The sequence below is a fragment of the Terrapene carolina genome, unplaced genomic scaffold, assembly GCF_002925995.2.
Source record: "Terrapene carolina triunguis isolate 2854851 unplaced genomic scaffold, T_m_triunguis-2.0 Scaffold790, whole genome shotgun sequence".
Lineage (NCBI taxonomy): Eukaryota > Metazoa > Chordata > Testudines > Emydidae > Terrapene > Terrapene triunguis.
The window spans coordinates 774812-846900 of NW_020665141.1; the positions used below are offsets into that span (position 1 = coordinate 774812).

At 43.8% G+C, this 72089-nt stretch overlaps 1 protein-coding gene across 2 annotated transcripts; it reads right to left on the bottom strand.

The window, feature by feature from the left end:
- Nucleotides 1-2352: 2352 nt before the first annotated feature.
- SMPD4 (sphingomyelin phosphodiesterase 4) lies at nucleotides 2353-29541 on the bottom strand. Of its 2 annotated transcripts, XM_024195506.2 has the most exons (20): nucleotides 29460-29541; nucleotides 28463-28549; nucleotides 27848-27934; nucleotides 26409-26551; nucleotides 26182-26257; nucleotides 25392-25500; nucleotides 24810-24862; nucleotides 24002-24153; nucleotides 22428-22560; nucleotides 19911-19982; nucleotides 15945-16034; nucleotides 13169-13314; nucleotides 12420-12510; nucleotides 9785-9885; nucleotides 8342-8505; nucleotides 7273-7478; nucleotides 6394-6627; nucleotides 4872-5003; nucleotides 4572-4700; nucleotides 2353-3815 (listed from the first exon to the last, which is right to left on the bottom strand). In XM_024195506.2, exons 2-20 carry the CDS (start codon nucleotides 28499-28501, stop codon nucleotides 3489-3491), a joined length of 2484 nt encoding a protein of 827 aa, XP_024051274.1. In that variant the 5' UTR covers nucleotides 28502-28549; nucleotides 29460-29541; the 3' UTR covers nucleotides 2353-3488. The 2 variants fall into 2 exon arrangements, with proteins under 2 accessions (XP_024051274.1, XP_024051275.1); XM_024195507.2 differs by lacking the exon at nucleotides 15945-16034.
- Between the last annotated feature and the right edge of the window lie 42548 nt (nucleotides 29542-72089).

Consider the following 72089-nt stretch of genomic DNA (forward strand, 5'->3'; position numbering starts at 1 on the left):
CTGGGGCTCGAGGAGAAGGGAGGCGCGGGGCTGCGAGCAGGAGCCCTGCTTTAGCAGAGGAAGGGAGAACCACCCTCAGCACCTGGCACTGTGGCAGGGGAAGGGCCTAGCAGCACTTGGGCACTAATGCGCCATAGCACATACAACCTCCTGTAGGCATAGACTCGAAGGCCACACGGGACCAGCAAGATCATCGAGTCTGACCTCCTGCACATTGCAAGCCACAGAACCTCACCCATCCATTCCTGTAGCAGTCCCATAACCTCTGGCTGAGTTACTGAAGTCCTCAAATCTTGATTTAATGACTTCAAGTACAGAGACTCTAGTTCGAACCAGCATGTGACCCACGCTCCACCCTGCAAAGGAAGGTTTTTAAAAAAGCCAGGCTCTCTGCCAATCTGACTTGGGGAAAAATTCCTTCCCATCCCCAAGTATGATGATTAGTTAGAATCTGATGATATGGGCGAGAGCCACCAGCCAGACACCTGGGAAATAATTCTCTGTAGTAAATCAGAGCCCTCCCCCATCTATGGCCATAGGAGATATTTGCTAATAGCAGTTGCAGGTGGCCTTATGCCATTATAGGCAATCTCCTCGTACCATCTCCTTCATAAACTTATCAAGCTCAGTCTTAAAATAAGTTAGTTCTGGGACTGCCTTCCGAGGGGAGGCGGGGGGGGGACGACACAGGACACACTTCTCTGATGGTTAGAAACCAATCTTCACTATTGTCTGCCCATTGCATCACTGCTAGCTGCCCTGCCCTCCCCGGCTAAGAATGGCAGTATTTGAGAGCATAGGGATCAATGCTGCCTTGACAGGGAAAAAGACCAGACCTCCCAAAGGTTTTTCCAGGTCAGCTTATGGTGCAAGAAAGTCTACATTTCTTATTCTGCTTTTGCCCTCCAGCTTCGCCTCGTCCGTACCACTTTTAAAGATATGTTGGCGAATTTCATGCTCAGCAGTAAAAGCGCAGTGCTTACACAAAGCTATCTGCACCAGTACTGTGTTAGTCCAAGTCACCTGGTGCAGAAGCCAGCAATCATGTGACAATGTGATTTGGATGTGACAATGGACAAGTATTATTTATACAGGCTCATAAGTGGGCAAGATGCTTTACAAATAAAATGAAGTGAAATCTCTGCCCAAAGGATATTATGTGGTACCTTACATCTCACTACTGGCAAGGTGTATTTAATCCTTTACACCACAAGTGCCACAACTGCACCTGACAGTAGTGTATCTCAGGGGAGAGCAGGTTAAACTAACTGATTCCTTAAACATGTTTTCTGTTTAAACAAAGCAGCTCAATTTACTTTGGTTTAGTTGGTGACCTTTTTCTTTCTAGGAAGGTAGCACATTTATTAAAGAATGAAACTTGAGAGATTTTGAACCCAGGGCTACAAATCAGAGGCCTAAACATACTTCTTTTATGCCATCTACCAAAACAAACTGCAGTAATAGAAAGAAACTGACAATATCGTACTAAAAATAAATGCCTAGTACAGTACTCACTATTTCACTTACACACACTGCAACATAGTCCTGCTCAAAAAGAAGGTTTAACACAAACACACACCAGGAGACTTTGCTTTAAAAATAAATCAAGCAAGCACTTTAATTTACACACGCGGTTTCAAAAGAAGAAACTTGTACCACAAAGAGAAATTTGATTGAACAAGATGACGGAAGGGTTCCCTGGATTTGGTAAACAGAAGTTGGAAATGCAGTTATCAGGAAACATGGAAAAATAGTTTGGGTGCTGCCAAAAATTTATGAATTCTAATGTATTAGAAAGCTCCCAATCTAGAGCCAAATGTTAGCTGTTTTCCAAACACAGATCTATTAAATGCATACATATAGGTAAGAGAAAACTGAACACACCTATTCCACTTAATGCAAATTATCTGGTCCTTACATCTCACTACTGCAAGATGTATTTAATCCTTTACACCACAAGTGCCACAACTGCACCTGACAGCAGTGTATTTCAGGGGAGAGCAGGTTAAACTGATTCCTTGAACATGTTGTTTGTTTAAACAAAGAAGCTCAATTTACTTTGGTTTAGTTGGTGACTCTTTTCTACAGTACACCTCTACCCCGATATAACGCGACCCTATATAACACGAATTCGGATATAACGCGGTAAAGCAGCGCTCCAGGGGGCGGGGCTGCGCACTCCGGCGGATCAAAGCAAGTTTGATATAATGCAGTTTCACCTATAACGCAGTAAGATTTTTTGGCTCATGAGGACAGCATTATATCGGGGTAGAGGTGTAGTTTATTGCTGGGAAGGTAGATCACTTGCTAAAGAAGTAGTGCGGGCAGAGAAGGAACCCATTTTATGGTGGTTAGACAAAAATCTGGTCAGAGCTCAAGTTCTGGAGAAAATGTTAAAAGATATAATTTCCTTTCTACAACTGAGTGAGTGTCAGTACAATGGAAGGTTACAGTTTTTTAAATAGTTTTATACTACAGTGTGTGGAGTGACTGATTTATTCACACTAGGTGCTAATGGCAGTCACAGTAGGAATGCTGGACCAATGGCATCAGGGGATACCCAGAAAACTAGAACTTTAGTTTAGATGAATGCTAAATTCTCTCTTTTTGCACATGACTCATGGTTTGTTGTTGTCAAGTTAAATGCTAAAAGAATCAACTCCCAGAGTTCCTCATTTTGAAAAGACAGGGACCAGTGAAGACAACAAGTAGGTATTGGTTCAGAAAAGGGAATGCAGAGTTAGCCCCTGTGCTAGGCTATGGGATTCCTGCCACCAGCTTCTCCTCCTTTCCTGGTACTTTGAAATATTTAAAATGCAATGTTTTGCAAATCAAAGCAATCATATGTAGCTTGCAACAAGATGCAACTCCCCTCTCCTGTTTCTGAGCCAAACTATATTACTTATTTCCCCCAGATTTCTTTTGAGTAATTTAAGCCAAAAACTTGTTTATGCTAATCATGTCATTTTTGTCCTACTGATTTTTTGGGATTCAGCTTTGTGTACAGAACTCATGATTTGTGGCTACTATTGCCTTTGTCACACTGAAAACCCCCTCCCCAACAACATGATATAAAACCTGCAGAAAGCAGTTCAAATGGCCAATTCCCATATGAAGTGGTAAAAGTAAAAAGCCGCACTATGGATAGATTGCCAAATCTAGAGCTGTTTCTATGTGTAGTTTCCCATAGCTACTTCGGGCTGTTCATTTCAGCTCCATAATCATTGGCGGTTGTTCCCCAAACCACAAGCAGTGTCTCTCATCCCGCACATTCAGTAAACTGTGTAGAAAAGAGAGTTTATCAAAACAGAATTTACATAGATTACAGTGGCTTCTACAACCACAAACCCATCCCTCTGGCTCAACTTTAATACAAAAAAACACACTTAAAAGTTTTGAAGTGATCCTTTGCCGAAGCCTTTTAATCACGAAGCACTGTACTTTTATCCTTAAAAAGTTTGTTTTACAGTGTACACTGAAGGGAAAAATTAGTGTTGATGAGGTTTCCACCTTTCAGTGAAGAAAGTCATTACTATTGCATAAAGAAGATACCCAAGGAGAATAATGAATGTGCAGGCCAGTGGTCCAATGCAGAACCAAGATGCAATGAAGTATATCATGAACAAAGAAAGAAGAGTCCTGTAGCTAGCCAGAAATCTCAGACTGATCCTTGGTCGCTGAGAACGTCCTGACCTTTGTTTCAGTGCTGGGCTGTGCCTGCCCTTCTCTGCAAGGAATGGGTTGGTAAGATGATAGCGACACAACCTGCCAATAAAGTCTTCCCTGGAGCAGAGAATCTCCATTTGATCAGCAAACTAAGGTAAGAAAAACAAAGTCAGTAACCGAACAAGAAAAATGTAAACAAAAATTAAAATGTGGATTTTAGGTTAACACTGAAAAATTGTTGCTTTTATGTTTTGGTTTGTATTAAGGGGACAGGAAAGAGGATTATAGCAATTATAACTCAAAACTCATATGTCTTTCAAAAGTTAGAATTGTTCCAACACAAATTTACATTTGTACTGTAGTAATTCTGCTAATTTACTATTAGCGGTACAAAGCACTAAACCAACAGAAGGAAATCTGGAACAACAGTGGTGTGTACATATTATGTCAGGATACAGTGGAGAGAGGACTATCAAGTTGCAAGCCAGAGCTTAAAGGAGTGAGAGGCAGGAGGAGGAAGAAATAAAAGTTTTTGGTTGGATTAACCCTTTTCCTGCTTATTTTGACACCTTGGGAAACAGAGTGTTCTTTCATTATGCTTGTATGTGCTAATATGATCCTGTGAAGGATATTCCTTCTACCTCATCTACCATGAACAATACATTTCAGTGTACTGTTTCTGATTTGGAGAGAATGTTGTGACATTTACAACTCTTGAGCAATAGGGGAAAAAAGGTGATTCCAGGCTGGAAGAAGAGCCCTATGGAATATTTGCAAACTCATGCAGAAGTCACATTAATGGTGAGAGTACAAAGCAAGTGTGTAAGTTGTACATTGACACAGGTCAGAGGGAGAATAGGAATATGCAACTGAAAAAGAGAAAGAAGACTTCTCATTGCACTTACCCTTTGATTAATTGCTGAGGATAACTGGAACAACAGTCGCACTAGAGTGGCATTTTCATAACTTCTGATGGGCTGAAGATCAGTATCTCCTTGGTACTCTATCTCAAACCGCCGTAAGCCATTTATGATCTAGGAACAGGAAAGGAAATCACATACTTTATAGATCAAATTTGAATTGCATATAAACTGGTATCTCTCCTCCCATCCCTGACAAGCTATCTATTTTGATGTAGAGGCATACACTCTGCTTTCTTAAACAGAAGCTCTAGAAGTATTGGGCTGGAAGCTTTTCCCTCTTACCTGATACCTGCCAAGAGGCGTAAGAATTAGTCCATCCTCACTCTCAATGCAGTCTGGAAGTTGCTTCTTTCCATTCTCATCCTGAGCTGCTCCACAATTCATAATCATTTGGGTCAGCTGGGCTTCATTCAACTAGTCAAAAAGAACAATTTCTTCATAATTATTCGGTTTTACGACCTTTTTCTTTTCCACCTATTTCCCCATTCACCAGCTCCTGTGCAGCCCTTGAGAACCACATAGCCAATGACCGATAACAGAACAGGTACTGAAAACAACCCACTTACCAGTCTACAATAATAAAAAAAAGCGACTAAATTCTTAATTGTTTTCATCAGGTGGCAAAGTCCTTGCAGAGAGAAGTATTATTCACTCAGTACATCCTAATTTTCCCATAGCTGTTGCTTAGTTCTATCTTCTCCCAGCCATGTGCAAGCGAACTTGTGTAAAATCTCTTTGCTTCCTTTCAGCTTAATGAGAGAAGCAGCCATCTTCTATTAGCTTTATCACTTTTGCATTTCTATAGCATCTTTCATTAGAAAATCTCAAAGTGCTTTAAAAACAGTAAGCCATAAAATGCCCTTTGGTAAGTAGGAAAAATATGGGATTTTTCTAAGTGGCTACTTATTGTGGGTGCCTAGTTTAACATGGCTTGGGATCAGTGTTCCCTCTAATTTTTTATGTCCATGTGCGGAATGAATATTGTTATGTGCACCAATATGGAGGTGATGTGTGACACATCACCTTCATATTGGTGCACATAACAAAATTCATGTGGTGGAGGTGGGGCCGAAGGGTTCAGAGTGTGGGAGGGGGCTCCGGGCTGAGGCAGAGGGTTGGGTGCGGGGGAGGGGGAGTGAGGGCTCTGGGGTGGGGCTGGGGGGTTTGGGGTGTGGGAGGGGGCTCAGGGCTGGGACAGAGGGTTGGGTGCAGAGGATGAGGGCTCCGGCTAGGGGTGAAGGCTCTGGGGTGGGTCCAGGGATGAGGGGTTTGGGGTGCAGGCTACGTCGGGGCTGCGGTGGGGAGAGAGGACTCCCCCAGCCCTCTCTCACCGCAGCAGCTCAGGGCCAGGGGAGAAGCACCTCTTCCCAGCCACAGCAGCTCCGGTGGGGCTGCACTGGGCCGATGGAGGGTCTCCTTTCCCCGGCAGCTGCGGTGGGCCTGGGCCAGGCAGGTCCTGAGCCCCTGCACGGGGCTTAATACCCAGCTGCATGGCCACGCGGCTTAGAGGGAACTTAGCTTGGGATTGATAATTTCAAGTGCACAGCACCCGCAACTTTAGCAACAGTCAAGAGGTTTACAGGCACTCAGCACCCCTGGAAAAAAAATCAATCCTAAAGTGTCTCAAGATGGGCACCAAAAATTGAGGCATCCAAAATGAGTGTCCACTTTTGAAAATGTTGGCCTACATGACTTGCCAATGATCACACTGCAAGTAAGTGAGAAAGCTGGAAGTAGACTGCAGGAATCCTGACTCTCATTCATGCTACTTCCCAGTGACAGCACTTGGAAGGAAGTTACATACCCGAAAGATCTGGCATAGGTACTCCTGTGCCTTCTCCAAATATTCATCTGTTTTCTTGATGCTGTCTTGCCCAATTTCATCTAGGTCATTTCCTGTATAGGAACCATTCATGTCAGAAGGGCTGAACCTAAACCAGGATAGGAAGGACTGACTAGCCATGGTCTCTGCAGAGTGGTCTGATATGGACTTTGCTGTTTGCTGGGCCTGGCCTATTAACTGGGCCAATCTTAATACCTGAAAAATAAAAGACAGGCGGATGACTAAATAAAGCAATAGAATAAAGGATACAAGTCAGTAGTAAGCACCAGCATGTGAATACAAGTCTGCCTGGTGACCTGACAATCAGAACAGAATCAGCACATTCACTCCCTTGGCTGACATGGACTTGTGCTGGTAGTAGTCATGTGCTCCAACTCCAATAGAATAAAGGAAATCACTGCAGCTGGGGCATTCAGAGGAATGTGAGTGCCCCTCTGTTTCCTTTGAGATGCATCTTCCTTCACTTCACTAGCCTGCTGCTTAGGGAGAGACCCTCTCCCTCTGCTACACCATTTTTAACTGGCTTGCTGCTGGGTATTGATTATTAACACTATGAATCAGAAATACACACAGTCATTGTTGAGAGATGAAACAAGTACATGCCCATAGCAGATTGCTCCAAAGCTGCAAGCCCAGTCCACCCCACCCTTCAAGACTGGAAAGCAGTCTCTACATTTCTATTTTCACACTTGTTATGGACCTTCCAAACAGATTCTACAACCACCACCAACTCCTGATTCATCCCCTGCTTTTAAAGAGCTAAAATTTCTCCCCCCTCTTACGTGATGGAGCAGATATTCAGGGGCTTACACAGAGCAAGTAAGCAAGGTCATTGCTTACCAAATTCCTGACTTCTGGACCAAACATCTGCTTGTACTGGGACTCCTGTCCTTCCAGGCAGTAAACATGACTCTTCACCTTAAATGAGGCATCTGTGATTGCTGGAGGCCATGATGACAAGAAGCTCCCACCAAGAGTGGGGGTCATGAAAATTCGGTGTTGACGGTGAGGGATAACAAGTTCTGGCTCCAGGAATAACTGCTCTCCTAGAATTTGGGATAAGATGATGTAGGGTGGAGAAAACCAGGTTACACCTTCCTCTGATTTGGGGATCTAGCAATACAATTTTTTAACCACTCATTGTAACAAGGTTACAAGGTTATTTGGGGGGAGGAGAAGGAGGGTGGGGCCCTAGTTATTAGTTCAAGTTTTCCCACTGAATCTTCACTCATACAGCAGAAAGAGCTTTCAATAATACAATGGTGCATCTAAGTCTATATAGACATAGTACTTCTAGGCCATGATTGGTTGTAGGAAAGGATATTATGGTCCCTATGCCTGCCCAGCTGAGCATATTCCAGCATCTGAAATTTTTGTTGCTTGCCTAAACCCTCTTGTTCCCCCCACCCCCACTGTACCCCAGTACGCTCAACATGCAGCTTTCAGGACACTTTGAACTGATATCTAGAACTTGGAGTGCAAGTTCTTGCTGACTTGCCATCTTGCTGAAGTCTGAGTAAATATAAATTTCTGTAGGGTATTACAAAGTTTTACTTCTGAGTTAATTAATAACTAAACTCCACAAACAATAAAGAGGTTGTAAAACACAAGGAGTTTCTGTTTACTAAAAATACTCAGCATCGTGGTTTTTTTATGTTAGTTAGAACAAATAGGAATCAGTGAGACTGATGAATGGAAATTAGAAAAAAAAAATAAGAAAAACTTGTATATATGTATGAAACCAATACTGTAAATAGAAGCAAAGACATCAGGTCTCTGAACTTCAATGTCACATGAGGCAGACACCGAATCCTCCAATTTGCATTTCTCCATGCTTCTGAGGCAAAAGAGTTGCCATGGGACAGACCAGGGCAGAACACTGCAAGGAGGCAACATGGTATTCCGTTACCTTTCTGGATCATTTCAGCTAGGTTGGGCTGAGCAAAGACCTTGGCTACTCGGAACACCATCAGGGCATTTTTAGCGCTGACCAAATCGGTGCGGAGAGCTCGGTTCAGAAAGCCTACAAATAGCTTGGTGTACATCAGTAGGTTCTCTTGAATGAAGGGAGCCCTGTCAAAGTAACAATGGGTTTGTGAATACAGCTATTAAAATAAGGAGTAAGTATATTCAGTATGCCAAATAAATAATCCCATAGAATATATTTTAGACCATCAACTGGAATGATCTCATCTTTTCCATTTCACACTCAGACAAAAAAATGTCCCTCCTTACTCAAGTGTTTTTAGGTACCAGTAACAATCTCTGACTTTGTGCTGGCAGATATCTAGTTGCATAGACATGCAATGGGAGGACTTCAGAGGCAAGCTGAAGCCTGAAGTGTGGTTTCTATCACTGTCTCCTGCACAAGTATCCAGGGACCAGAGAAACTGGTGCTGCCTCTCCATGAAACCCACCCTCACCGCTGAATGGATTGTGCCACTATAGGTCTTAGGGAAGGAGGTGCCTCAGAACAGTTGGTAAAGTCGACGCACAGTCAACTTGTGGAACTCGTTGACAGGGGATGTTGTAAAGGCCAAAACTATAACAGGGTTAAAAAAAGAAGAACTAGATAAATTCAAGGATAGTCTATAAGCCAAGATGGTCAGGGATGCAAAACCATGCTCTGGATGTCCCTAGCCACTGATTGCCAGAGGCTGAGAGTGGACGACAGGGGATGGATCACTCGATGACCGCCTGTTCTGTTCATTCCCTCTGAAGCACCTGGCATTAGCCACTGTCAGAAGACATGATACTGGGCTAGACGGACCTTTGGTCTGACCCAGTATGGCTGTTCTTATGACCCAAGATTTTGGACACAGCACAATGCAATGAGCAGTGTAGTTTGTAATGTTGGAGCCACCTGGGGGGACTTTGTTGAACATGGGAAAGATGATGAAGTAAAGGGAAAGACACCAAGGAGTCCACACAGAGGAAACAATGAACAGGGCTTATGTTTATCAATATAGCTTTAAGCCAAATAAATACTTTTACCCATGTCAGGGTGACGGATATGCCATCTTTGTTCTTCCTCAGCAGGAAGGCCAGTCTGGCACCTGCTGTATGAAGCAAGCTACTTAGAGTAACATGTCAGGAGGAACTGAATGGGGTAAACTAGGAAAGCAGATCTCAACCTTTTCCATTCTGTGACCCCACCTCGCGATAAAGAAAGAGGGTGCTTGGTCACAATTCCACAGTTCCGTATCCATGAACTAGATGCTTACAAGGAACAACATTTAAAACTGTCTTCGAGATTTTCATATGCAAAATTCTAACAGTTAACAGATGCCATCTGCTGAAGTCAGGATTAGAGTGAGCTGCAGATTCTGCTCAGGAATAATCCTCTGTTTACCATTTCTCTGATACACTGCGAGGCTGAGGCTCTGCACTCTGAAGTGGTTTCTCAGGCGCATATCTCCAGGGCTGCACGTAGCTTAACCACATCTCTAGGACCTGAAGCAAAACCACAACAACATAAAAAGCAAGTCAATTGAAGAAGGAAGATTTTGCTTGTTTGTTTTGCTAAGTCCCTTGGACAATGACACCCACTTTCTTAATACCAACAAAAGGCTTAAGGAATGAAAATATCTTGCAAAAGTCTCAGCCCTGAAGAGTAAGTCGTTAGTGATCATGTGCCCTTGCATCAGAGCTGAAGAGAACTAAATGCTTAGTAAAAATCCATTAACAAAACATTTTAGGAAACGCCTGGTTGTATTGAACAAGCAGCTCACCCTCTACAATAACAGTCAAATGAAAGAGTGCTCAAGTGGCTGCCATGGAAAGGAAGATGCATCCACCAATCAAGCTGATGTACTAGTATTGGTGTATGCAGTGTTGGACCCAGGATATTAGAGACAAGGCGGGTGAGATAATATCTTTTATTGACCACACTCTGTTGGTGAGAGAGACAAGCTTTCAAGCTTACACAGTGCTCTTCTTCAGGTCTAGGAAACGGACTTAGGCCAGGTCTACACTACAGAGTTAGGTCAACATAAGGCAACTTACGTCGACCTCACTCTGTAAGTGTCTGCAAATTTATATGATTGCTCCCGCCAATGTAAGTCCCCCACTATACCGACCAGTGGCAGAGTCTGGTGCTGCTTTGAGTTGGTGTGTCCTGGTCTGTTGGGAGCTTGCTTCTGATGCTGAGCTTGGAGAGGTTGGGAGGGTTGTTTGAAGGCCAGAAGAGGGGGTTCAGGAAAGATTTCTTTCAGAATGGGGTCCTCATCAAGCGTGGGTTTTAGTTGTCTGATGATACCCCGTATGGGTTCCAGTGTGGGGTGGTATGAAACAACTAGGGGTGTGTGGTTGGAGGGGGGTTTATTTCTGTATTGAAACAAGTTCTCTCGAGGTATTTGGGTGGCCTGTTCCATGATGGGATCTACTTCTCTGGTGAAGTGTGGTTATTTAGTAAGGCAGTTTTGAGCGTGTTAAGGTGTATATCCTGGACTTTCTCCTCAGAGCATATTCTGTGGTATCTGAGTGCCTAGCTGTAGATAACAGATTTCTTGGTGTGTTTGGGATGGTTACTGCATCTATGAAGGTAGGTATGGTGATCCGTGGGAAGTTGTGGTGGAAATCTATGAGAGAGTGTCTGTCCAGAGGATGAACATATCATCAATGTATCTCAGATACATTATTGGTTTCATGGTGCATTTGTCCAGAAATTCTCAAGGTGGCCCATGAAGAGGCTGGCATATTGGGGAGCCATCCTAGTACCCCCGGCTGTTCTGGAAGTGTAACATTGTTATGTGCGAGGATGAAATCGATGAGTTCAGCAATATGTTTAGGTTGGATATCTGCAGGTTGTCCATTGTTTTGTAAATATTTGAAGCAGGCAGCTATGCTGTCATTGTGAGGAATGTTGGTGTAGAGTGAAGTGACATCCCTGTTGGCAAGGATGGTGTTCTGAAGGAGGTTGTTAATATTGCAGAGTTTGTGGAAGAGGTTGATTGTGTCTTGGAGGAAGCTGGCCCTTTGCTTGGTGAGTGGTTTGAGGATGGTTTCTATAAGCCCCAATATCCTTCCGTGAGAGTGCCATGGCCAGATATGGTGGGTCTGCCTGGGTTCCCTTGTTTGTGTACCTTGGGAAGCACGTAGAAGGTCCCCGGGGAGGGTTCTTGGGGAATGAGTTTGTAGAGTTTCTCTTGGAGTTGTTTGGGGAAGGATTTGATGATATCCTTAAATTCCTGGGTAAATTGTGGTGAGGTATCTTCTCTGAGTTCTTTATAACAGGTGGTGTCGGAGAGTTGTTGGTTGGTCACGTTAATGTAGTCATCACGGTTGAGGACTGTGCTATTATTCTGACATTTAATATCATTCACTGAAGCACCATATAGTCTAGTGAGATACATGGAGGATGGGCTGAATAGCGTTTTGTATTAATGCTTTTTCAGTCCTCCTTCTCCAATACAGCAGTGGGCACTCACACAAGAAACTACTAGGTAACAGGGGGTGAAATCTTGGCCCCACTGAAGTCCATGACAACTTTGACTTCAGTTGAATTAAGATTTCACCCCAAGAGGCTTCCCAGTGGTCTATTCTGTCCTATCTGCCAAACATGGCAACATAACTGACCCAGCCATGTCACTTCCCCCAAGGAGGAGGAATGTATATTTAAAACAAATTAAAGCTATATTTCTTCTCCTAGTCTGGTTAGTTACAACAAGATTAGAGTGTATTATTAGATAGGACAAATTTATCCATAAACATACAGGTTCTCTACAAGAATAGCTTGTTCTCAACCATAAAGGGAAAGAGAAATGAACCACCACCACATAGTTTCACCAGTATCTAAGAATTCCCCTTCCCATACCTTTCTAACTCTAGTCCTAATAAATGTTTTTTTCCCCTCTTCCTGAGGAAACAAATCATGAACAGGGAACAGTTCTACAAAAACAGTAGTTTTATCACTGCAGCTGGCCCAGTGTTTTATTAACTAACTCTGATTTTGTACGGACTCAGCAGAAATAAAAGCTGGTACATACAGCTCTGAAAGAGGCATCCAGGGGCCAGTGGCCAAAGCAGTGCTGCAGGAAGATATAGAGCTTCTGCTGGACAAACCGAGGAATCACAACTCTGCAATGAGATTCAGACACAAAGACACATGTATAAACAAATAATAGATGATAAAGTAATATCTCAAACATTTAATACAGAAGTAACGAGTTTTGATAGGTTCTTTCTCAGCTGAAGAAGGAGCCGATGATTTGAATATGTCTGAAAAGTTCTAATAGTGATGCACACAACCTGCTATTCCAGGGCCAAATGCAACCCAAGTGCCTCTAAGAAGGCTGCCCAGTCTTCTCTGGTTTCTCTCTGGTGCAGTTTCAGTAACACAACTTTTCCTCTACCCAATACTGATCTGCACGTGTCCTTTGCAGAGATATGTACAGAAATTATTTCTGCACCAGTCTGACTGCTCTTCTAAACTGGCTTCAACTTCCCTCTGTTCTCAGAACAAACACTAGCACCTCTAAAGCAGTTTGATTCCCTCCCCCTTTTCTAAAAAAGCTGAAGCATTTTCCATTGTGGATACATTGTGGATTGGGAGCAACTACTTCCTTCTTCCCTATTCTGATCTGGACTCCAGCCCAAAGTGCATGAGGAGTGTAAAAGTGGGCTCTCTCATCCTCCTAAATAATGCAATTTCAAGCTCTCAACAAAAGCAAAACTGACAAGGTATGTATTAATTAGTGCTTTGCATGCTCGAAAGGCAGTTTGACAGTATATCTACCTCTTGAATTCCTCCAGTGGGCTGGCTGTATGGGAATGGGCTGAGGGCGAGAGTGGCTCTGGTTTCAGGCTGTTGGCAAAAGCGTGCAGATGCTTCACGAGCAGTCTTATCACTAACACATGCTCTTCTGTGGGTTTAAATGATTCCTGGATTTAAAGCAATAGGCAGAAAGATAAGTTTTGCTTGTTAATCCTCTATGAGGGAGCTCAGCACAAAGGTATTTTCACATCAGACATTAAAACAGAACAGGAGTGTCCCTACCTGTTTAGTTCTGCGTCACCCCATTTGAACAAATTATCTCCCCAAAAGAACAAGTTGCATCACAGCTCTGCCTTCAATAGCTCACTAACAGAACATCACTAAGTTTTACTTTAACTTACCCCCTCTCAGGAAAAAATAAGAATATCCATTCTTTTATTTATTATTATTAATTATTATTATTATTAAGTGTCTGCTGTCAGTAACACAACAGAACCATTATTATGCTCTCCGCTCACACTCTACTAAGCCTTCCTTCTTATGTGGGTGTTCTTCTGCCTCCTAAAAAAGAAAAATTCTAAAAAAGTTATGGCAAGTGTAATATTTGCTTCTGTTGCTCATGCCCTGAATGATCCTGTTGCACTTAACATCAGTATAAGTTTTTTGGGGGGTGGGGGTGTCATTCCATCTTTTTACTGGAAGTGTGGGAGATGGGGAGATCAAGGATAGCCAAACACAAGTACCACAGCAACAAAAACAAGAGTGATGGAGGGTCGCACTGGGCTGCATGTGTTAGCAGCAGCTGTGAACGGAGATTTTCGGATGCTATAATGAAGCTGCGTTCAGGTGAAACTTCGGAGCTGCATAGCTTGGCTACTTGGGACAGGTTGTTTTGGTTTTTTAGGAAACTACTTCTTATCTTTTAAATGTGTTTAATTGTGTGTGAGCAATTCAGAACAATTCTTGGTGCTATGATGAGACTTTAAAGCCCTTCCTGCTTGCAATGGCTGTGGGGAAGCAGCTAACAGTTTTCATATGCTTAAACAGTTCTGAAAATTTTCTTAATACTTTTACATAGCTAGGTTCCCTCTGGGAAAAGGCTCAACTCCTGACTGATGGCAGGCGATGACGGGCCTCTGACTGCAGCAGTGCAGTTGGATGGATCTATGCCTTCTCTAAGGGGGGGAAGGCCCTATTATTAGGATTAATGAAAACTCCATTTGTATTCCTGCCAGTGTCCATCACCAGTGGAAGTGAGGCTACAAAAGGGGTCACACCAGTTGATAGGTGGCTGCGAGTCAGTTAGTCTATATAAAGTCTGAAGGAGAAAATACCTAACAAAGACATCTTAGGTAGGGTCTTTCTGGTGCTATGAACTTATGCAACCACACAAACAATTGAAGACTCGTATAAAACAACAGAGAATGCTTTCTTGGAGGTAGTCAATGGCCAAGATTTTCAAAAGCGACTAGTGATTTTGGGTGCCCAGTTTGAGGTTCCTTAAAGGGGCCTGAATTTTCAGAAGGTGGGTGCTCAGCAATTTGTGAAAATCAGACCCGATTTCTCGGGTCTCAAGGTGGGCACTCAAAATCACTAGCCACTTTTGAAAATCTTGGCCATTGACTACCTCCAAGAAAGCATTCTCTGTTGTTTTATACGAGTCTTCAATTGTTTGTGTGGTTGCATTTAACTCCATTGTTCATTTTCACACTAACAAATCCTCTGTCACTTAAAAGCTATTTGACAGGCTAATTTCCTCATAACCTGGATCACCAGCATCACCACAAGCATTGTTCTTTAAAGCTAAAAGGCAACTTCTATTCTCCCCACTCTTTCCAAAAGCTCTTGACCTCCAGCCCTAATTTGCAGGAATGTTCGCCCAATCATTCCTCCCCTCACCCAGGAAGGTGGAGAAAATACATATTTCACATAAGTTTAAGAACAACACTATGGACTGGCATGATGATTTAAGGCTATAAAACAATGCACCGGGTAGTCGATTCTTATTTTCCTTCTTAAGCAGTATGTTGATTAATAGTAAAAGTGTTCATGCTGCCTAGGCAAAAGCAGAGGACTAAGTGGTTAAGGCAGGGAGAATTCATACCAACGTTAACTTGCCTTTATGGACTGTGTGCCCCACCAAATGAGGAACCAGTGAGTAAAGGGCTGAAATAGGGAGGATGAACCCAGGAATCTGTTCCAACAGGAATGGCTTTGCAGGCATGTCCTGAATAATCCGCAAACGTGCAACCCACATATCCCTTTGTGAAGTTAGCCAATCAAGCTCAGGCTGCCAATATTAATTTAACACTGTCCAGCTGTGTTTCACTGGAAGTGTAGAATGATTGTTTACATTACCTACCTCTCTCATTGGGGGTACAGCCATGCAATCTCTGCTCTCCTCTTCCCTGCAAGATTCATTTAAAGGAGCAGTACATGACAGACAGAATTCTGCCATTAGCAAAGCAAGTTGTTGGGCCAAGGAGATATTAGCACAGTGTCAAATTTTTCCCTTTAAATCCATTAAAAGAGATGCATCTCTTAAAATGGGGATCCCAATTGGTCCTTCTAATATGTGCTATACATCTAACATCCTTTTCCAAGGTGTTCATCAGCATCTCTCAGTCTCTGCTGCACCTATCTTTACCGAATATTGTTTCAGTGGAACTAATCTCTGAATCATCTTGCAGACCTGCAGTACAGCTGCCTTTTCTGCTAGTGCCAATTAATACACTTTGCAGATTACATGATGAAACAAGATTTTTGAAAAAGAAACAAAATGAAAAGATGGCAATACTTGGTATGCGTGGAGGGCCTGGTAGCCGGATTGGGCAGGACTACTGTGGTGTGTACTGGAGATACTGAGTCGGTAGTGGAGAACCTCCAGCTGAGAGACAACAGAAACAAAAAGGAAGGAAAGAGGGAGAGAAAAGAGCAAGAGAAAAAAAAAAAAAAACAAGAAACAGTGTGAATGATCCAGAGAAAGGGTTGTGGGGGGAAAAAATGGAAGTCACAAATACAGTCAATGACAACATATCACAACAGCTGCAGCCACAGTATCCTCTTCTCCTTCTGTATTCAGTTGCTTGATTCCACAGGTACCTTGACCCTCATTAAGTTGGGAAAGCAATTGACAGGACATTGTTGTTGGGTTCACAATTAACATTAGTGGGTTTGGGGGGAAGCTCTGATTGAGTCGGCTCTGCCTCTACCACAAAAGCAGCAGACTTGTATCAGTGACCTAACAAGCCGTGCATAGAGACACACAGCTTCCGCCAAACGTGTTGAGGAAATCTTAGGCTCATGAAACTAAGTCCAACCTCTCCACTTGAAAACAGCTAACCTGCAGGACAGAATAGCTGAATATAGGAATTAACATGTGGAATGCTTTGATGTGGGGTAAAACCAATCATTTTTCTGGAAACACTTACTTCCAAACTAGTATTATGAAAACTATTGTAAAGCTATCCCTTAGCCTGCAGTGCACTGGCAGACCAAGGTTTGGGATTCTTGCTTGTGTGCCAGTGAGAATCAGAGGAGCCAGTACAGGGACATATCTTTCCCCAGGGACATGGAGGGTGAAAAGGTAAAGGGTTGATTGCACTGCTGTGAGCCTCTCCAATTAATTGCAGTATTGACAATCACCAGATAGGAGCCTGCATGCTCCATGCTTTGTTTTTCTAGTTAAAGGCCAAATACTATTGATGGAAATTCAAATCTGTGGAAAGTGAATAGGTCTCAAAGAGAGAATGGCCTCTACTATTGGGGGGGGGGAAAACACTAGAAAAAAAAACGCCCAACCAAACAAAAAGACATGCTTGTTGTAGAGATGGCTTGCTGAAATAAAAACACGGCCATTAAGGTTCTAGGCGAGTGCCAAGATCTTCCCAAGTCTCAACCACACTCCTCCTTGGACAGGAAACATTTTCTAAAACTAATCAATATAGTGGTGAAGAGGATACTGTAGCCACATTGACATGTATGGAATAAATAAAAAAATCAAAACAAAATGCACACCTAAACAGAGACCCAAATCAACAATATCAGGCATCTAAACTAACTCTCCGTCTCACACCTCCTCTAAGTTTATCTGTTCCTTTCTCCTCTATTTTCAATTCAGTTTTTCAGATTTATTCTGCTTTGCTTCGACACTGCTAAGAGAGCGGTAGCAATGCCACTGCAAGCTCCCCAACAGCAGAGCCCATCTTCTGCTATGGTAATTAACTCCCCTCCCATTTGCTGCAGCAAGATCTAGGCACCTGAAGAGTGCCACACATGCAATTGTTACTGAGATCTGCGATCCCGGGCAACGTAAACACAACAGGCTTTACACAGAACCCTATTAGATACTGACCCCTTAAAATAAATCAAATCATGACAAAAGCAGAAGCTAAAAGGAAAACAGATACTGCACACCTGGCCCACACTGAGCAGCTGCAAAACAGACAGGAAAGGCGAGTACAATAGAAAGGGGGAAATATGAAATTGAATCAAGTTGAATTAATGGGGGATCATCAAACCCAGCATAACAGTGTCAACCTCAGGCTCACTCCACATCTGGGAGCAATTTCAAGCAAAGTAACCACAAAGGAAAGTAATTATTCTTGAAGCAAACGCTCTACTGGCTCCTCCCCATACCTCACCCCCACCCTTTTATTACTGACGTAAAAGAGATTCTTAATGACATGAATCATTCTTAGGATCTGCCTGTTTCTTCAGACAATTCAGAGGGGGCGATGGGAAATGACACAGCTGGGATCCAGCATGGCACTCCCAGACACCCCATGTTTTTCTGCTGGGGGAAGGCCCATCAAGTTCTGTGGAACGCCATCCCAGCCCCGCTCTTTACAGGAGAGTTTGTAGCTAGAGACTTAAAATAGCACATTTTAAATCATGAATGGGCCCAGGTTCTGAGACCTTCTGTGGCACTGACCATCCCGCTGCTCCACACATGCAGAAAGGTAAACGGAAACAGGGGAAGATACGTGGTCATTATTCACTTTACTTTTTAAAAGTTTATGAATTCTCTAGATTGGCAGTCAAAAGCCCCAATTAAAGAAAGCCCCTCTGAATACCAGAGAAATGTAAATTTTTGAAAGTTCTAGTTTCTCGCTCACATCTGAATGACTGATAAGCTTCACTAGTTTTTTTCAACTCATCCAGATAATACTCTGGTCAGTTAAGTACTCACTGCTTGAGAGATAGTGCTGTCCCCACACCTTCCAAAGTCTTACATCTCAGAGTTCTCGAGGAGGGTTCCTTTTTGTATGGGGATGCCACTTCCCTGCCTTTGTTTTCTATTCTGCAACCCACCCAAAAGCAGGAGGATTTCATTCGTCTACATGCCCATAACTAGTGATTCTTGGGAAATAATCAAGGACAGAAGTAGAAAGCCATCAGGCAGCCACAGCCTCAATCCTCGCCTGATCAGTGCATCTGGGTGGGAGCCTATGGTGGCAAAACTCCTTTAGGCACTACCCATACATTTCCACAGCATAAGTCACACTGTTTTATGAGCACTAAGAAATCATCATCATCATCATCGTCATCTGCCTGGATGCTGCTATAACATTAGAAGACAGTGTCTCAGCTACAGAAGGTGAACAGAGGAGAGAAGTTTAAAGCGATGCATTTTTTTTACCTAAACATAAAGCTGCATGCACAAAGACTATGCAGACAGAGAACAAAGGTACTTAAAAGCAAAGCCTTTCCATCATCGGTGCATAGCCATGCTGCTGGGGTTCCTGAGTGGAGACCTACCATCTTTATTAAGAGTTTGCAGTTTGAGCTCAAATCTTTTTTTTAATAAAAACAGACAAACTCACCACACTTAGATCTTCAACATTCTTCCCTAACAAAATATTTGTTTTATAACCTGATGAAGTGAAGGCTCAGAATTTCCCAGTCAAGTAACTCTCATCTTACTCCTTCACACATGAACAAGCCTTTAGTAACTTTTGCATTTCTTCCCCACTGGGAATCCTGAGAATCATCAGTCCCCCGGCATTTTTCCAAATTCCCTCAAATCTCAGCACTCCCAACTCTTCTGATACCAGGTTCCCCTTTAAGCACATCAGTTTTATTCTTGAACAGCTAGAACAAATGCCTTGTAATCAATGCAATATCTTATTTAAGTAAGACCTTATAAGAGATCCAAAGTTACATATACACAGAAAGCACTTCAGCCACCATTGAAATGCAGCACACATTTAACAATGCCGGTTTCTGGCGTAGGAAATATAGAATACGCTTTAACCAATTAAAACTATAAAGACAGTTTATGAAAACCCATTGAAATTGGATTTAGGCTAAAATCTTTGCTCTTGAAAAACATGCCACTGGATCTTCAAACGACTCATTAACTCCTCAGTAACACTGTCAGCTGCAGAAACCAAATTTAGGTCTCTTGTAATGCCATGTTGACATTTTTGTGTGGGATTTTAACAGGGCATTTTATACTGAAGTCTTACCAGTAGTTACTGCTCCAACTACTATGAGTAGCATTGATTGTTACGACTGTTCCACAAAGTCAACTTTATATATATTTAGCTATTGCAACAAAGGCAAATTTGGATGACACAAGCACTTGTTCACAACATCTTTTCATCACTGCAGTTTAGAAGCTCTGATGTATGCTTTTAAGAACACTCCTTTGTAACCATCCACTTAAAAGTCCTCCATAAGATGGGAAGTGACAAAGGTTCACCCCAAGATAAGAAGCCAACAAGCAAGAGACACCAACAAATGAAGCACAGGCTATTACCTTCACATGAGGGGACTGCATTTTCTGATACATTTCCAGTGAGTAATGGTGAAGCCACATTTCAACAAAAACCTGCAAAACAACAAATGTTTTCTCAGCTAGAGGAAAAGAGGGAAGACCCAGGAATAGCCAGTCACAATCTGCCTTTGATTAGCCAAATTGAAGTCTGTTGTACATCACTCAACAAAAGACTACGTTATACTTGTAAAATAGCGTGAGCATGTACTTAGAGATGTTTCTGTTTTTACGGACTTGGTTCTTTCCAAGTTCACCTTTACTAAATTATTACATTTAGTGAGATAAGTCTGAGCCACATAGTATAATACTATCCCTAAGTATTATTTCACAATATCTGCAATCACACATCTGTATAGTTACACTGCATGTTGCAGTTATGAGGCCAAAACTTCTCCCAGTTACACACATGCAAACCCATCTACTGTATTTCACTGTTGTTACACAGGTGCAAGAGCACTTTGCACCCCACGAAGGTGTATGTTTTCTTTTCTCAATATTTTTAAGGCCCATTATGTTTCTGCCATTACTTGTATTATCACTGAACACACCCTCTCTCTATTTGTTCTTAGGAGACTATTACACAATATAAGTCAAAACACCTCGTATAAATACAAGAAAAGTAATAGGACAAGCTACAGCTACCATATAGATCATAAAGTCCGAGGAATTGTAAACACAGTTCTGAAAAGTTGAAAGAAGAGTTCCTCCTTTAGCTCACACAGCAGAACACTCATCTGGGAATACCAGTGATCCAAGTTTAGTAGCTTTCATTTATTAACAGGCATGTCTGTTTAATAAGAATGTGTGTGTGTCTCTCTCTCAAGGGAGATGGGAAAAGGCTGCAAGTGAACTACATAACGAGCACATCACACATTTCTTATAGGTATTACTTATCCATCCCTGAATTCAAATACCTTAGCAGAATAACCTATCCCTTTTGACTCTTCTGTGTGTTTTCATTTCCCTTCCAACTTGCTTTAAGAATAAAAGCCCCAATGATCAGTTTAATCCCGGAGTAGGCAACCGAAGGCGACACGCGAGCTGATTTTCAGTGGCACTCACACTGCCCGGGTCCTGGCCACTGGGTCCAGGGGGCTCTGCATTTTAATTTAATTTTAAAAACCTTATTTACTTTACATACAAAATATATAGTTTAGTTATATATTATAGACTTATAGAAAGAGACCTTCTAAAAGTGTTAAAATGTATTACTGGCACGTGAAACCTTAAATCAGAGTGAATAAATGAAAACTCGGCACACCACTTCTGAAAGGTTGCCGACTCCTGGTTTAATCCTTTAGAGTCTAAGAGCCTTGAAGCAAAACCTAACATAAGGTTAGGTTTCTTTAGGCCAAGATCCGTCAATTCCAGTGAAATATTCAATTATTTGTTAATCAAGAGATAGTGGTGAGCAAAGCACGTGGGGGAGATGCAGGCACAGACTTCAGTGGATGACTCCCCGACACTGCTGCTTAATTATTTAGATTGTGATAGCACCCAAAATGTGTTAGGCAATTTCCTCATATAGAGAAAGACGTCGTCCCTGATTGGAAGAACTTACAGTCTACACAAAGACCTGGGTGTGGCAATGGGAGGAATCATTTTAATTTTTTTCCCCCACTACCTGTCTGGTGACTGGAGTGAGGGGGAGGAAATGAACAAGAACCGCGTCACTTACACTCACCCAAAGAGCAGCTTTACTTGAAAGAGAGACATTATCATTATCACCATACCACAAAATAAAGATACATTGACAGCTTTTTTTTTTTGGAGGAGAGATGAGATCCTTATCTTCTGAATTCTAGGAATTATTTTTAAAAATTGATTCTTGCTTGCTTGTTGTCTAAACTTAGGTCTAATTTAGCAAGCGATTCCCCATAATGTTGTTAATACTTTGGATAGAAGTCATCACAGAAATGCAAATAACTCAAAACATTAGTGAATTAATTCTCATAGCCACCTGTAAGATAGGTATTACCCCCCCAAACTGAGGTGCAGAGAGTAAGTGTCTTGCCCAGAGTCACACAGGAAGTTTGTGGCAGAGCCAGGAATAAACCTACAAACTCCCAACTCCCAGTCCTGTGTTTTAGCCACAAGATCATTGCGCATACACTATGGTAGCTTACACTGTACAATCAATATTTCAGTTTAGCATTGGGGCATTATATAAGGTTTTGAATAAATTCCTAGTTCCTGATATTTCTCTCCCTAAATAAAGGGCGACTTAATCTGGTGTAAATTGGATGAGACTCAGGCCCCTAAAATCCAAAGAGTGGCAACAGTTGCTTAACAATTTAGCAGTGCCTTTTTATCTTATGTTTCTTTATATTATGTTAATAGAAAACAACAGCTGCACTGCTAAGTTCCATTAACAGACTGCAAGCTAGAGAGGAATGGAAAAGCAAGCTGATCTTTAGTTAGGAAAAAAGAGATTTACCCGCAAATAAGCTTTTTCAGTCATTCTAACTTTAAAAATATAAGAAAATTAATCGGACTCACTTTAAGCACTGTTTCTGATCTCCAGATCTCTTGGGAAGCAGGATCAGCATTCACTGAAGGCTGATGGGCAATGTGCCGTTTCAGCAGACTAGTGTGATGTATGCCATAAGAAGTGAAAGGCACTGCTGGGGATCTTTAAAGAGAAGTTTATATAAATACTGAAGTCAATAGGCCTCTGTACAGGGACAGAGGTCATAAATTGTAACCACAAGGACATAAAGAAACTGGATAAGAGTTTGTGCTAAATAAATCTGCGTAATTAGAATTTAAAAAATTAAGCAAGAGGTTGCAATTACTAGCCACAGCATAAGTGTCCAGTGCCTATTTTCATTTATTATTTTACGCAAACCACACACTACATTCTGCAGTACACTATTTTATTTAGCCAGTCTCCTATTCAATTTTACTGTGAGGTTAGGCTTTCATTAGGCAGCTAAATCTTTAACAGACTTCATTTAATCTAGTTTAAGGTTGAAGAAAGCCTGAGAGAGAGCTTTTGGGAGTCACTCAAAATGCCATAGTTAAAAAAAGCCACAATAATATATATTTGAGTAAATAAACATTTTTGATGATAAATATAAGACATAAAAATACGAAATTCAAAATTAGTCTTACAAAATTGTACATTCCCACTCATCCCAGATGAGTAAGGTATCAGTTTTATCATTATTAATCATTGTAAAGGGCAGACAAGTAGATTTTGTACATGTGCCAGTAAATTTTCATGTCAATTTTGCAAGGCTAATTGAAGAGCATAAGTTAAAACTACAAACAAGCTCAAAAACTTTTAGTAAGAGATTGAAACTCTTTCCTCGGGTCCTTCTCAGTTTGTGGCTCAATAAATCAACATATAAAGTTATGCATAGTCTGTCACCTAAACTTTGATAACCCTTTTATACGCTGAATAGTAAAATAAAAATTCCACCCAGGCTTTGTATACCAGATGAAGTAAGAAACCCACAACAACTGGTAGCTTGCAAGGAAACACTGACACATTCTTAACTAGGACATGGAAGGTTATAGCAGTAGAGACGACTGAAGCTGGCAACATCAAAAAGTTAAAACAGAAGTTACTGTTTGTCAAAATTGTCTGGAGTCAGCAGCAAAATTGTTAGAATGTGAGAGGTTCCTTCAGCTACAGCCAAGACCAATTCAATTGCTCCCTGACTGCCCGCATATGCATTAAGTGGTACAAGCCACTCCTGGGTGGATGGTGAGTGTGTCCCACACTAATCAGAGCATATAGCAGGAGCCATAATTAGTGGCGTTGAATGAAAAAAATCCAACAGCTACAAACCATATTTATAACTCATCTCTGGCTCCACTACTGCAGGCCAGCAAACTTTCAGGATAAAAGTTTCTCAGCTTTCAGTGACCCCCATATTATATCCTCCATTATAAGACTACTATACAGGTACAATCATGTTTATTTTATGTATGGATACACACAATATAAAAATGATGGCATTTTCTTACATTATCTGTGGCAAGAACTCATCACTGAAGCCAGCCAGTTTTTGTGAGCATTGCCCATGCAGTCTAGCACTGATAATGCAAGTTTACCAAGTCATTACCTAGGAGCAGGTGAAGGGATGCCCCCCCCAGGATTGGAAGAAGGTGGAGGAAGAACACTTCCTTCTGTGGGAAGAAACCATTTCAGGTATGTGTCCACTAGACTGAAGTAAGCGCTGTTTGAAGGGCTGACATGATGGGTGGTGGGAGAGTTCTGGAATATATATACACAGCATATAGCTACAATAAGACAATACACACGCTGTCACAATAAATCACTGGGAACAGGGATTTCGGGACCTGATAAATCTCATTCTGGGTCTGATGCAAGATTTACTGGATGAAATTCTATGGCCTGTGTTATGCAAGAAATCAAACTGGATGTTCATAGTGTTTTATTCTAGCCTTAAAGATCTGCATTTTCATGAGCTCTTCGGGAATGATTCAGTGTACTGAATCACACTTCACATCTGACAGCAACATTAGATACTGCTAAAAACAAGGAAAATTTAGTGTGCAACTGCCATGTCTATTGTTTGTACAACAAAGGACGAATGATGATCAACATGCTCAGCAGGTATAAAGTAAGAGTGCACAGAAAGCTGAAATTTCTATACCTCATTCATCCTCAGCCGCCAACAATGGAATGCAGCACTGAGAAGAGGAAGATGTGTACAATTATCTACATGTGTATCATCACTGCCTATGTTTTCATCATATCAAATGGTATTTATAAGGCAACAGGTGCAAGTTTCAGTTTAACTGGGTTCTTGCATTTAGAGAAGAGATGGAAGCTTTCAAAGTGCAGTGAAGAAATAGTTTGCCAGAATGATGCTTCTTTAAAGGGAAAAAAGCATTAAATTTACTTACCCTCTGTGTGATAAGGCTTATTGCAAAGTAAAACATGTAATATTCAAATGGATCTGGAGAGACAGAGTCAAGGATACAATAAGTACAGCTTATTGGAAACATGATATGAATTATTGGCCGTTTAAATCTTCAGTATCTCAGTGCTAGTTTTAGAAGACTTTCTAGAGCTCAACGGCAAGTTCAGATTTGATCTTTTGCTCTCTTCCCAGGGTGTTTATTACACACTGTCTGGTAGTTTAGGTTTTTTTCTCCCTACCAGACAAACAACCTAGAAATATTTATGAAACATAAGGGGTGATATCCTGGGCCCACTGAAGTCAAAGGGAGTTTTGCCATCAACTTCGATGAGGCCAGAATAGAAGTTTTCAAACATTCGAGATTTCAATGGACGACAAGTTTAAGTCTAAACATTCCCCTACCGTGTTTGCAATCTGAACACAGCAGCACTGGACTAAGGCACATCACTGTACAGCTAAGTACAGTAAGCAAACATCAGAAATGGATCTTGATTTCTCAGTTTTAGTCACTTAAAATATTAAAAGGAATGCAAAAGTGTAAACCCTTCAATTGTCAAAAGGATACTGAGGGCCAAGTTCGAACCTACGCCTCCAGATGGAGGGAACTGGACTTTGTTGTGGTATAGTGAGCATTCTGGTAGGACTCGCTCTTGCATGGAAGCCTTCACGGGGCCCTGAAAAGAGAGGGAGTAATGAGATGCCTACACCAGTCTACTAAGAATATGTGAATGAGTTTTTGAGGATGTATTCTTGTATTGGACTGTAAAAAGATGTCTGGTTCTTTGTTCTAGACTGTGACTATCTGGTTGCAATGGAAAAGTTATTTTACGAAGCTTCCATGGACAGCTGTTTTCCTACAACCATAAAGTGCTATGTTCCATAACCAGGAGGACAGTTAATCTTCACTAAACTTACAGGAATGAAGTGTCTGAGAGATGTGAGATGTTGTTAGAGGTGGGGATGCTTTCCAACAAGTTTGGAAGAGAAGTTTTAAACTCCATCTATTGGTAATCAAGACAAAAATAGTCTAGTGCCTATTTTGGCGAACAAATAATAAAAAAGAGAAGTGAAATTTCTCAGTTGAACAGCACAAAAGTTTGCTGATAGTAACACAAGCTAACAGCACAACTTCTTATAAAATCCATCATGACAATGAATGCTCTGCTTCTAACAGCCCTCTGAAACAAGCAACAATCTAGAAATCCCATCTCCAGAGCCTGCTATGCTATGAAACAGTAATTAAAATACTACGGTGGCAGGTCCTATCCTGAACTCAGAGTATCTGAGTAAGTAACATTCCAACAGGTGCAACACCAAAATAATTTTCTCGTACATAACTTTTAACAGTTACTTACCGGAAGATAGGAGACTGGGAATTCGTATCTGTACTCCTCAGCTTGGAGTTTGTAAACCAGCTTCATCATCGGGCCACTGTAAGCAAGGATGAGGAAAAACACAGTGAGCATCTTTTTTCTTTTTTGGCCCCTTTTGTAGCTGAATGTTTACATATGAGGAAACATATCAAATACCGGTTTATTAATTCACCGTGAATTTTTCACTGCTCTGAAGTTAGCACATTTACCTGGGATCCAGGAAATCCAGGGCAATAGCATACTCCGTAGGATTCGCTCTTCCGTGCAAACAGCGAAGATTCCAACCTATGATTATGCCATCCAGACTACCAAAAATATTCTCCACGAGCCATGGGAAGATGGCATGCAGTTCCTACAGGAAAACAACCAGAAAAAGGAGTGGAGTCATAATAGATAATAGATAAATAAAATTTTAAAAAAGAAAGATTACTGTTCATGTGTAGATTCTTTGTCTGAAGAGCCTTAATTTCAGACATCTGAATGCAAGAAATATTTTCCACCAACTACAGTCAATATATGTATAATTTTTGTTATTTCCAGGACACACTTCTATGTGCAGAACATTCAGTGGAAATAATTTAAAGAAATTTAAATGCAAACATATATCCCCCCCTTGATGTGAAGTTGGACTCTGCCTGTTTTCTAAATCCTCGCTTCCCATAATTTTACAGACTGGACATAAGAACGGCCATAATGGGCAGACCAAAGGTCCATCTAGCCCAGTATCCTGTCTTCCAACAGTGGCCAATGTCAGATGCTTCAGAGGGAATGAACAGAACAGGTAATCCCGTGTCGCCTATTCCCAGCTTCTGGCAAACAGAGGCTAGGGACACTTCAGAGCATGGTTTTGTATCCTTGCCCATCCTGGCTAATAGCCACTGATGGACCTATCTTCATGAACTTCTCTAGTTCTTTAATGAACCCTGTTATAGTCTTGGCCTTTACAACATCCTCTGGCAAAGAATTCCACACACTGTGCATTGTGTGAAGAAATACTTCCTTGTGTTTGTTTTAAACCTGCTACCTATTAATTTCATTTGGTGACCCCTAGATAACACTTTCTTATTTACTTTCTTCATACCAATCATGATTTTATAGACCTCTATCATATCCCCCATTAGTCGTCTCTTTTCCAAGCTGAAAAGTCCCAGTCTCATTAATCTCTCCTCATATGGAAGCTGTTCCATACTCTTAATCATTTTTGTTGCCCTTTTCCAATTCCAGTATATCTTTTTTGAGATGTGGTGACCAGATCTGCACACCATATTGTTACCATAAAAGTTTTCAATCTAGAGCGATTAAGGTGGTAGAAAACCTCATTCTTTATTCCTAGACTACTGTGTTCCAACTCAACTGGTTAGTATCAGTCATGTGTCACATCTTAAAATATTAGTGTCCTCATATTTGGCATTTCAGTAGAGAATAAGAAGTATGATTAGGAATGTGATCAATTAAAATTTGGAGTTTTGTAACTACTGGAAAAGTTAGGTAACTTTTGGGAAACTACTGAACTCATAAAACTTCACATAAGAATATTAAAACTCTTTACAAAGGCAGGAATAAAGAAAAATATTTTTAAAATAATATTTTTATAACTCCACTGAGGTATAGCTCAGACTACATTCATGAAAAGGTAGCTGCTCTGTACCTTGGCAGGAAAATCTTCAATGACTATCTCCAGATCATGGCACCTCTGAGCAAAGGGCTTGTTCATGCAATCTGCCTTCAAACTGGCCTGTTATAGACAGAAACGGAAATCAGATCACTTCTTCAAGAGAAAGTAAAAAAGGCAACACTTGTAAAGATCTTGGCAGAGAATTCTCTAGTTACAGTGTTCTATATTGCTCTTGTAAAAAAGCAACGGGCTGTCATTGTTTCCATCATAAGATTTATTCTAAACATAAGTATTTTTTAACTCAAGACAAATCTCAGGTTTTTTTACCTACTTGGATCTACATTACAAGTTTTAAATTAAAGAGCAAGTACTCAATTTGTGACCATTTAAGTGCTATGAAAATAAGACTACATGACATTTAGAATGGTCAACACACAGAGTATTTGAGAAGGGGAGCTGGAACTTTCTCAGTGCATTTCCACAGAATGCTTTCAGATTTTATGCTATGCATTCTGCTTATAGAGAAATTGTCAGGAATTAATATGTGGAGGATTAAATTTTCAAGTGATTATTTTGCAATTCATTAGCCAAAAGCACTATCACCACAAGACTTTCCTGATGCCAATAACCATCTGTACTGGCACTTACCAATAGGAAGCTAGGCTGTTGTAAGTGAGGGACAGCCATAACTGTCTTTCTACAATACCCCAAAGGAAGCGTGGTCTCAGGAAACCACTGCAAAGAAAAGAGAGCGAAACATCTAAGTGAATATTAAAATCTCATGTTGTAACACTGCTACAACTCACTTTCTGATATGTTCATGTTTATGCATGAAAACAGGCAAAATGTATGTTTATTATGTCTATGTGACTGGGGAGCTGGAGTAAACCAAGGCAGATCCCTGACAAAGGTGACTACACCGTATTTCCCCCATAGTCGATAACACTGCACAGTTTCATAGAAATAATACAGTCCTTTCCAAATAAACATAACTGGGGGATGGGGGAGGATGCAAAAAGAGCCTCAGTTTAATTAGACTGCAGCCAATGCAGGGGAACAAAACCATCTCTAGGGGACACAACCTGTCTGACATGGACTGTATGACGTGTTTATGGAAGCACCAGTCCAGCAGGAGAAAGACGACACTATCCAGATGTGAGATTGTCTGCAAATAGCTCATGCTATAGCTCCCCCCCCGCCCCCCAGGTGGTGGCTGCTGACACAGGGAACACAAGCACATTACCACCAGCGGCTGTCTCCTGTCTCTCAGGAAAGAACCCAGAAGGGACCAAGAGAAGCAGGATCCTGGAAGGTTTTATGTTTGTTGGGGAGCGGTGGGGCTGAGACCCCTCCAGGGGGCTGGATATTGGGGGCCCTGCTTACACCCTCCACCCCAGGACTGAGACCCGCTCCAGGGGCTGGAATTGGGGGCCCTGCTTACAGCCTCCCCCCAGGACTGAGACCCCCTCCAGGGGATGGATATTGGGGGCCCTGCTTACAGCCGCCACCCTAGGGCTGAGACCCCTCCAGCCCTGCCCCCAATCTCCAGCCCGCGCTCCCGGGAGCCGGACCCCGGCGGGAGCGGGCGTCTCCCCACCTCGCGCGGGAGCCTGTACCCTCCCCCAGCCCAGGGGAGGCCCCTCACCTCGCCCCGCTGCCCCGTCCCGCGCTCTAGCGCCCCGGACCATTTTCAATCCGCCGCCGCTTCCTCCTCCCCTCGGGACCGGCGCTGTCGTTAGACGTCATCCCTCTCTCGGCGCGTTGCAGTGACGCACTACCCCCCCCGGCTGGCGGGAAAGCGGCCCGCGGTGCGAATACCGGGGCCGGGCCTCGCGCGGGTGGCTGCTGCCTGCGTCATGGGGCTCCCCGGCCACGAGGGCCCGCAGCGCCAGGGCAGGAGGAGGCACCCGGAAGCAGGGGAGCGCCTGCAAGCCGGGGCTGCTGCAGGGGGGAAGCGATTGTTATGTGTATTATTGTAGGGCCTACAGGCCAGGACCCCGTTGTGCGAGGCACTGAACAACAAATCCAAGCGGGGGCCCCGCCTAGGGTGACCAGATGTCCCGATTGTATAGGGACAGTCCTGATTTTGGGTTTTTTTTTCTTATATAGGCTCCTATTACCCCCCCCCCCCCCCTCCTGTCCTGGTTTTTCACATTTGCTGTCTGGTCACCCTAGCCCTGCCCCGCCCCAAGCAGCACACAGGCACCCCAGCCACAGGAGCCCTGTGCAACCCCACAGAGCTGCAGGGCCCTTGGGGGTCCCCACTGCTGTGCCCGCAGCACTGGGGTCTGCCCTTCGCGGCAGAGACAGGCAGACAGCGATGGGGAGGCAGAATAGTGCTCAAAAATCACAAGCCAGACTGCAAAATTCTAAGGTGGGTTTAAAAAAAATGAGATTTTAAAAAACAAAAAGTTTTTTTGGGAGGTTTTTATTTGCCATCTGGTTTTTGAGCCTTTAGGTTACACTCGGATCATGTTTTTAACTTGTTGTCTGCAACGATGAGAGCTAGGAGCAATGTTTGTTTAATGGAAGATGAGATTCTTCCATAATCACTTCACTCCAGAAACCGAGGCTTTAAGAGAAATACCATCTATATCAGGGGTGGGCAAACTACCGCCCGCGGGCCGTTTTAATCCGGCCCTCGAGCTCCTGCTGGGGAGTGGGGTCTGGGGCTTGCCCCACTCCGGCGCTCCAGCTGGGGAGCAGGGTCAGGGGCTGCTCTATGCTGCTCCCGGAAGCAGCAGCCTGGCCCCCCTCCAGCTCCTATGCGTAGGGGCAGTCAGGGGGCTCAGCTCTGCGCACTGCCCCAGACCCAAGTGCTGCCCCTGCAGCTCCCATTGGCCAAGAACCACAGCCAATGGGAGCTGCAGGGGCTGTGCCTGCAGATGGGGCAGGGTGCAGAGCCAACTAGCCACGCCGCCGCATAGAAGCCGGAGAGGGTACATGCTGCTGCTTCCGGGAGCCATTTGAGGTAAGCGCCGCCCGGAACCTGCACCCCTGAGCCTCTCCCTGCGCCGCAACCCCTACCCTCTGAACCCCTTGATCCCAGCCCGGAGCACCCTCCTGTACCCCAAGCCCCTCATCCCCAGCCTGACCCAAGAGCCTACACCCCCAGCCAGAGCCCTCGCTCCAGTTCTGATCCCCCTCTCGCCTTCCGAACCCCTCGGTCCTAGCCTGGAGCACTCTCCTGCACCCGAAACCCCTCAGTCCCACCCCAGAGTCCGCACCCCCACCTGGAGCCTCCTCCTGCACCCTGAACTCCTCATTTCTGGCCCCACCCCAGAGCCCTCATCCCCTCCTGCACCCCAACCCCAATTTTGTGAGCATTCATGGCCCGCAATACAATTTCTATTCCCAGATGTGGCCCTCGGGTCAAAAAGTTTGCCCACCCCTGATCTATCTACAGGACTCAATGAAATCACAAGAGTTGGCAACACTGTAGTGGCAACTGCCAGATCTCTCCTCCTTCAGTCTGTAAAACCGCTCATTTTTCATGAAAACAAGCAAACCTAAATACATGGGGGATGCTAAATGTGTGAAATCAAATGCACTTTGATAAAACCACCTCTACAGAGACATAATTAGCATTAGCACCAATTATTATCACTAATGAAGAGTTTGCATTTAATTGCTGGCTGAGGCAGAGATCTTCACTGAGGACAGGTTTGATCTCCTGCACAGTCTACATCAACTTTGAGGGCATCCTTTTTGAGGAGAAATTCATGGTTGTCCTTTAACCTAACACCATCAACATGATGATTGACTCCATCAAGATCAACAGCCTGAGGATGCTGGAGGACCTATTGAGAGGCACCTCTTTCCCATTGGCTACCAGTGAGTACCCCACACACTCCCTGCTTCTGGGATGAGGAGAGGGGAAGGTCAAACAGATGAGGGAGTGAAAACTTCACAGGGACCATGCTGGATGGGCAGATTCTGCCTTGGGGCAAACCTGTATGATGGCTTCAGAGGGGGGGTCAGAAACTTGTAGGGTTTTCCCCATCAGATCTAGTCTGTATAGCTTCTATTCTAAGGACATTTCCTCTCCTCTGCCTCCCTGGATCTCATCAGGGATGGAGGAGGGAGCAGGGCCTGGAGAGGGGAAAATGGGAAGGGGCTTCTCAGTTGGAAATTAGGAGGAGCCGCCAGAAGAGTGTTAAACTAAAAACGCAAGGGAGAAGATGCTAAGGAGGCAGATGTGATTCAAACTCAGCATATCATTAACAAATTGAATCAATGTGACAATGATTGAGAAGAGAAGAACTTTTTAAATTGCTGATATACCAAAGCCAGGACTCTGTGTATTAAACAAAAGAAATTGGAAATTCCCATTGATGAGAAGAAATTTTGATATAATTGGCATTTCTGAAACTTGGTGGGATGATTTGCATGATTGGAATGTTAAAATCACTGGTAATAAACTGTTCAGGAAGGATAGAGGGCAAAGAGGTGGGGGGTACTCTACATTAAAGACACTATTACCTGTTTTTGAGTTATTGATAACTCAGAACTACTGGATCTTGGATGCCTGTGCATTCATGTGCTAACTAACAAGCCCAAGAGGGGGTACTGGCGGGGTGTCTGTTACAAATCACACCAGAGGAAAAGATGAGTTTCATCTTAAGCATCTATCTGTAATGTGTGGAAAGAAAAACTGTGTTTAATACACAGAGTCCTGGCTTTGGTATATCAGCAATTTAAAAATTTCTTCTCTTCTCAATCATTACGGGTAACTTCAGAGAGGTATGTGCAGGAGGACTCATGGAGACAGTAGTAAAACATCATTAGAGGTTCTAAAAATTATTGATAAGTTCCTAACACAAAAGATATTGCACCAAACCTAACGTAACTATATTGTGGAACTCCTTGTGATGGATAAAGATGAATTAATCACTGGACTGAAAGTTGATGATTGTCGAGGGACCAATGATCATGACCTGATTGCATTCAATATGTGCAAACAGAGAACAGTCCCAACCAGTTAGATATATACTTGGTGCTTCAAAAGGGATAATTTTCCAAAGCTGACGAAAATTATGAGAGAATTTGATATAAAAATTAAGACTGAAAAATGTGAATGAAAAATGGGAGTTCTTTAAGAAGGGTTAATTAGATGACTAAAAAGACAAAGTTCCACTTTGGCTAAAAGCCCATCCTGGTTCAGTGGTGAAGTGAAGGCAGCAATATCTAACATATTGGAAAAAAGGAGAAACAGGTACCAATCAATATAAATTAGAAGTTATGAAGTGTAGAAAATTGATAAGGGAAGCTAAATTTATCAGGAAAAAATATATGACTGGCAGGGCTAAAGACAATAAGGAGCTTTTAATGTATATTAGGAACAGAATTAATCCTAGCAATGATATAGGCCCATAATTAGATGGAGATGGTAAAATTGTGGTTAATGATACAGAAAAGACAGAAGTGTACAATAAATATTTCTGTTGTTTCTTTCCAAATACAGAAGATGGTGCATTCATATCATATGAGGATGATAGAGTACATCCCAGTGCATTAGTAACTAAGGAGGATGTTAAGCAACACCTAGGGATAAACATTTTTGAGTCAGCAGACCTGCCTAATTTGTATCCAGGAGTCCTAAAAGAATTGGCTTAGGTGGTCTCTGGCCTGCTTATGTTAATTTTTAATGGAGTACTGGGGAAATTCCGGAAGACTAGAAGAGTGCTAATGTTGTGCCAGTATTCAAATAGGGCAAGTGGGATGACTTGGGTCTGCCCTGGGATGACTTGGGTTAGGTTAGCCTAACATACATTCTGGGCAAAATAATGTAAAAGTTAATATGGCATTCAACTGATAAATAATTAAGGATAAGAATGTAATTAATGCCAATCAACATAGTTTTATGAAGGATAGGTCTTTTCAATCAAACCTGATTTCATTCTTTGATGAGATCTCAAGTTTGATTGATAAGTACATTACATTTATGTAGTTAGCTTTTAAGACTTTTGTAAGGGTCTAAGTACCACATGATATTCTGATTTAAAAATTAGCAATATATAGTATCAATAAAGGACATGTTAAATGGATTAAAAACTGGCTAAGTAACTGGTGCTTTTCTGGAAGATATGCTTTAATCAAACACAAAACACTGGGCTCAGTGCAGAGGTAACTGGGAGAGATTCTCTGGCCTGTGTTATACAGGAGATCAGGCTAGATGATCTAATGGTCCCTTCTGACTGTAAACTCTATGAGTCTATGATTAAAATTAACATTGATACAATATTTAAAATCTCATTAGTCTAATTTAGAAGGAGGTATAGATGGAACGTAATTGTAACATGGGCCCTGATCCTGCCAACACTCATGCTCATAAGCAACTTTACATAAGTGAGTAGTCCCAGTGAGTTTAATGAGACTACTCACATGTGTGAAGTTACTTAATATGTGCATAAATGTTTGCAGGATTAGGGCCATAATTATCACACCATTTGATGTCTCTCTACCCCTTTCCATTCTGTGACTTTTTTTAGCCACAAAGGTCACTGAAATGTAGCCACCTCTGAAGGCAGGGCACTGGCTGGTAAACAACACACTCCACAACAGTGTGGGAAGAGGTTCTATTTGGTCAGCGACACCAGGGCAAACCCCTTCTTTTAATGGGGAGGAGATATATCCTCCTGAATATGGCCTAATGCTGTCAGTGACCAAATTGGGCATGGGGAAAGATGGTAGTATAGGTGTCTATGCCAGATTTCCATTTGCCACTGCTACCATTTTAAAAATAGGAGGTGGAAACCATCCATCCCTTCTCCCACAGCCCCCCAGTTCAAGTACTGATTGTAAATGAACCTGAGAGCTGAGCCTGCTTCAGTGCACTGAGACTCTGAAAACAAAATCAAAATGAGGGAGAGGCTGCTTACACAGGTATGTTTATAAAGGCAGAAATTGTTTCTAATCTGATGGTGTGGAAACAGTTGCTCTCATTAGTGGAAGTCAAGAGCCACGTTGGTATCCATCAGTGAAAAAACGAAAGGTGGGCACAAAAACTGGAAGTGAATGCGAGAAAAATACAGTAGTAGCTGAAATCATAGATTAGTAAAAATTTTGGTCTAAGCAGGAGATTTTTCTCAAATACTTAGAGGCAAAAGGCCAACCAGCATCTTAAAAAAAAACCAGCTAATGAAAAGGCAGCAAAATAGAATAACTGAGGAAAGTAGCAGCTGTACAGTACTGGCTGTTTCCCAACCTCTGGCAGCCCCAGGTAGAACTCTTTTTTTTATCTTCAGTGTTCTGTGGATAGTTTCACAGGTCTGAGGCAGACCTGTGAATCTGTTGGTTTTCTTATTCCTTTTCTTTTTTATGTTTTCTGTTTCACATTGTACATTTCATTCAGAAACATCAGTTATTTTCAGTGTACTCAAACTGGTCATGGGATGATAAGAGGCTGCTTTGGTACATACAAGTGTGTGATTGAATATAATTCTTCATACTACATTTCAAATAAATGGAAATTTCCTCATCAATTATATAAAAATAAAAATTCCTAGATTGGTGGAAGGATATTTTTCATTTCATAGTAATGCATTTGAAAGTGGAGATTACTAGTGGTTGAGTGTGAAAGCGTTCTTTACGGTTATTTCCTCTTGGTGGTGATAAAGAGCTACAGTAGAATCTCAGAGTTACGAACACCAGAGATACGAACTGACTAGTCTATCGCACACCTCATTTGGAACCAGCAGTACACAATCAGGCAGCAGCAGAGATGGGCGGGCCGGGGAGAGAGGAGGAAATAAATGCAAGTACAGTACTGTATTAAATGTACACTGCTTTAAAAAAGGAAAAGTTTAAATTTTTTTTGACAGGGTAAGGAAACTGTTCCTGTGCTTGTTTCATTTAAATGAAGGTGGTTAAAAGCAGCATTTCTCTTCTGCATAGTAAAGTTTCAAAGCTGTGTTAAAAGAACAGAAGTACTTGTGGCACCTTAGAGACTAACAAATTTATTTGAGCATAAGCTTTCGTGGGCTACAGCCCACTTCATCGGATGCATAGAATGGAACATATAGTGAGGAGATATATATACCTACATATACATATATCTCCTCACTATATGTTCCATTCTAGCCAACGAAAGCTTATGCTCAAATAAATTTGTTAGTCTCTAAGGTGCCACAAGTACTCCTGTTCTTTTTGCGGACTAACACAGCTGCTACTCTGAAAGCTGTGTTAAGTCAATGTTCAGTTGTAAACTTTTGAAAGAACAACCATAATGTTTTGTTCAGAGTTAGGAACATTTCAGTGTTATGAACAACCTCCATTCCCAAGGTGTTTGTAACTCTGAGGTTCTACTGTATCTTGAAAGTTACATCTGGAGGAGTGGGGATTTCCCTAGATTCCCCCCCCCCCACGAGGGGTGTACACTCCCCCCAAAAAAAATTTCCCCAACACCCCCCCAGTTACATTCAGTGTTGCCAGTTTAGATGGTTGGAAATTTAATTGAAATTGAAATTGAAACATTAATACACACTTTAAAAGCATACACAGTATATGAGAAAATACTTGTACCTGAGAAAGCATAATGGGTTTGAAAAGTATGACCAAAGACTGTTTTTTATGACAATGTCAGCACATTTGTTTCGGCTGTATTGGCCTACCTAATGATTTCAAATTATGATTTGTAAGCAAGGTCTGAAGGAGCTCTCCCCTGGCAGCTAGTGGTGAGGCAGAGGTGGGTGGAAAGGCTTCAGGACCAGACTGTATTTACATGAACACACCTATTCTGCCTATGTATCCAGCAGACAGAGCTGTGCTGCCCAAGTGATCAATTTTGGCTGGTGTTGGGTTACAAATCACTGTAGTATAAAAACTCCCACACCCCAGTCTGGGTCTATGCTTGTTATGTACTATGTATGTATCCTGTGAACCTTGTAACCAATACTTGTAATCCCTCATACAAGTGGGATGAGCCTGACCCCAGATGTACAGTACCTTCCCTGTTAACTTGTGTAAATTTGATTTTAAACCTTAGCTTTAATAAAAAATTTTAATGTGGGGGTCATGAAATGTTGTTGTTCTTATTGTATGAGTAAAGGGCAGCAGAACTGTGCTTAGCCTGCCGGAATGAGGGCTCTCCCTCCGTGCTTAATTTGTGCTAGAGCTTGTCAGGGCTGAGCCCCGGCACCTCTAGGCTTGGCAGTTCATAGCCCTGGGACCTCTGGGCTGGTCACATCAGTTATGAAAGGGAATCATCGAGTGATCCATCCCCTGTTGACCATTCCCAGCTTCTGGCAAACAGAGGCTAGGGATACTCAGAGCATGGTGTTGCATCCCTGCTCATCCTGGCTAATAGCTATTGATGGACCTATCCTCCATTAACTTATCTAGTTCTTTTTTGAACCCTGTTATAATTTTGGCCTTCACAACATCCCTGTCAAAAAGTTCCACGGGTGACTGTGCACTGTTTGAAGATATACTTCCTTTTGTTTGTTTTAAACTTGCTGCCTATTAATTTCATTTGGTGACCCCTAGTTCTTGTGTTAAGTGACGGGGTAAATAACACTTCCTTATTCATTTTCTCCACACCAGTCAAGATTTTATAAGCCTCTATCAAAACCCCCTTAGTCATCTCTTTTCCAAGCTGAAAAGTCCGTCTTTTTAATCTCTCTTCATATGGAATCTGTTCCATACCCACTAATCATTTTTGTTGCCCTTTTCTGAACCTTTTCTAATTCCAATATATCTTTTTTGAGATGGGGTGACCGGAACTGCATGCAGTATTCAAGATGTGGGCATATCATGGATTTATATAGTAAAAGTGGGGGAGCTTGGTTTGCCAGACTGATGAACTAAGCCAATACTGACAACATACATGAAAAGGCTGCAAAACACCACGCCTCCGGACTGCATCAACGTGCAGAAAGCCTTATAAGCCAGTCACTGTCAAAGCCAATTTTAGAAGAACTTAATGAGGCTGTTAAGAATGCTGGAGACACAACTCATTTTATGTGAACCAACATGGCTGTTGCATCATACTTTCTATTTAAGCAAGAGAAAAACCACACACTATAAACTGGAGGCCAATGTTAATTGAATTGTCATTTGTTAATCCTGAAGTTGGGCACTGGTTTCTAACAAGACCAGCAGATGATCGCTATCTTTCTGAAAAAATTCAGCTGACTCTCTAGAAGCATGCAGTGCAACAGTGTAAGACTCAGCAGTTGAAAAAGTGAAGAACTCTCTCATCATATTCAAAATATGTGCATACATGGCTGATGAATGCACCAATGCAAATAGGCATCAAGTATTAAGTCATTGCATATGTTATCTTGATGTCCGTGGTAGGCCAGTAGATGCATTCTAGATGTTCAGGTTATAGAAGACACATCAGCTGCAACTGTGACATCTTAGACGAGTTAAATGCTTGTAAATTGAACCCCAAACAGATGGCTGCTTGTGCATTTGATGGAGCTACAAACTTCTCTGGAAGACATAGTGGAGTACAATCTTCCCTCAGAGAAAAATGTAACCCTAATCTCTCCTATACACACACTGCAGAGGACATCTACTCCAGCTAGTGCTAGTACGAGCTGCAGAATCTTCAAAAGACATTAAAAAGCCATAAATTTAATGGCTATTTTGACTGGATTTTTTTCAGCAAGAGTCCAAAAGGACTGAATGTCTTGGAAACAAATAGAAGATACACTAGGATTGAAGTTCAAATTAGTACAACCTGGGAAAACTCGCTGGCTTTCTCATGAGCAATTCTTGGCTGTTGTTTTAAAATTACTGCAACCATTATTACTGGCTTTGGAAAGTATCCACCAAGATAGGACAGATCTAAGTAGTGAGGCTGGTGGACAACTTTAGTTACTTAGTTCAGAGAAGACTATCGCAGTTCTCTCTCTTGTAAGTCTACTGTTGAAACCACTTGGATCATTAAACAATGTCATTCAGGCATCTGCTACAACAGTAGTAGATCTTTGTCCAGCAGTAGAAGCTACCCTTGTATCAATCAGAGATATCCATTGAAAATGTACTGGAAGAAGCAAAGACTTCAGTCCAGAAGTTGACTAATGAAGGTACTTAAATTGACTCCTTAAGTGAAGAGGACAAGAATTGTTTAAGCCAGCTGAAAAAGTACACAGACTAGATTCTTACAAATCTACAATAGCCATTTCTGGATTCTACTCAACCTCCATGTAGCTTTTACAGATGCCTATCTTATAAAACACCTACAACTGAATGGAGTGAGGCACTACCAGCAATGGGGCTGCTATGTGATCAGGACAGAATAGAAAATTTTGAACACAAGAGTGGAATATCATATGACAAACAAAAGAAGATTTAACTTCAACTTCTTTATCATCACTAGTGGTTTGACCCAATCTTTGTACTATGTTTCCTGGGATGAAAGAAGTAGGAATCCATCTCTTGCTACTCCCAGTCACAACAGCTACAGTTGAGCACTCTTTTCCCTCATTGAATAGAATTTTGTGTTCTCAAAGAAGTCGCCTTTTCCTGATCATGAGCATATCATGAAGGACTGGAAGTACCGGACACACAAGAAGACACCAAAGAGTGCAAAATTACAACAAGAAACCAAGAAGGTTGTCGATGTAGTGCTTCATAGTAGGCTTGAGTAGCCAACTTTAATTTCTGTGATGATTTTAAAACATGAGTTAAATCTTAATAAAATGGTTGTGAAACATTTTTCAGTTTTTACTATTGTGCCATTTACTACCGTTGCCCTCACAGTCTCAACCCTCGTCAGCCCTCACCCCCCCTGAATATTCCAACACCCACCCTAATTTCAGTTCCTGGGGAAAACACTGATTTCTGCCAGGTTTACTAGTTTATGTTGCAAGTTTTGTAACGTGTTTAGGCAGTGATGGATGTACTATGCTGGAGATTAAGGAAATGACCTTAGTCTAGCTGTGTTGTCAGTGGGTTATAAAATTAATTGGAGACAGGAAAAAGCAGGAAAGCTGTGTTCTAAATGATTTGCGTCTGGATGACTAAGTGGAAGAAGAACAATTGACGGGACTTCTGGGAATGGCTCAGTCAACACTTGTGTAATTGAGTTAGTAATATAACTTTGTGGTGTGAAATTTTTAGATCACCAGTTTTAATAAAATATGGTGGTGAGTGGGGGGTGGAATAGTAAAGAAGCCTCTATAATGAGGCTTTGCATTTATAGGGTCTGATCCTGCTCCCATTAAAGTAAATGGCCAAGCTCCCATTGATTTCAATAGGACTGGCATCAGGCCCATATAGTTCTTTTTCTTGAAATCTCAAAGTTAGATAAGGATGATTTTCTCAATTTTTACAGAAGGGGCAACTGAGGCACTGAGTGGTTAAAGTCACTTGCCCATGTCACTCAGAGCCAGGTCTCCTGATTCCCATTCCTTTGTCGTATTCACTACTACAACTGTCTCTGAACAAGGGTAACAACAAACAGCTCTGGATGTTTTTCTTGTATGGATTCTCCTGAGCTGGCAGGCTGTCTGAGGTAGTGGTTCAGCTGTTGGTCAGCTAGAATTCCATCTTGATAAGCTGAATTCTTTGCTGTATTAATCCTCACCCCTCTCTGGTGTTGTGCAAAGTAATCCACGGCATGAACTGATAGTGATATCAACCCTGTGCTGATGTAGTTTCAAAGGCAAGTCAACATTTTATCATGTAAGCACATTCATATTGTCCTAGTTCAGCGGATCTCAAACTATGGGGCGGGCCTCCCAAGCGAGGTACGGTAATGTGTCAAGGGAGGCATGAGCTGTATGTGCCTTTTTATGTTTTTATTTTTATTTTTTAAGAGCTCTGGTTGTCAGCCCTAGGTGGCTGGAGCTCGTGCAGAACGGCTGTGTACTATGGGCGGCGCGTGAACCGCCATCCGGGGGATGCTATCCCCCAGCCCCACCCCTTCCAAGCCCCCAGCCCCGGAGCTCCGGGAGGGCGGGCGGCGCAGCCCCAGCTTGAGCCCTAACTGGGGCCACAACACAGGGACAGGGGAACTGGCAGGAGGAGGTCTGGGGGCAGAGTGTGGGCAACAGCCACACCTGGCTTTTTGGGGAGGCACAGCCTCCCCCAGCCTGTGATACCTGCCACCCATGCTATGCACACTCGGGAGGCAGGGATAAAAGGGACAGCCGGAGCTCCGCCGCTCGTGCTCTCTTCCCCCCTCCCCAATCCCTCACCTGGAGACGGCGGAGCTCTGGCTGTGAGCCCCATGGAGGTGGCAGTGGGGCACTATGTCTGCTGTGAAGTGATATTGATAAATATCACTTTTCACATTGTCATCCTTATTTCTGTGCTGCTGCTGGCGTGGCGCTGCCTTCAGAGCTGGACGGTGGTCCATGTACTTGGGGGGGAAGAGTGTAAACGACTAAAAACACAAAGAAGGGGAGCCCAATCAAATAAGTTTGAGAATCACTGTCCTGCTTTAATCTGGAGCTCACACTGCCACATTCCAGCATTATATTTAGTGATTTTTTTTTAGTTAATATATTTTATAAAAAATCTTTGATACCACTTACGGTCTGCTTCTGCATTTCCACTTCTTACCGGGAGTTTTGGGTACGCAAGGATTGGTGCTATAGTGCTGACACTCCTATTTTAAATAAGCTATGCTTGGCTCCATTAAGTCATATGTGCATACTTCCTTACACACAAGCACACACTTTAAGGAGATGAAGATTAAGGTAGTTTAACTGATAAGTAGAGGCGAGGATGGCATAAACAGTGGAGAACTCTGGCAAGTAGGTTTCTTTGGCTGGAGAATTGTTTGGATGTTAGTACAGTAAAGACAGGTGAAAGAGTTCAGAGAATCTCCAGTCAGCTCGGCATTGATGGGAATGAGTCCCAATTGGTAGGTAATGAGCGTTGCTGCTGGAACAAGAACAAAGCAGCTCAGGAGAAAGGGGAATTCTTAGGTCATTGAAACTATTTCTCAGCAAAAAGTCTCCTCCTTAGGGCTCGACAGCTCATACCAAATCCAGTATTGTACTCTCCCTAACACTCACGGATCTGCCAAGTGGGTTAGTCAAAGTTTAACGTAGAAAAGGAAAGCAAAGCATCAGAACGGGGATCTTCTGTGTGGATCTGAGAGGAAAGCTTTGCATGTAGAATGTATTTAACTGTTTCTCTTCTGAACAACACACCAACCACAGCCAATACATGGGTTAATCCATTGCAGACGGATGTATTTACCTAGCCCTGTACCCTAATGTTAATATATTATCCCTCTGGTTCGCACACAGATTTTAAATGTCGGGGTGGGGGGGAAATAAAATCTCTTCCAGGACAGCACTGGGGGGAAATTGTTACGGTATGTTCTATACATCATGCTTCTTGCTGTTCACTTTTAAGCTGTGCATTGATTGTTAGATATGGGTTTCTCTAACTTTTTCCTAGCCTGGACCAATTTTTTAATGCAAAGCTAGACTGATGGGCACCCACCCTGTTCTTCAGAATCTCATGGACCATCTTCCCTTCCCAGGACTAATTGTATGACACTCCTGTGGAACCAATGGCAATTGCTTACAAGGGTAAAAATAATATTTAGGAAAGTATTGAACGTATTTCTTGCTGTATTTAAATGGGGTTTAGCAGCTGGCATGATAGTGACCATCATCTTTCCTTGGACCACCAGCATGTGCTCCACAGGCCATCCATCAGTGGTACACAGACCACAGTTTGGGATCCTCCATATGAGAGTATAGCACTAGAAATTATTAAAATTCAGGTTGAGAAGGCATTTCCATGATAAACTCCTATTTCCAGGTTTCATTTGCAGATTTCCTAGATCTGTAGCCAACCATTTCCCACCAGCATTCCATCCATTTCTCTAAGGTGCTGAGCTAGTTGCACTGTAGCACTTACAGCAGTTAGTTCCTCACACTTCATCGTAAAACATGCACAAGACTCATTAATGCCTGTTTCTAGGATTATAGCTGGAATGCAGTGGTTTAAGAATTTAGGTAATGTAACTAGACCCAATGTTGCTCCTATCAAAATCAGTGGCAGAACAGCCATTGACTTAAGTGGGGGCTAATTCAGACTCTGTCCCAAAAGCAACTAACGCTGAGATTCCTGTTTTGGCCCAGAATTAATGGCCCAGATGTTGCCATCCAGGCTGAACAAATGCAGTTGTTTTACACCAGAAGAAACCTTTGTGTCTTCGTCAGTCCCATCAGGTTTGTCCTGGTGACACAGCTGAGGACAAATCAAGGACTGGAAAGATTTTTATTATCTGATGTTGAAAATTAAAGACAGAGTCAAATTTATCCCTGTTATAACTCCACTGACTTCAGAACAGGGCGGAATCTGGCCTATTATATTTATCCTGAGTTTGGGAATGGTCAGTGATATATAATTCAGGTTCCATTGTAGAATGTTGTTCTTGATAATGGGCCCAATCCTCTGCACAGGGTGGGGCCCATTTTGTGAGGGTATTCTTCATATTCCAAGAGGCCTTCCTCTATAGCATATGAGGCTATTCTGTTCCTCACAATCAGGGTCTGTGCACCCCAATTCTGCATCTGCTGGAGTAGCTGCGGAATTGCATCCTTGGACCCCAATCGTAGAGTCAGCTTCTCTAGCAGAATGGAACATTTTTAAGGAATATTATTCCAGCTTATTTCTAATGCTAGAAACTCCTTTAATAAAACAAAAAAAAAATTCTCTCTGATCTAAAATAGTTGCTTCAACTCATCAGGTTTGTGACAGGCAATGTGAAATGATCTAAAAGCAATCAGGTGGTGCTGCATCTGAGACAGACAGTTTCTGTTGGAGGGGCTGTGGGATGCGTATGCCACAGAGGATAGTGGGAAAGCAGAGCATACACGTGAACAGAACAGCCCTGTATGGGGGACTGTTCTAAGTACAGCAACCCTGTTCCGAGCAACCTGAAGAAGAGACAAAAGGGCGAGAAATAGACTATTTTTTTCTGCTGGGATTTTCTTTAAAACATTTTTAAAAATACTTAATTTTTGTAAATTTGTTAGTAGAAATTGTATTTTTGTCAACTTTCAACAAACAGAGATGGCCTTAGGATGTTAGACTACACACTAGTTTTAAAGCATGGTGGCAGTATTGCCAAACCCAAGTGTTCCCCAAAATCATGAGAGACTTAAAAATAATGAGATTTTAGAAAATAATATATTTTGGGCCTTTATTTGCTTTCTGGAGTTTGAGCCATTAGGATTCCTGTTTTCAAGCTTTTGTACATAAACACGAGGACTAGACTTTTTTTTTTTTTTAATTAAAGCTGGGATTTTTACATAAATCACATGACTCCAGGAGTCTGAAGCTTTAAGAAAAATTCCAAACATGGCAACAGTCATGATAAAATTGTGTGAATTGGCAACACTGTAAGTAGTGACCTTAATATGTCAGACAACGAGATAACCCAAAGCCTGGATCCAAGTTTGGCTCTGGTTCTGACATGGAACTTTGTTCCTGAAGCCCTGCTCTGATTTTTGCTGTACTAAAATACAGGTGTTTTTTTTTTTTTACCCCACAGATATAAAGGAGCATTTCATATATCATTATCAGCTATAACTGACAAGAGAGCTGTACTCTAGCTGTCCAGTTTAGCAAGTCTAGAGAACCACTTTGTTCCATTTTCTGATTATGCCTGATGACTAAAAGGGAAAATAACGTCACCAGCTGATAGTTGCTGGTTTCTCACAGAATTGTGTAGATTTCCAGAACAGGAGACTGTTGCACTAAGTAAAATAAGCATTGACTCAGTGTAATACTTTGTCATACAGACATTCCTAGGCCTGACTTTGACCTCAGTTGCACTAGTTTTCAGGGTAGCTCCATTAACTTAACTGGCATTTTTCCTTATTTGGGTTGCAGTCCTGTAATTGGATCCGTTGAGGGGCACCCCTGTGGATACATGGAGCCCCACAGACAGTGGTGGATTAGCCACTGGGCCAACGGGGCCCATGCCCGGGGCCCCCAGCCAACTGGGGGGCCCCGGAAAAAATCCACTGCAGGAGGTGGAAGCCTGGAGCCCTGGGCAGGGGAAGCCCTTGCGCCCTGACCCTGCTCCACAGCAGCAGCGCCGGGTGGGGGAAGCCCCTGTGCCCTCCCTTCCCCAGCAGAAGCTGTGAGATGGGGGAATCCCCCCCCCCACCCAGTGGCCCCGACCCCATCCCCGCCAGAAGCCAAGGGATGGCAGAAGCCCCCACCCCAGCAGTCCCCTAGACCCCATCCCTGGCAGAAACCGTGGGATGAAGGAACACCCCCCAAAGTGGCCCCCAGAAGCCAAGGGACGGGGGAACTCCCTCCTCCCAAGCAGCCCCTGACTCTGTCCCCGGCAGAAGCCAAGGAATGGGGGAAGCCCCCCTCAGCAGCTCCTGTCCCCGGCAGAAGCCGAGGGTGGGGACAGAGCTTCTCCGGTCTTGGGGCTGAAGTTGGGGGGGGGGGGGAGGGGCAAAAGGGGTTGCAGGGCTGCAGTGGGGAGGTGGAATGGGGGGACCCTGGGTGGAACAGGAGCGGCCGCAGGGAAGGGGCAGAAATGGGTGGGGCAGTGGGCCAGACTGCAGTCGGAAGGTGTGGAATGCGGGCGGGGCCGCAGGCAGAAACTGGGGTGGGGATCTTCACTTGCTCTGGCCCAGGCCCCCAGGAAACCATAATCTGCCTCTGCCCAGACTTCAGTGGGTTCCATGCAAGCGCCAGGGCAGATCCTTGTGCCTTCATGGATCCCATGGCAGTATCGGGGCCTTAAAGTACGGAATCTGAATCAGGCCCAATGAGTCTGTAATCAACATCATCAGTTAGGAAGAGTCAGTTCCCATTTTCAGTGGAGCTTTCCATTCACTTAATTTGTTTAATGGACAGCAAAATACAGCACACTATGATGGATGGGCAGTTCCATAAACATATCATTCCTTGCCAGAAGTGCATTCAGCAACTGTGATTAAGATTCTCCCTCTGGTCTGAAAAGCAACTTTTGAACATACAGTATTATTGTGTGTGGTTTTCATCAGTGATTCTAGACATCCATCATTATGGCATGTCCATCCTGGGGATGTTTTAACCACCAGGTGCTTTGATAACCTTAATTTCGCCAATAGTACAGAGTAAATAGAGCTCTCAGCTGTGTAATAAAACAAAATAATGTTTTAAAAATAATGTCTAAAGGAAGGGTATAAAATCAGAGCATTAGTGGGATTCATTTAGCCGGGAGTAGAATCCAATAGGGTATTTCATGTTGTTTTTACCTTTTTAATTGTCTCTGCCAGTTGTTATGGGTTTTTTAAGAGCTGTGATTATATTTTCTGATGCCCAATAACACAAATAAGTCTGTTCAGAAAGAACCTTTCTGTGTACACCACTTATATGTAAAGCAGAAGGGGTTCCTCCTCTCCCACTAAGGGCACTCTGCCAAACTCATTTGCATCTTCTAGCAGCTCAGCTGCTGACTTCTCGGTCAATTACTCATGAGAGAAACTCGCTTTGGATCATTCTGTGTTCAGATTTTCAACTCAAAATAAAATAAATATTTGGGTCATTTCCCATGAGGGGAGAATGGAAAGTCCTGAACACTTGAGAATACATCCTATAAACCACATAAAATCTGTATGAAAGGGAAACTTCTAACCCCAGCATATTTGTAAAGCCCATGAAAGATAACAAATTAATGAGCATCAGGGTAGAACATAAGGAAGATAAAATAAGGATACACACAGATGGAGATGAATGGCTTCCTGATACATGTACAAGAAGATCCTTTGAATACAGGATGGGGATCTTTGCTTACTGAAGTCAATGGCAAAATTCCCATTGACTGTGGTGTAGGGTGACCATTTTGGCCGGGACAGTCCCTTTTTTAAGCCCTGTCCTGGCTGTCAGGATTTTTTTCCCTCCAAAAGTGGGCATTTGTCCTGTTTACTCTTGCCGACTTGATCTGTTGACAGATGCCCACTTTTGTCAAAAAAGCGAGTTGCAGTGTGGAGGAATGTGGGGGGGGGGGGGGAAAAAAGATGCCAGCCCTGCACCGGGGCGGGGGGGGGGGGGGAGGGGGGGGGGGAGGGGAGAGGCCGGCGGGGCGCGGGGGGGGGGGGGGGGGGAGAAGCAGGGAGGGAAGGCAGCGTTCACGCATGCAGGGGTATGGCAGGCTTCCAGCAACTGAAAACATCCTCATGGGGGGGCCCTCAGGCAAGCCGCTGGGGGAGTCCCATTTTCCCTTTAGGAAATGTGGTCACCCTATGTCTCAATCCTGCACCACTGAAGAGAGCAGGGTGATCAAACCACCATAGCAGAAGTGCCTACAGAGGGCAACATTCTCAAGATGCTTTTTTTTTTTTTAAACTATTTGCCTAAGGAACATTTAGGATAAAGCCCAAAGAAGCTAGATGCTCTCGGAAGTGAGGCCCAGCACAATAGCTGCTGTTGGGTCTATTAAAAGTGGAAACAAGGACAGCATGCTCGGCTTCATGGAGTGGCTTACATCCTACTAGTTGATTTAGGAGAGTTGCTGCTGATCTCTGAAAGGTAGACACCCCTCTAGCCCTGATTCAGTATTGCCAACCCACCAATCCTAGGGATTACAAAATCATGAGACACTTAGAATTATGAAACTGGCTTCAAAATTATGAAATTTATCAAAAATAATAAATGTTGGATGCTTTTTATTTGGCTTTTGGTTTCTGGGCCTTTGGGGGTACTCTTGGGTCATATTTTCAAGCTTTTCTCTGCCACCAGGAGGCCTAGAAATGTCCTTTTTTAAAATGAAAGCTGAGATTCTGACAATCATCTGGTTTCAGGTACTTTAAGAAAAAGACTATATATCACAGAACTGATGATAAAATCATGAGAATTGGCATCACTGCAATGATGAGCTGAAAGGAACCATAAAGGTGGGGGGAGGAAAGGAGAGTGTTTGGAAAAACAGCAGGTTCTTAGGGCTCCAGAATCCTTCCTCTATCATGGATAATGTGGAAACAGCTACTCAGTATCCAATCAGGCATTGGGTAAAATGTCGGGTGTGAGCATGTGTGTTTTACGAACAAGCATCAGCAATAGGGAAATTACTTGATGCAAGTTGGGAAATTGTAATCAGGCCTCACTCACCTTGAGTTTTATGTTTGGGAGCTATAATCTGCTGATTGAATGCTGACTCCCCTTTTTGATAGCATTTTGGAGTCCACTGCTGCTCCTGAACATGCATCACTGCGGTTTGATTCTTAGTCTTGGATTGCTTCAGCTTTGAGATCGAAAACACACATAAGACTGTTTGCTGGTATAGGCTGGAGATTTGTGTCACATCAAATAAGGCCTAAAAGTTATTATCTGATTGATGTGATCTCTAATTTTAATTATTTTTGAAAGCTTGTCCTTTCCCCCCATCCCCTTAAGAAATAATGGGGGATGGATCGAGACAAGTGGTATCTTACAGCATGATAGCAGCAGGAATTTTGCAGCTGTATCCTTAATGCTGTTTTCATTACACTGTTTTGAATATATAATATTTACTGTTATCTGTTATTTCCTTGTTTCTTGTGTTTTTTAAATGCTCAAACCTATACATAAAGTTTAAAACTAAAATCAAGGCTTACCTAGTATCCATGTCCATTTTATGACTGCATGAGACTGTGTATTAGATACCCATACTGTGTTAAAATGAAATTAGGGGGTCCATTTTTGACATGGGGCCAACTATCTATTAACGGAGAGATTACAAATCTAGCATGTTTTGGAATGTATTCAGACTCCTCCAGCAAAGGAACCTTTTTAGAACAGCGATGACCTTACTCAGGGCCAAATGTTCTACTGGTTTAAACTAAACCATCTGCCAATGGCTCCATGGGGCCATTGAAGCAGAAAGGATCGCCATAGTGCAAGGATGCTCTGCCACACGCCCATTCTCCCAGGAACTCGCTGGTGGCCTGGAAAGGATGGCAGAGAGCCAGCTACACTCATTCATTACCATCCAGGGATAATCTACACACACGGGGAGTTCTCTATTGCCAGGTTTGCCACATTTAAGTCTGCTTTGTACCAGGAGACCAGTGCATAGCAGGTATCACAGGGTTAAGGATCTGCCCTCAATCAAACAATTGGGGCAAGTTCTTTTTATTTTTATTATTATCAATTATTATTATTTTATATTGCAATACAATGTGAAGGCCCCAATGAGAATCATGGCCCTATTGTATGAGATATTGGACAAACAGAAAAGGTAGAATTTTTCTGCAGAATTTGTGGCAAAATCCCTGAAACTCCTTGTATTAAGTGATTTTTAAGTATCTTTGTCATTCACTTTTCTAGGGACGTGGGGTCATGGTGGATTCTCCATCATTTTCAGTTTTTAAGTCAAGACTGGGTATCTTTCTGAGAGATTATGCTGTACCTCAAACAGAAGCTGTGGGCTTGGTGCAAAGGTTACTGGGTAAGACTTATTGGCCAGTGTTATGCAGAGTCAAACTAGATGATCATAATGGTCCCTTGTGGCCTTGAAATGTATGAATCTCAAAGAAGATATGGTCCCTGCCTCGAAGAGTTTACAATCTGAATTGAAAGAAGACACAACAAGGGATTGTAAAACAATAGCAGGAATGAGGGGAGGCAGCATGAGGGTAACAGTGATGAGATCTTGATGTTACATAGGCTGGCTATGTGCACTGCATGATGGTTCCAAACTATAGTTTGTTTAAATTAATAAGACTGTGTGGCAGCATAGATGAAAGAGCAGAGCTGTTTGCAAGATAAATGCACACTGGAGTCAGTGGATGCATGCCATTGACGGTGGGTACCTTAAGAACATCAGAGCGGCCATACTGGCCCAGACCAATGATCCATCTAGCCCAGTATCCTGTCTTCCGACAAGGGCCAATGCCAAGTGCTTCAGAGGGAATGAACAGAACAGGCAATCATCGAGTGAGCCATCCCTTGTTGTCCACTCCCAGCTTCTAGCAACAATTGCTACTAAAGACTGAATTTTGTTATGAGATTATCTTCCCTGGAGAATATGTAGATCCATTTTTTTTCTGGGTTTGTTTCCAGAGTGAATGCAGATTCAAGAAGGTCAGTTCTCAAAGAAACACCAGTATTCTTGCCCATATGCACTAGTCTTTATTGTGTTCTCTAGTCTTTTGATAAGGTGTCTCCTACCGATTCTGAATGCACCTGCATATCATCGCTGCTTGTCACACTATGCCCCATGCCAGTAACTTCACTCCTGGCAGTGACTCCCAATCCGGCACACATGGTGGACAAAATTCTGCACTGGAGTAAACTAGTGCAGCTCCATTGACTTTCATGGAGGTGGGCAATTTACAACAGAGAATTTGGCCCATAGGGTTTAGTATTATATACACTTACATAGCATTCCATGTGTTGGACCCTATTGCACTTCTGATCACTTGCATGCCACATCTCTTCTGTTGCTTTTTGGCGGCTCCGGGGAGGGGGGTCTTTCCTGTGTGAATTCTCTCAGTTCAGAAATGCAGACACAGTTCCAAAGCTGAAGGCAAAGGGTGAGAACTAATACATCTGCAAGTAATATTTCTCTTGGCTATAACACAAAACAGTCAGTGCTTGATTACTATAGATGTGAACATTCAGTATGAATTCCACTGCCGTTTAACTCAGCCTGAGACTTCTTGGCATTGTAAGATAACAGTGCTTCCATGGGGGATGGATGAGATATCTGTGGTATACTGATGTTATAGCATCATACTGTGGTCACAATAGCATAAGATTATTGACAGCTATGGTAATGTACAATAGACTGTGTCATCAGTAAGTGGTGGGGACCGACTGCTGTGCTACTTTGTGAGCTCTCCCAGATGAGGAATATTAGAGCTCTTCAGGATGCCGCTCCCAGCAGCTGAGGAGGCTGTGGGAGAACTCGGAAGGAAATCACAGAACCGCAGGCAGGCAGAGTGGGTTGCTTCGGGAGAGACTGCTGTGCTGAGTAGAACCGGGGGCTGAGGTGGGGGGGGGTGTCCCCCTTCCCCTGCCTCAGGATAGGTCGGTCAGCCTGCTGTCATCCCCCCCGACACACACACACACACAGGGGCAGCTCTATGTATTTTGCTGCCCCAAGCACGGCAGTCAGGCGGCTTTTGGCGGTGCGCCTGCGGGAGGTCTGCTGGTAACGCAGATTTGGCGGCATGCCTGCGGGAGGTCCACCGGGCCTGTGGCTTTGGTGTACCTGCCGCCAAAGCGGCGGGACCAGCGGACCTCCTGCAGGCACGCCGCCGAAGGCTCCCTGACTACCGCCCTCACAGCGACCGGCAGGCCGCCCCCCGCAGCTTGCCGCCCCAGGCACGCGCTTGGTGCGCTGGTGCCTGGAGCCGCCCCTGCACACACACACACACACCACTTTCCTCTCCCTTCCCCTCCCCCTTTAGTTGAAAAGCGGTTGACAGTCTATTAGGATGCCCCTGGAACACTGGGATTGAGAAACCTGCATCATGTGACACTGTACTTGCCCCATGAGGCATTGCAAACCCTTTCCAAAGCACCCTGCGGCCAGTTGCACAGTGGGATTGCTACCCACAGTGCACTGCTCTCTGTGTCGATGCAAGAGCTGCTAGTGTGGATGCATTCTGCTGACACAAGGAGCATAGTGTGGACATGCAACAGCAGTTTAATTAAAGTGCTTTAGTTAAAGCTGCATAAGTTTTGGTGACAAAATTTTGTAGAGTACAAAGCCTTAGTTTGTGGCACAACAAGGGCATCCACTCTCAGGCTTCTGGCTCCCTAGCTGTTGCCTTTCTTGGTTGGATACACGCCTCTCTCTCCCTCCTGAGCAGAGTATTGCCAGACTGAACAGTTCCTTGCCTTCATTGTGTTATTCCCAGCAAAAGACAGTCTGACTAAGCAGGTCTATTTTTTTGTCTCTTCGGAGACTAATAACAGTGTAACTTCCTACAGTTACCACACAATTCTTTAAAAGCCAGCATATTTTATTCTTAAAGTAAAAGCATTACAGAGAAAACTTATTAAAAACAATAAAAGAACCTACACACATGCAAATGAAGCTAACCAGAGATCACCCCAACTTTAACATGGGCTCTGGATGGATCAGTCCTTTAGAACCCCAGAAAAGGGTCTTATCTGTGGTCACAAATTCATAGCAGCCTCAGCTCAGAACTAGCCCACTCATGAAAGTTTAGTCCCTTCTGTACAGTTCAGGGGTCTTTGATCTGGAGTTTCCAGGAGCAAGTAATCATTAGATAATGGGTTTCCTCCCAAGTACCTCCTAGGAAACTCACATCACATGTATTGTCCCAAACAGTTCTTTGAAGTGCCTGACATTTTCCCAAGGTTTACATTAGTCTCCTAGAAAAGTTACATACAGTCCTACAATAACACATAAACAGTTGCATTTTTAATACAATGGATGCCAAGGGTATTAAACCTAATATGATTTGATCAGGATGTTGCAGGAAATTGCCCTCTGTCACAAGAGCTATCAGTGACTGCACAACATCCTGGGCAAGGTCCTTCCATTGCTTTGCATTGCAATATAGTATTCAGGAGCAGCCCTAGCCGGGGAGGAAAATATTTTCAGCACGCATGCGCACACCCCTCCACCCACCAACATCCTGAGTGGTGGAACAAAAATGCCCAGCCAACTGCTGTGAAGCAGCAGTGTCCCCTAGAAGTTTGCCCTGCTCCTCTGCCCCTAGACTCAGACCTGGTTATGTCAACACATTGCCTCGTCACAACCCAGCACGATCATATGTTGCTACACTTTCACAAAGGAGACATTGCAAAGCAATGTCACGAGACTCTATAATCTGCAGGCTCCATTTGATGCCAAAGGTCCTTTCTCCTCCTTCAGTCCTTGCTGCTTTAAGGTAATGGGAGTGTCCCTCCCCTGTCTGTCTCCCGCTCCCGGTCACTTGTGAATTCACAGCTGTGTGTGGGCAGAGAAAGCCATGTCTAGGGCTACAGGGAAGCTTTAGGAAACATTGGCAGATTCTGCAGAATTGTCACCCATTCCTTCCCCCTGCCTGCCAGCTTCTGCTGAAATGTTTTGGAAAAACTGCAGAATTCACTTATGAAAATAGAAATAAATTGGACACAGTTCACTGTTGCCCATTCACAGCAAGAGGTGAAGGCCTGTGAAATGAAAACAGAGGAAGTTGTATCTAATAGTTAAAGCAAGGAATAGCGTGTCTGGACTCCTTGGTTCTATTCTTGAGTCTGCCATTGACTGGCCATGCAGCCATGGGCAAGTCACTCAGATACTGCAGTCCAAAGCCCTAGGTACTCTGTGGTAAGCTGCACCTACATTCTGGGGCAAGGTCACTGGAATCTGTGACTTTTGGTGGAAATTCTTCAGCAGCTTCAGATCAATTTTGAAAATGGAGAATGGAATGAAATTTGAAAATGGACACTGTCTGTAAAGCTGCGTGATTAAAGATGACCATTTAATATCATTGATATTATCACTGTTATACATTGCAACAAATCTGTCACAAAATGTATCATGTAAGGGGTCAAAGAAAAAGCTACAATCTGTCCATGTATCATGTTTGGATCTAAAGTTATGAATATTGGCTATACAGTATATTTGTATCTCCAACCTGTGTTTTGTTCCTGAGTGACACCCACTGGATAGAGCAACAGAGGGTCCTGTGGCACCTTTAAGACCCTCTGTTGCTTTTTACAGATTCAGACTAACACGGCTACCCCTCTGTTACTTGACACCACTGGATAGAATTGACATTAGGGCTAGGCAGCTATGTATGGATGGCCCATCAAGGATCCCAGCTCTCAAAATGGGCCGTTGAAGAAACTCATCCTATCCAGCTCTTCCTGAGGATGCCTCAGACAGCCAGGAGCCATTGACCACCCACTGTGATTCAGCAAAACATGTAGGGGCATGTAATATGCTCATGTGACCCTGGACTCCATCTTGACCAGTAACTTTCCACAGACAAGGGCTGTGATCTTTGTTTGGGTCAGTACATTTCCATGCACATGGCAGAGGATATAAAAAGACACCTGAAACACCTCCATTTTGCCTCTTTCCTGCTATAATTCTCTGGACTGTGGATTTACAACTAAAAGGAGCATCTTCAACTATGGACTGAAGACCTTCCAATCTTTTGGAAGTTACCAGAGAGACTTTACAAGCCAGCCATCTATTCCATCACTGCTACAAACCTGATATAAGGACTTTGCAATCATTTGTATACATATATAACTGTCTTCTTTTATTATTAACTCTTTAGGTAGTTTACTAAAGATTGGCTGACAGTGTGATATTTGGGTAAAATCTGAGATTCATATTGCCCTGGGGATATGTGTCTGATCCTTTGGGATTAGAAAGAACCTCACATATGGTGAAATGGGTTTTCAATAACCTCTCACTGTATTAGATTGGGTTGCCCAGGTGGGAGCCAAGGGCTGGAATGCCTAAAGGGGACTAAATTATGTGTTTGGCTTCTGGTTAACCAGTGTAGTACTGCAGAAGTTCTTTTGTTATTGGATTGGTGAATCTAATCATAGAGTAAACCACCAGCTTTAGGAATTGTCTGTGCAATTTCTTGCAGTCTGTCCTGAGGGTGGCATTATCAGTGTAGCCCTTCCAGGTACCCGATCACACTATCATCTGCACAGCATGCCCTGTATCATTTATTTTGATGTTCGGTTTCTTTACACTGCCTCCACATATTTGGTTTTCAGTATGCCACAGATGGGCACCTTTAGGTTTTAGACTGAACTACCCATTAAGATAAATGGGGCAGCTCTCAGAGCTATGATGTTAGGCTGTCTGCAGACTCAGGAAGATCACACTCCATACTCCTGTTTCAAGATTTTCTTCACAGCCATGAAGGCTGGGAGCATAATTTTGTTACAGTGAAAGCAGAGTTCTGGAGCATGTTTCTGTGTGAAGAGGTGAATTCCATGGCCACAGAATTGTGGAATACATGGAGTTCTGCCAGCAGTAACTCAGAGACATGTCTGGAGGATCAGTTAATGGTTGTAGAGTGATGTGAGGTCTTTGGACAAAAGGTGCCTGAGAAATGCAGAGTATTAATATGAGTTTAACTAGGCCAAGAAATGTAGGGGCAGGCTACAGGAGCCCCTTCTCTCTTGCTGAAGTCTCCCCTGCACAGGGGACAACCATACTCTAGCTACAGAGCACCAGGCAGCACAGTGTGGGAAGGACAGTGATCCCTGCCTGCTGTGCTCCAGAGAAGGTATGTCCCTGGCCCCTGAACACTGGCAAGTGACAGCAGCGCTATGTTCGTGGTGAGGCCTGTGAATCTTCCTCTGCACAGTGTAGCCTGATTTAGGGTGTACTGATAATATTAATTTGGATAATATGGGAATTTAATATATTAATTTAATTTTATTTTGATTTAAGTAATAATATTACTAATAATTAATAATCAATATTAATTGGTATGGGTTTTAGGCTCGCCAATCTGTTTGATCAGAAGATAAAAGTTCTTGTCCCGAATCAGGCTCCACAGAATTTACAAAGGCCCCTCAAGGGTATGACAGGAAGCTCACACTGAGACAGATACAGCCTTAAAGACTTTTTATTAAAATCAATAATAGTAAGTAAATGGTAAAATAACCAGAGTTACAAAGTTACAATTGCATTAGTGCTATTCAAAAGATACATATGATAATATAGTATTATATGCAACAAAGCTTTGGTTAATATACTCACACCCTTCCTTGATAACCTGGTGGTAAGAGACACAGGAACAGCCTTGTGGTTCAGGTTTCTTAATTCTTGAGTGAGGGATGCAGTGCTTAATGCTACGAACTATTAAAGTGAACTTAGGGTTTACTTGACTAACTTAAACTTAAAATCCAAACCAAGCTTAGCCTAGTTCCTTTGAAACTTAAAGTTTAAGAAGAACAAGTATAGCCTACTAATAGTAACAATCATCGTAGATAGAATAGATAGAGAGAGAGAGTAGAAATAGAATGTAAGTGAGAAATGGAATAAAGTGAGAATTGAGGTGGGTCACCTCTTTTATAGGGCAAATGCCAGAAATCCTTCCTCTTATGCCCAAATTTCATTCCTCACCCACAGAAATGTTAGGGTACACTTACCCCTAGGCTAATATGCATGTGCGTATTGATGACAGGTATGTACGCACATCAGTCTCTTGTGATGTACTTGTTAAGTCTGTGGGTACAACATTGAAAACCCCCCTATGCCATTCTCCATTGTCTATTGGTCTAAATAAAAGGTCATGGACATAGGCGTTGGTACTCATCTATTTAGGTAGCAAGATATAGGTCAACTTTGCTTTCTGAGTAAAAGGTCTTAATATAGATATGCTAACTTTGCCTTAGCTTAACATACAGGATATGGCCTGTAGGTCTCTTGCATTACAGCCAAACTTACTTTAATATAAATCTATAAGCCTATTACAATAAACCAAATACTTAAACTATAAGAAAATATATATATATAAGCAAGCAGGTTAGTCCTATAGGCTACAACAGATCCACCAGCTATTGCTCCGAACATATTTTGGGGAGGCATGGTGGGGAGGATGACACCAACTCTGTTGAGGTTATTTGAGCTCTCAGCGCCATAGCCACAGGGGAGATTTCTCAACTAACCCGGGGGCTTATGAATTAAAGTGCTCTGCTACAGATAGAGCTGCCAACAGTCCCTTTTTACAAGGGACGTCTCTTATTTTTTCATCTCTGTACCACAAGATCGGGAGTTGCTGAGTGCTGCAAAAAGCAGCGAGAAATACCCCTGTCGAATGTAGGTGAGTACTGCTTATAAATTATTATGAATACTAATAATGATGATAATACTGGGGGGAGGGGGTACTAAGAAAACAGCACCTTATTTTTGAAATATAATGTTGGCAACGCTAGCTACAGCTGACACATTACTGTTGCTCCTAACACAGTCCAGACCAGGTCACAGAGTATCCCTCAAATCCCATTAGCCGAGAGGATAAAGCATGGCCAAATTCGGGGAGGAATAGATAATTTTTCCCTTAGCACTGTGGAAGTTGACAATCTGCAGGGTGATAGAACACAAATCCCACAATGTTGCCATCATAGCTAGACAGAGATTAAATTAATTCCATCCTCATATTGGACCCTGTCATTAAATTGCAATCAGTATTGCACAGAGCTCCTGTGGGGATTAGAATTTCCCCACTGAACTTCATTGTTTTTGAAACCCCTAATCCTTCCTGTTTTCGACAACTGCTCCCTAATGCCCAGAAATCCAGTGCACTTTGTAGCCTCTGTAATATGTTTCACATAGCTAACCTGCTTATTTTACTCATACCCTTATTTCTTCAGTTCCCTGGACCCTTACACAACTGCTTAACCATAGTCATTTGGATTGCTTCACCCCACTCAGCAATTTGTAGCTTGGCAATTTCTTGCCCACTTCTAGGCCATTCCCAGGATATTATATTACATTTCCTTTAGTGACTGCTGACTCAACTCATCAGAGATCACTCTTCTTCACTGTCAGTATGAAGCCAGTACTGTAGCATGATTATGGAAGGTTTTGTACTGTTGGAGGTGCTGCCTTTTAAATAAGGCATAAATTCCAGGTCCTGTCCACATATGGTCATTTAAGAGCTCCTGGCAACTTTTTGTAAGAGTAGGGCTATTAAAACGAGTGTCCTGATCAGATTCCAGTTCTGTTGGGTGCCTTCTGACTAGCTAAAATTCCCCAGGTAGTTACCATTGGGAATTCGAGTCTCCGACCTAAATTTACCCACAGTATTTTTCTTCATTTCCTGTCCTATATTGTGTAATGTTTCTGTGTTCTTTTAAACAGATATTCCCCAGTGGTGAATGCATTTCAGTAGTGGGTGAAGGGAACTGTACAATCCCTAACCCACAGAGAGGGTGTGATACTTAATTCGCTAGAGTTACATTTTCAAAGGTCTCTCATACCATCTTCCAATTTTACACTTGCAGTTAGATTCCAGGGACAAATGATGGGTCCTAGTAGACTGATTAATTGTTTTGTGGGTGCAGTCAGATGCAGATACTTAGGGCTTGTCTACACTGGCACTTTACAGCACTGCAACTTTCTCGCTCAGGGGTGTGAAAAAACACACACACACACACAAGCGCTGCAAGTTTCAACACTGTAACATATCAGTATAGACAGCCGCGCTCCCAGCACTGGTAGGTACACCCTTCGTGAAGGTGGTTTTTTTAGAGAGCTCTCCCCCAGCGCTATGCCACGACTACACAAGCCACGTTAAAGCGCTGCCACAGGATTTCAGAAGCAATCAGGATTGGTCTAACTCTGCTCCCAGTGGAGTCAAAAGCAGTTTTTCCATTGTCTCCTATGGGAGCCAAGTTAGACCAATACTGAGCACTTCTGAAAATCCCAATCCTAGAGGCCTGCACAGTTGCTTCCATAATCAAACTAAGGCAAAACATTGGAGACCACCTCAAAAGTGCCTTGTAAAGTGCTTTGAGATCTTTAGTTTGGCAGGCAGTGGAGAATTGCAGTATCCGTCTAACCACAGTGCCCTTTCTGATACAGGATTGCACTGCGTGTCCCTTTCTGATATTCTAGCCAGCATAGTGTTCATCCCACAGGTCACCACTTGTCCATTTCCATTTCTTTTAATTTTTGTAATTTAAATATTAAAATTATATTAGTACTGGTCTTAGATGTCAGAGTACAAAGTGAAAACTTGTTCATTCATGTAATGGATGTGTCTCAGGAAGTGACAACTCAAGCTTCCACATAGTGTCCTGCTAATGTAAATACTCCAGCCTTGACCTGATGTGCGCAGCTTTCTAGAGAGGAGTGTCATCTCAATGGCCCAGTCAGCCCTTGGTCTCTAAGGTGAGAATGCCAACAAAGGGGCCTATTGCTGCCAAGCCAACTGTGACAGTAGTCAGGTTTCAAAGTAGCAGCCGTGTTAGTCTGTATCCGCAAAAAGAACAGGAGTACTTGTGGCACCTTAGGCCTGGTCCACACTAACCCCCCACTTCGAACTAAGGTACGCAAATTCAGCTACGTTAATAACGTAGCTGAATTCGAAGTACCTTAGTTCGAACTTACCGCAGGTCCAGACGCGGCAGGCAGGCTCCCCCGTCGATGCCGCGTATTCCTCTCGCTGAGCTGGAGTACTGGCGTCGACGGCGAGCATTTCCGGGATCGATCCCACAAGATCGATTGTAGCCCACGAAAGCTTATGCTGAAATAAATTTGTTAGTCTCTAAGGTGCCACAAGTACTCCTGTTCTTTTTGTGACAGTAGTGTTAATTCTAGGAGATTTACAGAGATCTTCAGTCATTTTATACATCATACTGTTGAACACCCATAAATCCAAGAAACTTGCAGGGAGCTAAACAACATGCAAAGCAAGTTTAGGCTTTGTCTACACTGCCAAGTTTTTTTGCCAAAAGTTATACCACATTTATTAAAGTGCTTTAATTAAACCACTGTTGCATGTCCACACTGTGCTCCTTGTGTTGCTGGAATGCATCCGCATTAGCAGCTCTTGCAACGACAAAGAGAGTAGTGCACTGTGCGTAGCTATCCCACTCTGCAACTGGCCGCAGGGTGCTTTGGGAAGGGTTTGCAATGCCTGATGGGGCAGGTACAGCATCACATGATGCAGGTTTCTCAATTCCATTGTTCCATGGGCATCCTACTACATTGCCAACTGCTTTTCAACTGAAGTCTGGGGGAGGGAGAGTGTGTGACAGGGAGAATGTGTGTATGGGGGGAGGACAGACAGTGTGTGTTGGGGGGGGGTGAGTGTGTCGGCATGCTGTCTCATAAGTTCAGACAGCCGCAGGAAGCAACCTGTCCTGAAACAGGGGAGGGGGAAACCCCGACATCAGCCCCACCTCCCTTCCTAGCTCTGCACAGAACAGTCTGTCTCTCTCTCTCTCTGTCACACACACACATCCACCCCTGCCTGCCTGCCTCTGTGTTCGTAGTGTGGCAGACAGCAGGAGCGTTCCACGTAAATGATTGGCTCTTTGTTTCCCGGAGCGGAGCAGAGTAGCACAGCACAGCACAGCACAGCCCACCGGCTGTCAGAACGGAGCTTTGAAAGGGGAGAGGTACATCCTGCGGGGCTGCTGAGTTCAAAACAATGAGCAGAACGGTCACGGCAGGGCATTGTGGGACACTCCAGAGGCCAATTACAGCGAGAAAAGCAAGCAAGGTGTTTACACTGGCACTATGGCGACAAAACTTTTGCGCAAAAAGCCTTTTCACTCTCGTCAACACACTTTTATTACAGTGCTGCAACTGAGGAGTTTTGTCTCACAAAGTGACTGCAGTGTGTACACCTCTGCAGTTTCATCGCCAAAAGCCGCCTTCTGGTGAAAAAACTTGGCAGTGTGGACCACGCCCTAGTGTCTGCTTCCATTTAAGATACGTCAGTGTAAGCTGCTTTGCATGTGCAGTAGCTGCTAAGTACAGCCGAGCCCAAATGATATTATGCTCTAGCACAGGGGTTGGCAAACTTTCAGAAGTGGTGTGCCTGGTCTTCATTTATTCACTCTGATTTAAGGTTTCGCGGGCGAGTCATACATTTTAACGGTTTTAGAAGGTCTCTTTCTATACATCTATAATATATAACTAAACTATTGTTGTATGTAAAGTAAATAAGGTTTTTAAAATGTTTAAGAAGCGTCATTTAAAATTAAATTAAAATGCAGAGCCGCCCGGACCGGTGGCCAGGACCCGGGCAGTGTGAGTGCCACTGAAAACAAGCTCACGTGCCGCCTTTGGCACGTGTGCCATAGGTTGCTGACCCCTGCTCTAGCACATTCCCCATTGCTACACTTTTTAATGAGTGCGTTTAATGAGACAGATGCATATACAGTGGCATGATTCTGATTCCCATTGCATCAGAGAATTAACTCTGTTGACTTCAGCAGAGTTAATTGGGATTTACATCAGTATTAAAGAGATCAGAATCTGCCTTCAGCATGCTGATCGGTCATAGGAAATGGAGCTCATCAATCCACTTGTAAACTGATTGGATGTGATTCTGTATATAAATGTTCTCAGCTCTTCTAACACAGTGTGCTCACATCACCTGCCTGACACAGATTTACTGGCCAAGACAACCTGAGGGCATCCGCAGTTATTAAATCAACTCATAAAATTCTCTTCTATAGCATCCTTCTCTACAAGTGATTTAGGACCAAGTACATAGAGTGCTTAGCAATTAGATTTGTTTTCTCCTGATTCACATCCTTTCAGTTTTGTTAGTAATTTTGCATAATAAACACCAGCTGAAGTGCTTGGTCATCATGATTAAACTCAAAACCTAGTTTTGGGGATTTTTTTTAGCAGTCTGCAGTTAATCAAAACCTGGTCTTTCTTTTGGGCTTTCTTTCCCAATCCCCACCCCCCCTTCCTAAATTCCTCTGGGGCTTAGGCTTTGCTAAGAGTTGCTCTGGAGAGCAGCCACAAAGAGTTGAGAAAAAATGCAAGTTCCCTTCTGCAGTTTATCTGGGCAAAGGGCCCTTCATAGCACAGACAGTGCTTCTGCTCTCACAGCAGTCCCCTTAGTTCCATGGGTCCCTTTAGGACTTCTATTCAGATGTCTCACAGTTCATCCCCCAGAGAAGCAAGGGATTGGCCTGTTGCAGAGAGCTGTGTTGGAAGGGAGAAAGTTATAGGATTTTAGTGGAGGCCTGTGTTGTAGCGAGTTGTCAGGGATGAGGTTATTGCCCTGGACTCGCTATGCCGGTGCAGGGGGTGCAGCAGGCTGGATGACAGGCTGACAGCACATTGAGGCCACTCAGATAGCGAGGGTGCTGCGTTTGGGTCAGGTCCTCCGAGGCAGTAAATGTGGCTAGTCCTGGTGTCCTCAAGTGGAGGCGTACCCCTTTTTTCTCACTATTAGTCTGCTGGCCCCTCCAGCCAGTCACAGCTGAGCCTCTTCAAATGTCCTGGGGGTTGGATTAAAGCAGGACGTTTGGGATCCAGGTTCAGTGGTCTGAGGTGACCCAGTGCAGAAGAAACTCAGAGCAAATGACAAACCAAGGGCCAAATCTTCAGCTCTGCTCAAGGAAAGGAGTGCTTGAAGCTGACGAGGTGCCGGGGTGGGTGGATTTAAGCTAGTTTTACTCCCTTCCCCTACACCAGATCCAGTGGCTGATCCTCTGGAGCAAGTCAGAGTAGCCTCATGGCTGCCTTTGAGACTTGCAAAAAGAGGCAGTTTAAAGCAAGCGCTTTGCAGGTAAAAGGGTGAAATATTAACATTAATAACTATTGATTGAAGTAAATTATTTAAATGTGTTAAGGCTTGCGTATGTGAACATTTAGTTCATTTTAAAATGGGTTGTCAATCTATCCTGCACTAGCCTGCCACCTCTGTCAGTGTGGATCCTGCCGAGACATGTCAACAGTTCATTAGAGCACTTTGATCAAATCAAAGAGGACTTGATCAAAGCACCCTAACAAACTGTTAATATACAGCATCAGAGTTCACCCAGACAAGGGGCAGGCTTCTGCGAACGAATGTTCATGTAGACAAGCTCTGATTGTCATTTTGCTGTTTTATGATTTTAAATCATACCTTAAAAAAAAAAAAGATTTAAAACAATCCAGTGTCATGTCCTTTTTAAAAAAAACAGAAAGCTTTTCTCAGCATTCTGGAATGAAAATAGTAAACGTCTTCAGAAGAACAATAAATAATTGCCATAATTGGATCTATTATGTAGAGGAGACTGAAAGAGGATCATGAGAAAAAAAGACAAATATTCTCCAGTTCAAGCAGTGTAGATCAGCTGTGAGGTAAGGACAGGACAGCTTTCCAGGCTTCTGGTTTGCATTTAAATGTTTACTTATTTCCATGAGTTGTTTACAGGGCCATCCCTAGACATTTTGGTGCCCTATGCAGCCCCCTCCCCCGGGGGGGGCATCCCCAGGCCTCCGCGGGGGGTGGGGGAGCAGGCTTGGGGGGCAGGGGGAAACCGCCCCCCAGCACTCACTGGCGGCGCAGGAGTGGATATTCTCGGAGCAGGATTAAAAAAATAATCCCACACAGGGCTCTACTTCGGCGCCCCAACTGGGATAGACACAGGCGTGACCACTGTACTACTGTCCCAAGCTGATACCCTGGGGCAGTGACAAAGCTGCTGCTGCTGCTTGAATCCCGAAGATGAACATGCTATAGTGTTAGTTTAGCAGCTTTGAGTGGCACGTACAGTTAGGAGGAGAGCTACATTTATTTTCCTTTGATTTCATTTTTCCTGAGTGTCAGACCCAAAGCCTGATTCTCATCTCACTTTTGCACCAGTGTTATGACAGCGTAACTTCATTGACTTCGGGTGAGTTACTCCTGATTGACACTGGTATTGGAAGAAAAGTAGGCCTGGATGTCCTATTCCTTGACAACGAATGCGATGACTTAAGGAGCAAGCCACTGTAATATTTAGCCTTATGGGGTGCCAAGGTGGAAAAGCCACTGACATAGTTCTCCTCCCCCCCCCCACCATCCTCCCAAGGGATCTGACTTTGAAGAGTGAAGGAGAACAGAAGTCTAGAACTTGCTGTTTCCTCTCCTTCAAAAATCTATATAGACCTGTGAGCTTATCATGCCAGCTTCATACAAATAACCCATAAAAACAACAAGGAGTCTGGTGGCACCTTAAAGACTAACAGATTTATTTGGGCATAAGCTTTCATGGGTAAAAACCTCACTTCTTCGGTTGCATCCGAAGAAGTGAGGTTTTTACCCACGAAAGCTTATGCCCAAATAAATCTGTTAGTCTTTAAGGTGCCACCAGACTCCTTGTTGTTTTCGTAGATACAGACTAACACGGCTACCCCCTGATACTTGACACAAATAACCCATGTGGCAGGTCTCCCACTGTGATGAATGGACAGATATGTTCGCTGCATTGCTTTTGGGATATGGCAGTTCCGCTCACGTGTGATCGATCTCTTCTGTACTGGCGGAGCTAATGGAACTGTTCTGCTGTTTTCCCAGTAGTAGGGAGGAATTCAGGTTTCAAACTTTCCCCTTGGCTGGCTGAATGGCTCAGGGAGTTGGCTCTAGAGTATTTTGCTGCCTACTTGGTTCTAATCCAGCCAAGGCATGTTGTGGTGAATGATTGGTTAGTAAACTGAAGGATAAAGCATAGCTATTATTTCCGGAGGGATAGCTCAGTGGTTTGAGTATTGGCCTACTAAACCCAGGGTTGTGAGTTCAATCCTTGAGGGGGCCACTTAGGAATCTGGAGCAAAATCAGTACTTGGTCCTGCTAGTGAAGGCAGGGGGCTGGACTCAATGACCTTTTTTGCTGGGATGATTTAGTTGGGAATTGGTCCTGCTTTGAGCAGGGGGTTGGACTAGATGACCTCCTGAGGTCCCTTCCAACCATGATATTCTATGATTCTGGCAGAACTGCTGTTAAATAGCTTGAAGAAAGGCCAATATTGGGTTCTGTTGGTATTACCCACCAGAAGCAATGCTCAGTATTGTGTTTTCCTATCAAGTTGGCATTCAGTCTCCCAGAGGATATATGGGAAATGGCAGTAAGTGAACGGTATTGTTTAAGATGATCAAAAACATTTCCTTTTTCCTTATCTCTGTGTTTTCATTTATATCATCCTCTCTGATTAGGATCTTTCTCCTTTATGTCTCTAACATAATGCTGAACACATTGTTCTTGCTTGAGTGTCGTTGGGTGTGCGTATTTTAATAATCACCTTGCAATCATGCAGTTCCATATTCCATTAGCACAGTTCACCTGCCTAGGTACTTATCTGAGTATCCAAATGCAAGATTTAGACATTCTGTTTATTCGCATATGAAACTTGTGGCAGCCAGTGAGTCTGCTGCTAACATTGACACACACATCTGCATTTTCTTCTCCTTTAAATAGAAAGTGACTAGTGCATTATGAGCTTCACCACAGCATTGCAGAGAAATTCAGCAGCTGCCATTCCAGGGAATAGTGGAGAAAGCAGGTACATGCCTGAATCTTTAAACAGAACTTACAGTTTAGAAAACAGGGCAAGGATAATTCTTCATTAACACACAAAGTCTCACCCTGGACCACTCTCAGAAAAATGCTCACCACGCATCTAGCACTTCTTAGGCCTTGTCTACACTGGCATGTTTCTGCGCGGTAAAGCAGCTTTCTGCATTTTAACTTCCGAGGTGTACACACTGCCAAGCCACTTAGTGCACAGAAACGGCGCAGTTGCAGCGCTGTAAAAAAACCACCCCAATGAGAGGCATACAGCTTTCTGTGCCAGGAGTACAGCGCTGAGGTGCCAGTGTAGATTACAGCGCTGTGATTGGCCTCCGGGAGGTGTCCCACAATGCCTGTTTTTGCCTTTTTGGTCATTGGTTTGAACTCTACTGCCCTGCCCTCAGGTGACCGACCGTGAGCCCCACCCCTTGAATTCCTTGGGAATTTTGAAAGTCCCCTTCCTGTTTGCTCGGTGATGCGTGCAGTGGTCTCAGCGCATCTTTCCAGGTGGCCAGGTGCCTGCTCCACGCACCAGGCAGTCCCCTGCTTGGAGCAATGCCGAGCTGCTGGACCTCCTCAGCATTTGGGGAGAGGAGGCTGTGCAGTCCCAGCTGCGCTCCAGCCATAGGAATTATGATACCTACAGACAGATTTCACGATGCACGACAGAAAGGGGCCATGACCAGGACACACTGCAGTGCAGGGTCAAAGTGAAGGAGCTGCAGAACGCCTGCCACAAGGCACGAGAGGCAAACTGCTGCTCCGGTGCTGCGCCCATCAGCTGCCGGTTCTACAAAGAGCTGGATGCGATACTCGATGGCGACCCCGCCTCCACTGCAAAGGCCACTGTGGATACTTCGGTGGCTTGCGTGCCAGTCGAGAGTGGACCAAGCCAGGAGGAGGAAATCTTAAACGAGGAGGGGGAGGGGGACCCAGAGGCAGAGGAGGACTTGGAGGTCAGAGATGAATGCAGCCAGGAGCTCTTCTCTACCCTGGTGGAGGCTAGCCAGGCACAGCTGTCGGATCTTGGCGAAGCGCAAACAGGAGAGGAGGCCCCTGGTAAGTGGCTTTGTTTTTGGGAATTGCTGAAGCAAGTTGTTGGGGGCAGGAGGGTTGCAGAAAGCAGGCTTGTGTCTGTGTGATGTGCGTACCACCACATGCCTAGCAGAACAGGGTGTTGATTGACTCCCGCACTTCACAGGAATCTGCCTCAGAGATCTCCAGGAAACTTTCATGGAGATACACCTCTACCCCGATATAACACGAATTCGGATATAACGCGGTAAAGCAGCGCTCCGGGGGGGCAGGGCTGCGCACTCTGGTGGATCAAAGCAAGTTCGATATAACGCGGTTTCACCTATAACGCGGTAAGATTTTTTGGCTCCCGAGGACAGCGTTATAGCGGGGTAGAGGTGTACTGGGCAATCCGCTGCTGCACGTTCTTTGGCAGAGCTGCTTTGTTTCTTGCCCCATTAACGGTATCTTCCCCGCACCACTCTGCCGTCACTGGGGGTGGTGGGGTGGGGACCATTGCTGCACACAGGCAAGCTGCATAGGGGCCAGGTTGGAAGCTGCAGTCTTGGAGAAGACCCTCCCTTGATTCCCTGCTCACCCTCAGCAGCGAGATATCTTCCATAATGAAGTCAGTCTATGGAAAATGTGGGGACAGGAATGATTATCAGGTCTCCCCTACAGTGCTGGCTCTTCCCAAGAACCACGTGCCCAGTGTACAGTAGGGTCTGGGAACACTGATTTACTCTGCCCCTGCGGCTACTCACCCTTTTGGGGGTCTTGTGGCTCATGTGTGCTTGTCTGGGGTCAGCCAGTTAGTGACAGGTATGTGAATAGTGGCTGTGTTTTAAATCAAGTGTTCTGTGTGTTGCAAACAATACTGCTTCTGTAAAATGTTGTGTTTTGACTTCACAGAGATGACCTTGAGAGCCCAGCCTCCCTCTCTGTTATCGGTGGCTGAACGGCTGCGCAGAATTAGAAAGCGGCCACGAAGAACTAAGTAGGACTTTCTGCATGAGGTTATGATGCACTCCACAGCTGAAAAACAGGAATTAAAGGAGTGGTGGGACAGCGAGAAGAGGGACCAAAATGAGAATGCGGAGTGCCAGAATGAAGCCACGGAGGGGCTTTTCAACGTTATGGAGCACCCAAGTGGACACGCTCCAGGTGATACTAGCACTGCAAACCGAGCAGCTCCGTGCCTGCCCTCCCCTGCAGCCACTGTTACAAAACTCTTTCCCATGTGCCGCCCCCCCAGACACTGCCAACACACTTTTATCAACGCCCTGGCTCCAGTCTGTACCTATGGCATTCCACTCCTCCTCCATCATAGTCCAGCACTGCGGACTCCCAGTACCCACTGCTCAACATCCATCCCTCTGCAGTTTAGCCCTGCTGAAGTACAGTACCCGCTGCACTGTACTCCAAAGGAGTTGGATATGATCCCTGGACATACACAAATCTTTAACCGTCCCAGGACCCCACTTCCTCCTGGGACCTTCCCTTCCGCCATCCCCCTCAGTGCTGATGTGTTTTATTGTTTGTCTCTCTCCTCCGGTTGTTGTTTTTTACTAAAAGAATTGTGTTGGTTTGAAAGCAATCTTTATTCTATTAATTGAAAGCAAACAGAGCCCTGCAAAGCAACAGACAGTTATGTTAAACCTTCATATTGCATCGTCTGCACCAATCACAATCACCTCCTAGCATTACAAGCACTGCACTCCCGAGCATAGCAACAAATATTAGTGGCTTTCAGCTTCAAATTGCTTCCTCAAGGCAGCCCTGATCCCTATGGCCCTGCGCTGCGCCCCTCTAATAGCCCTGGTCTCTGACTGTTCAAGCTCAGCCTCCAGGCACTGAGCTTCTGTGGTCAAGCCCTGAGTGAAGCTTTCACCCTTCCCTTCACAAATGTTATGGAGCGTACAGCATGCGGCTGTAAGCATAGAAATATTGTCATTGGCCAGGTCCAGCTTCCCATCTAGGCAGTGCCAGCGGGCCTTTAAACGACCAAAAGCACACTCAACAGTCATTCTACACTTGTTCAGCCTGTTGTTGAACTGCTCCTTGCTGCTGTCAAGGTGCCCTGTGTATGGATTCGTAAGCCACGTCATTAAGGGGTAGATGGGGTCTCCCAGGATCACAATGGGCATTTCGACTTCCCCTACAGTGATCTTCTATTCCGGGAAGAAAGTCCCTGCTTGCACTTCCTGATCAGGCCAGTGTTCCGAAAGATGCATGTGTCATGCACCTTTCCAGACCAGCCTGCGCTAATGTCTGTGAAATGCCCACTGTGATCCACAGGCGCCTGGAGAACCATAGAGAAATACCCCTTGCGATTAATGTACTCGGTGGCTAGGTGGGCTGGTGCCAGAATTGGAATATGCATGCCATCTATTGCCCCTCCACAGTTAGGGAAACCCATTTGTGCAAAGCCACCTACAGTGTCACTCACGTTGCCCAGAGTCATAAGAACATAAGAACGGCCGTACCGGGTCAGACCAAAGGTCCATCTAGCCCAGTATTCTGTCTACCGACAGTGGCCAATGCCAGGTGCCCCAGAGGGAGTGGACCAACAGGCAATGATCAAGTGATCTCTCTCCTGCCATCCATCTCCATCCTCTGACAAACAGAGGCTAGGACCACCATTCCTTACCCATCTTGGCTAATAGCCATTAATGGACTTAACCACCATGAATTTATCCAGTTCTCTTTTAAATGCTGTTATAGTCCTAGCCTTCACAACCTCCTCAGGTAAGGAGTTCCACAAGTTGACTGTGCGCTGCGTGAAGAAGAACTTCCTTGTATTTGTTTTAAACCTGCTGTCTATTAATTTCATTTGGTGACCCTAGTTCTTATATTATGGGAATAAGTAAATAACTTTTCCTTATCCACTTTCTCCACATCATTCATGATTTTATATACCTCTATCATATCCCGCCTTAGTCTCCTCTTTTCCAAGCTGAAGAGTCCTAGCCTCTTTCTCATATGGGACCCGTTCCAAACCAATAATCATTTTAGTTGCCCTTTTCTGAACCTTTTCTAGTGCCAGTGACCAGTATGCTGCTCGCTCTAACACGTCATGAGTGGCAGTGGAGTTATTCCTGAAATTACAAAGGCAAGTCACGGTCTTTGGGAGCAGGATGCAATTAATGGCCTTGGCCGCTTCTGTCAACATGAGTCCAATGGTCGACTTTCCCACTCTGAACTGGTTAGTGACCGATCAGTAGCAGTCTGGAGTAGCCAGCTTCCACAGCGCAATCACCACGCACTTCTCCAGTAGCAGGGCAGCTCTCATTCTTGTGTCCTTGCGCCGCAGGGCTGGGGCGAGCTCACCACACAGTCCCATGAATGTTTCTTTCCTCATCCAAAAGTTCTGCAGCCACTGCTCATCATCCCAGACGTGCATGACGATGTGATCCCACCACTCAGTGCTTGTTTCCTGAGCCCAAAAGCGGCATTCCACCGTGGTCAGCACCTCTGTGAATGCCACAAGCAATCTCGTCTCGTAGCTAGTACGCGTGGCAAGATCAATGTCGCACTCCTCTTGCCTTTGTAATTTCAGGAATAACTCCACTGCCACTTGTGACGTGTTAGAGCGAGCAGCATACTGGTCAACAGTTCAGGATCCATTCCTGCAGACCGAAGAGGCAGAGTGTGCAGTACACAAACCGTTGAAAGGTGGCACTAAATGCGGATGGAAGCACAGGGATTGCTGGTATGCGAAGCAATGCATCACGGGGCATTGGGACAGGACCCAGGATGCCCTGCGACCCTCTTCACCTTCCCACAACTCTTAGCAGCAGAAGAGGAAGAGATGCTCTGTGGGATAGCTCCCCAGAGTGCACTGCTCCGAATACCACTGCAAGTGCCACAAGTGTGAACACACTATTGCGCAGGCAGCTGACAGTGTGAACACACAACAGCAGTTTCTCTTCCGCGCTCTCTGAGCAGCGCTGTAACTGCCGGCGCTGTATCTCTGCCATTGTAGACATACCCTTAGACATTAACTGACTGATTCCCCACAACACTCCTTCAAGGCAGGCAACTATTACTACTCCCATTTTACAGATGGGGAAACCGAGGCAGAGAAAAAGTCAGTGACTTGGTCAAGGCCTTATAGTGAGTGAGTAGCAGGGCTGAGATTTAACACAGGAGTTCCCATCCCCCGTCCCATATTCAGACTAGGAGAGCATGCTGGCACAAGATCAGTTTCTCTTTAAAGCAAAGTCTGTGAAATAGCTGAGAGAAGACGTACTCTTTTAAGTGGTGAGCTGTTGTGGGAAAGGGGGTAAGCATGTAGTTAAGGCAAAATTCCAAAGGCAGATTGTGCAAGAAATTGGAAGCATAAACCACTCTCTTGAAGATCCAGTACCACTGGGGGATTTTCAAAGTAAAACACAAGTGAAAGAAAAAAAGCCAAGAAAACAAAACCCAAAATCAACCTAATTTTCCTTGACCATCTGGTGAAGGAAGCAATGTTTTCTTGTATTCTTGCATAAGATAGAGGCTATTTCATGTTTGCTGCCAGGGGCCTCAGGGTAGGCCAATACACAGAGTAACAGCAATGTGATTACTCCCTGACAGCTGGAAAGAAAGAAGCAAGTTTTCCATTATTAGCTTATTCTGCTCTTATTTGTACTGAGATGTGCAGATAACTATTCACCGGAGTTCTGAGAGACACAGGATCTAGTTAGCGAGTTAAATGGTGATAGCTAGCTATCATAATTTCCAGGTAAATTAGGACTGTATGGCGAAGTCCCTAGCAGACTTAATGAATCTTCCTTCCCTAGCAGAGGAGATTCTGTTTGCACTCTATTTGGGTGGTTGTGTGGGTTTCCTCAATGCAGCTTGTTGATTTACATCATCCAAGGATCTGGCCCAGCATTTAAAGAGAAAAGCATCCTAACAAGTAAGGGGGGAGAATTGAGGAAGGAGGAGGTGATGGGAGAGAAGAGGTAGAAGTTCATATTTGGAAGGAAGGCGATTTCCACAGCATGGCTTTATCCTAAACTCAATAGTGCTGATTGCTTGGTTTGTGTTTGAGCTGCAGCTCACAGGTGGAGAATCCGGGTGTAACATGATCAAAGAAGTTGTAAGCAGAGGTGGGCTAAAACCAGACCCATTGATCCAACCACCTTGCTTCACACCCGTAACACTGTTTTCTTAAAAGAGAACAAACCCTCTAGTTGTGCGCACCTCAACCAGAGGAGTGGGTGGATGTCACTTGACTCTCCAGTGTATCAGTCAGGCAATGGGCTGGGAATCCTGAATGGAATGGTCTTCTGGTTCCATTTTGCTATTGTAGATTTTGCCAGTTTCCCCTTTTCAGAATGAACCACGTCAGTAGGAAAAGTCTTAGGGTATGTCCACCCTGCACCTCCAGCCTGGGTATTCGGACACATGCTAGCTCCACTTGAGCTAGCAGGCTAAAAATAGCAGCATGGATGTTGTCGCACGGGCAGTGGCACAGTCTAGCCATCCAAGCACAAGACCACTCGACCCCCTGGGTCTGAGCGAGGGTCGCTAGCCCATGCTGCTGTCCATGCTTCCAGAACATCCACAGTGCTATTCTGAGTGCACTGGTTCCAGTGAAGCTAGCACGTGTGTCCACATCAGCTGGGAGGCACACTCCCAGCCGCAGTAAAGACGTACACTTGTAGGCCCAGGATGCAGAGCCCCAGCATGGGCTGCAGGGAAAAGTAGGCTCTGCATCTCTGAAGGCTCCTTCCCCTCTCCCTGAGACCTGTTGCTCATGGCCAATGAAATCTTCTCTACAATAGATTTTGAAACAAATGCTGGACCCATGCCTTCGTCCTGATTCATTGGCTTCACTAGAAGGGTAGCCTGAGCTCACAGTGAGTCAGCAGCATGTTTACAGACTAGGGACCGAGTGGCTAGGCAGAAGTTCTGCAGAAAAGGACCTAGGGGTTACAGTGGATGAGAAGCTGGATGAGTCAACAGTGTGCCCTTGTTGCCAAGAAGGCTAATGGCATTTTGGGCTGTATAAGTAGGGGCATTGCCAGCAGATCGAGGAACGTGATCATTCCCCTCTATTCGACATTGGTGAGGCCCTCATCTGGAGTACACCTCTACCTCGATATAACGCGACCCGATATAACACGAATTCGGATATAATGCGGTAAAGCAGTGCTCCTGGGGGGCGGGGCTGTGCACTCCGGTGGATCAAAGCAAGTTCGATATAACGCGGTTTCACCTATAATGCAGTAAGATTTTTTGGCTCCCAAGGACAGCGTTATATCGAGGTAGAGGTGTACTATGTCCAGTTTTGGGTCCCACACTACAAGAAGGATGTGGAAAAATTGGAAAGAGTCCAGCAGAGGGCAACAAAAATGATTAGGGGGCTGGCGCATATGACTCATGAGGAGAGGCTGAGGGA

Coding starts and splice junctions, on each gene's coding strand:
- SMPD4 (XM_024195506.2), bottom strand. CDS start 28,501: ATGGCTGTCCCTCACTTACAACAGCCTAGCTTCCTATTG. Junction 12,511..13,168: donor CCACTGGAGGAATTCAAGAG/GTAGATATACTG, acceptor ATCTCATTGCAG/AGTTGTGATTCCTCGGTTTG. Junction 8,506..9,784: donor CGCAGTGTATCAGAGAAATG/GTAAACAGAGGA, acceptor TTACTTTGACAG/GGCTCCCTTCATTCAAGAGA.